This window comes from Neopsephotus bourkii, unplaced genomic scaffold, assembly GCF_033783945.1.
Source record: "Neopsephotus bourkii isolate Nb327-2 ecotype Australia unplaced genomic scaffold, CSIRO-AGI_Nbou_v1 NB_1787, whole genome shotgun sequence".
In the NCBI taxonomy this organism is placed as follows: domain Eukaryota; kingdom Metazoa; phylum Chordata; class Aves; order Psittaciformes; family Psittacidae; genus Neopsephotus; species Neopsephotus bourkii.
Window position 1 is genome coordinate 641,171 of NW_026902261.1, and position 72,089 is coordinate 713,259.

Genomic DNA, 72,089 nt, shown 5'->3' on the forward strand with positions numbered 1-72,089 from the left:
AAAGGAGACAACAGTCAGGATTTAAAAGTGTGCATCTCTTCCCACCTCTGTTATGGAAGGGGGAGGTTATTTTACCAGAATGGAAGGCTTTTTGGCTGTGTTTGTTTCTTGCAGAACTCAGTAGTGGTATCTTAAAACTGAGTTCTTGTGAATCCCAGGCAATCTGAAAAACATCAAGAGATGATGTTACTGAAAAGATGTGACCAACAGGAAAAAGCATGAAGCAAGTGAGAAGTGGGAAAGGCCAGAAACTTATCAACGTGTGAGACAGTTGAGTTTGATAGTCAGCAATATTTAAAAGCCCAGTGCAGGGATACAATGCACTCCTTTCCCTCTCACAGAAGGGAGAAAAAGCTCAGCAAGTCAGCACCAAAGACACAGGTAGAAACCATCTATTTGCTTGCATTGACACATACTCGGGGTGGGATCCACCATTCCCTCCTTCCTACTTGTGTCATTCCCAGCAGTTTGAATTGATACGAACTGTAGTTCACCCAAATTCCTCATTTTAGAAGTATAAGCAGCAGCTCATTTGGGAGCAGTGATGAGCAATTTGAAGGAGACCCTGTCACAAGTACAAACCAACAAAGCAGTCATAGTCAAGCCAAGCAGTCAGCTGGCAGACAGGTCTGTAGAGAGAAGATACCACTTGAAACATGATGGCTGTGAGACTGATACATCAAGCCCTCCTGTAGTACTCAGACCTTACCGTAGGCAGTTTCCTGGCTACAGAAAACCAGAACATTGCATGTCCTTTCCAAGGCAGAAAGGGGCAAGGAAATGAAACCCCTTTGTGCTGCATGGCAGGGAAGCATTATTACAAAGGGACAATTTTCTCAGAGTCCCAAATATCTGGTAACCCTGATCACTCTGAACAGGGAACAGGTCAGAAGATAAATGTTCAGCCTTCGGCACTTATTACTCAGAGTGCAAGGTTCTCATATGGAGGTTACCATATAATATTGGATTATGGTAATATATTACATTGCATTGCTGATAGGGATTTTTCATAGGTTTTCACGTTCATTGCTTAGGTCTCCATAGTTTATATTATTTTCTTCTATTTATCTAATCTATCATGTTTCTCAGGCACCTATCACTTTGGTATCCTTCTAGAAGCAGTAATGTATTTCTTACATATGGGACAGATTCACCAGTTACCTGCCAGCACTGCTTCTTTTCCTCTCATACTGTTGAGGAACCCAAAAAAAGATGCACCATTCATTTCATCCTTTGCCAAAAGCTGATGCTGTTGGTCTGGAACTTGCATGTATTAGGAAATCCATGTGTGCTCCCTCTTCTTACTCAATGTCATTTCCTTTCCCAGCTTCAGAGCAAAAGTCTGCAAGTCACCCCAGAAGAGGGTAATTTATTATTTTTTAGTTGACAAAGTTGAGGGTGAGAAGAAAAAGAGCTGAAACAACAGAAATGTTGATCTCATTCTAAATCACAAGTAACATTTAATTCTCTGTTGCTGTTTGTTCATTGCTCACTAAACCTAAACTGTTCACACATCTGGCAGGGCAAGTTCAGAGCCATAAATGCCAGCAGGGGTCATAACTGGAGAAAGAACAGAAGATTAACTAATGGCTGGAGTCAAGGCTGGTACATGCCCAGAAATCATATTCTGATGTAAGCATGCAAGACCTTCAATTCTCCTTGGAAAACTGTGATGACACTTCAAACACCTATCAAATGCACTCTCCTAGATGTGAACTACTGGGAACCACAATGGAATGGCCAGCCCAAGTTTGTCTTACCTCTGGAATTAAACGCTTTCGATTTTGAACATAGTTTGTGTAATTCTATACTTTAAAAGATTATCAGCGTAGACTTCTCCATGTGACAAACCCTGAAGCCACTATTACAGAAGGCCTAACTCTCTCAGCAGAGTAAATCTAGCACCAACTACCACTTTGGAGAGCTACAGAAGCTCAGGAAGGAGGAAGAGAGAAAAAGAAACAGGCTGTGAGAAGGAATGGCAAACTTACAACATGTGAGTGCATGGGGGATGGGGGAAGAGAAGATGAAATAAAGGCCATGTCAAATGACTCTGCCTTCCCCTCCATTTCGTTTGGAGAGAAGATTAGGTTACTATAGTTCAACAGGACTCAGTTTGCTTATTGCTTTGGGCATTAAGAACTTAATGCAAAAGTAATGAAGTTAAACCTGTGGCATAGATAATGGTCATTAGCAGTCTTCTTTCCCTGTCATAAACCTGACCCTTGTTAACTCCCATTTTATCTTTCTATGCAGATGATTTGAGTGGGGCAGGAAGTATTCTCTATTCTGTCCAATTTGGGAACAAAGTCAGCTAGTGAGCATGCACTGGTATTTCCCAAACTGATGCCCCTCTCCCCCTCATTACACCCCAGGTTGATTTAGGGAATAGGAATTAGGTTGCATAAAAAGAAACATTAGGAAGAAAGAGCAAAATTGGAGCCTTTGACAGAAAAAGCAGAACCTGCAGCAGCGACAAAAGCTTCAAGAAGTCAGCTGGGATCAAAGCCTCCTAAAAGGAGCATGTTAGGGAAAAGGCAAGGATTAAAAAGCCTTAGCATGAAACAAAACCTATTTACTGTTTAACCACTTTTATTTCTGTCCTCCACCTCCCAGACACTGGAGCTCTTTCCCCACTCATTAATTAAGCTCTTCTAGAGTTTATCGACTGAGGGCAAAACTGCCCTGCAAATAGATCCTTGACAGTCGGTACAGCATTTCTGCCCTCACAAAGCGAATCCTATAACCCAGCTCTGTCAAGGAACATCTCTGGATGAGAGAGATGTGGATAGACCAATATGAGCAAATATCCTAATTCTTTAGTAGTTAACCAAAACTCCAATATTCTTTCGTCAGGAACACAAAAAGAGCACCATTGTAGCTAAAAGGAACCTATTTTTCACAACTACATGGGAAAAATACATCCCATTATCACCCAGGTCTGAAAACATGCTCTAGTTCATCTGCTTTTAGAAGCAAGATGACAGCTACTAACTTTTCTATATGTTTGCCTAATAGTAACGATCAGCTTTTTTTCCATGGGAATTATGGGGTGGCATGAAGAAACTCAATGGAAGGTTTCAAATGGAGATGACCATTCCATTGACTACACAAAATGGCAGAGATCTGTATAGCTACCTTGACCTTAAAGGTAAACTAATCAATTTTGAGGTTTCACTGCCAAGTGAATCCAAACATACCAAGAAGGCAGTAATAGAGCCCTCAGGCCAATTACAAAATTGCATTACCTTCAAAGGAAGGATCATCTGGCTCTCAAAGTGAAAATGCTTCATAATAATATCAGTCATCACAAGAGTTACACCTACATTTGAGTAACAGGGAGTGGATGAGTCACCGCTTGATGAGCAGACAAAAAATGAATTTTTGGGTTATGGTCCCAAAGAATTATCTGTTTCCTGTAAATTCACTCGAAGGGAGGAAAACCACAGGCTAAAATCTCAGCTTGGGGCAATTCTGTATTTCATGCTGAAAAGGGGCCTGTACAGGACATTGCTGAATAGACAGCTAAAGCAGTCCAATTTCAAGGTGTAGAAGCCAATATGACTGCTTGAATCATCTCCCAGTCTCCTGTTCAGCTTCTCATCTACTTTATTTACACAGACATATGTGATTTTGTTGCCAGCTGGTGATTTGGCAATAAAATGAAATCTGAGCCTAATGTGCCTGGAAGATTTGTTTGGAAAAAAATAAACCCAAGATAAAAAAAACCAAACTAAGTAGTACTTGTTTATAGAAACATTACGGTACCTTTGATCCTTTCTTCTGTTCTGCTTCAATATGCTTGAGTAAAAAGAAAATACGCTGTAAATTTCAGAGAGCAGCATGGGGGCTCCTGTGTTTGTGTTGCAAAGACAGGCTGAAGCCTTTAATCAAGACAAACTCCTGTAGGGCAAATTTCCCAATCCAGCATTAGCACGGTGGTGTTGCTAGGTGGATCCCCATCCAAGCCATCTATGGGTCTTGTAAGTTGTCTGACCCACTTCTGCGGCAGGGCAGCCCTGCAAAATGATTTGGGCATGGGAGAAGGTGGGGAGACAAGGAGGTGACACACAAGGAATGAAGACTTAAGCTAATAAACATGTAAATATATGGAAAAATTATTCATAAAACTTAGGAATGGCTCAAACACTGAACTACAAATACTAAAGAAACAGAAATATTCCAGAAAATATAGCATCCATATGAAGAACACTTCACATGCGCATGACCCTGCGTAAAAACACTACAAGTAACCCCCTTGACCTTCCCTATACATACACATGTCAGACAAATATGTACAGGATGCTTTTTAAAAGCTGATATTTATTGTATCTCACATCAAAGCCTAACTGCACACGGTCAGATTCTGATTGGATATGAGCATGCAACAGGCACAGGGGGCAGAAAGGGCATTAAAGCTGCTTGTCTTATAAAAGCCCCAGTTAATAGTGGATATTTTGTAAATTAAATTGCTGTAACAATTACAATCAGAGGTGCAAACTCACCCCTGAGGTCTATCAAGACACCACCTCCATAATTTAGAGCTTTCCAGTGGGATTCAGAGTGTGTGTCTTCAGAGGCAAACCACTGGCTTATTCAAATACTTGTCCAAAGTGCGTAAGGTGTAGTCCTATGCTGTGCTACAAACTGAAATGTGCTGAGAATACAATCCAGTATTCAGATACAAATGTATTTAAAAAATACAAGTGTCTTTCCTTTAAAACCCCATTTTCAAGCAGTGTAATGTGTTCCTTTCAGACCAAAATCTTGCCCCTTTCCCCAGAACAGCTGTGAATACACTCAGTTGCTTCTGAATTCTCTGGGATCAGATAAATCGTTACAGTTAGAAACTCCTAAATACAAACCTGAACTCCAGAATGGCCGAGGGAAAGCATCACTTGGTTCCACAAGGAGCCTGCGCATGACTGACAAACAGTAAAACAATGTTTAAAATACAAGTTAAAAATCATCACCAGACCTCTGAGATACTGAACATGAACAGCTATACTGTAACACAGCACCCAATGTACTCAGGAGGCATTGAAGAACATGTGGACAAGTAAATATTGTTGTGGCCACTGCAGTAGGAGAGGGTTTAATTTAGCTGCCTTCTCACATCCACATAGCTAGAGACAACGTTAGGAAATCCCACCTGATGTGTCTGTGGGGAATTTCTAAAGTCTTCTCCACAGTTCCACGTCTGTGCATGACCACGTCTTTGAACGCAGATGGTGTTGATGGATAGGTGGACTGATTTATGTTCTTTCAGTTAAGGGGCCACAGTGCAGAGTAGCTTATTGCTATCAGTTCAGAGGGGGGAGGAATCTGGGCCTTCTCCAGCTTTGTACAGACAAGTGGAAGCCATATGTGATTTCCTACAGCCATCTAAAGGGAGCAGGAGCTGAAAGGTAACTTCCCCACCCATGTGGAGGAGTTTAAAGCCTGCTGAGAACTTCTCTCGGCCAAATGTTCAGGCTCCCTGCACTGTAGTGATTTGTGCAGCCTTTTCTATCTTTGAAACACGAGCAAGTTATTGTTGTTATACAAAGAAGCTGGCAAAGTGTCATCCCATGATTCAGCATATCAAGAAGCAAGATAGCATAACGCATCATTGTGCCAAAGGGTTGCGCAATGCGGGCTGGAACAGTCCATATAAAAGCACTGTTGTATTGGGATGGAAATGGCTTTTTTCATGGAAGATACCCATCTGCCAAAAAACCCCGTTGTATAACTAATGTTTTATGAGCAGAAGATCCAGAGGCACTGTGACACAGACATAGGAAAAGATACTTTGATTTGCCAGGATGATTTGTTTACAATTGTAACATCTGGTACAGAAAGTTCTGAAAGAGATCCATGAATTGAGAAGTCCTGCATATGGTTTAAACTGCACTGTGAATTGGAGATAATCCATTAGAGTCAATGGAGATAACCTGGCACAAAACTACCCTCAATGAAAGGAAAACCACAGCCAAAGAGCGTCAATGCACAGAACCTTAGTGCTTTTCTTTATAAAGCCCATGGGGAAGTCTGCAATAGGTCAGATTACTTCAGCTATTTCCATCATTCAACTTTTCTTTCACCCTTATGGCATTTCCCAGCAGGCCAAACCCCAGTAATTCCTCCCAAAGTGCTCTGACAGGTCAGACACTGTCATCCTACAGAATGCCAACATTGCACCCCATAAGGGATCAGGCCTTTTGTCTGTTACCTCCATCTGCCTCAGGAAGGGCTCTCCAGTTTGCCAACTCGTTGAGCTGGTCTCCACCAGGAAGAGCACCCTCACACCCTTCTTCCCAGACTTTCCTCCTTTCAGAGAGCATCGTTCCTAGAGGAAAGGCTCCAAAAGACCCTTAGGATTTAAAAGAAACATCTAGCTTTTAAAACCAAACCTCAATGAGGTCTTTTTGTTGAAAGAACTGATATCCTTAGAAAGGAAAACTGAGACCAGCAACTCCTTTTGCTGAAAAGCCTCTGGGCTGACATAATGGTGACCAACTCTGCCCCCACTTGCCACCAGAAGCCAAAGAGAAAAAGGTCTGCAAATCATTACCACATCCTCCTGCATCCTTCAGGCATCCAGTCCCCATCCTCTACTTTTAATTTAGATAATTGGTTTCCATGCCCTGTCTAACTTCTGTTTTCCCTGTCTGTGCCCTTCTGATTCAGTTTCCTCCCTGCTGGCTCCCTGCTACCTTGCCCAAAGAGCTGTTTTGGCATCATTTTTTCCTACTTTATTTTCTTTTTATATCTGTTGACTGTTTCAGATGCTATTAATTCTATTTAATAAAGATGGGAGACACAGGCAGTGAGGGAGAGCACCCTGTTAGTAGTAATGTAAATAGATCAAACTTTCACCCTACACCTCAAGTTGTGAGAACCTGGAAGTAAAGCAGTAGTTAAGGGCCTCAGCCGCTTGTATTGGCAAACCCATCTTTCATAAGCATGCAATTTAGATTTAATAATATGCTTAATGAATGGTAATTAAAAACAAATTGCAATTAAAACACTATTTAATGAGGTTCAACAGTGATGTAATAGATATGTATCTATCAGCAAGTTCAACTTCAATAAATATTTTCTTAATAACAAACTGGCATTTAATTAGTATGGGAAAAATGTTGCTGTTATATCTAAATTAAATTAAAATACACTTAGGGCACTTCCCCACTTAATAGTAAGTGCTAATGAAAAATATTTAAAAGACTTTTCTCTCCTTCCTTTTTTTTTAAGGGTAATGGTTACAAGAATTAAATAAAAGGAATTTAATTGATTGCAGAATATGAGGGTAGGATCCCGCCCTGCACAGAAACACTTAATTGCTTTAAAAATCTCCTAGTGCACAATATCTCCACTGACATATGTCCATGAACAGGCAGCCTGGCTGGGAGTGGAAGTATAAAGATTGAACAAATGGGATAGTTGACAAAGTCATGCTCAAAATTCCCACCACACCTTCCCCACTCACCTTTTGACGGCATTTCTGATCCCATCAGCATAAACATCTGAGCACCTACCAAAGACTTTAAAATAGAAATAAAGTGTTTTCTTTCTTCCTGCAGAGATAAAGTGTGAATATTTCATGGATCTTTATTTGTTCAGTGGGAGAGGGCAGGAGGAGTTTAGCATTTGGAGTTTAGCATATGTCAACTATTCTGTTTGAAACAGAGGTTTGTGAAATCTTTATTTCTCATAAAAGGTACTTCAGTAGCTTAAGCCCTGATCCTATCTGTCTCCTGTGCTCCCCAGACTCCTTATAGTGCCTGATGCTTTAATTGCTCCAGCACTCATTATGACTTGGACTAAATTCAAACAAAACATTTTATAGTGAAAAATAGCTTTTAGGAGCACACAAAACATGGACCCTTAAAACACTGACTATTTTTGATCAACTGGTTGGAACTTGGAAGGATTCATTTTGATAGAGCCTGTGGAAACACAAAATAAAACCTGAATAAATATTTTATAATTCTCTTTCTCTGCAGTTCTTTACTGAGTATTTCAGGACAGAAACTGGAAAAATGCCCAACCAAAACGTTTTCCTTGCATATATGATGAGGACTCCTTCTTCTGTGTCTTCACAGCACCCACCACAAGAGGTCTGGTTCACAGGAAGGATGCAACAATCTGATAGATTTACAATATCAATGCAAACAATTCCCTAAGGCAAATAATGACTTTTCAGTGTTTCACTCCTAAGACATTTTGTACATGACATTTTTGTACATCAACACGTGTCGCATACACAGGTACGTGTTTCTGTCATCACTGACTGCATGTAATGTACCTAATTGCACACAGAAATGAGTTTATAAGAAACAAAACGGCACAACACTAAACATAATTTAAATAAAGAAGAAAACCACACTGGAACAATGCTTCCCCTGAGCTCACTGTGGATTCCTTTTCTTTTTCTGCAAGTGTAAAAGACTCAGGGGAATGAGGTATTAAAGAGGAAAATGTAGCCCTTAGCTCTGTTCTTCTTGAAGACAACATCAAGAATAGGAGATGATAATCATAAACCTGGTCTCTTTGGATAGCTTTCCACTTAATCCCACCAGCAGCTGTTTGGCCCAAACCTCGCCTTCTTCTTTACACATCACAAACAGACTGGAACGAGGACTACTAGTTTTAAATTTCAATTATTTTCTGTTGGACTCAAGAGTGCCAATCTTGGTTTAAAGTGATGGGTCCAACATTGCACAGTATTATTTCATCAAGAAAAAAGATCCAGCCATAGAAAATAGGTAACAGATAAGCAACATGAGAATGAGTTACTGAATATAGCATATAATATTAAACCATACAAAATCAGAGAGAAATAGCACATATACCCAGCCAACTCACGACTGATCCTGAAAGCTCAGATGTATTAGATGCAGAATGTGAAGGATGTTTTCCTGGCATGTTCCAGCTTCTGCTATGATGCGGATAACACTTAGCATTAAATAATGCTCCTACGATTCCAGTTTTCAAGCATTTCACAATCCACTGCTAAATATGACATCCTGGGTGAAACAAATGTCTTGATTAAGGACTTATTAACATTGAAACAGAACTGACTTCATGAATTATGACAGGTGCTACTATACACGTCACAATGCATTACAGCTGAAAGCAAAGATACTGTCCTTACTTCAGAAAACCACAGCTATTTAGTTAGGGAAATACCCACTCAGAGCAGTAGGCACAGGCAGAGCCTGGATACAGCAGGCAGAACAGAAAGTCATATCCAATTCTTCAGTCCCCTGTCTCCTAGTGCACAGTGGTTGCTGTTGTGTATCTTACCACACTCCTACTTGAATGGAACAAAAACCATTCAACTTCAATAAAATACCTGCTCATCCTACCAAATTAACAGTCAAACCTGTGCTTTGAAGAAGACAATCTTCCTTCACCACTTAAACTACTTTTTTAGAAAACAGAAAGAGCCAATAGGGACCTTGGAAAGATGATTTATAATATGGATTACTGGACACTGGTGGAAATGCCCAGTATTGCACCTGGTTTTGATGGCAAGAGCCCAGCTACAACAGAACCCACAGCTCAGTGTCACCTTGTCCCCAGCACATCCAGTCACTTCATTAAAGCCCCCAGCCACAGACAAACTGGAGTTGCCCTCTGAAAAATCCAAGGAAATCTGTGGGGTTTGACTACGTCAGTACCTGCTGCAGTACCCGTGGTGGGTCAGATGGAACTGGAAGTCAATCAGGTTTAGCTTCCTAATCACTTGAAGGCTTTTAAAAACTCCACTTCAGATAAACGAAAAAGGAGATGGGAAGCACAGAAGCAGGAACTCTGGAAAAGAATTTGTTTAGGGTTGGCTACACCATGCCAAGATTGCAGTCTTTTTCAGCCAGGACAGCTAACGCTCTTACTAAGGGGAGAGCAAACTATCATCACTGATGCCACCAAAGATCTGAAGAGTCAGGAACTATCCCCTCATCCCTGAAGTATTTTCCACCAAAAATAGCAGAGAAATGCTGATTAGGAAGGACAGTGCTTTAACACTCTTGGCTTGTGGTTAGCAGTCTGGCATCTCTGGTGATGCTCAGCGCAGGCTAAGACAAACAGGAGGCCCATGCCAAGTTGTTCTGCAGGCAGTGGCCTGTTGCCAGATTGTCATTTTTCACAGAAAGGACACAATACCAAGCAATCTGGCTGAGAATGAATAAAAATGTCATCTGTGCTCGCTCCACTTCTAGGGCTTGTGCAGTATTGTTCTCCTCATGCGCAATACAATTCCAATTGATCCAACAGACACATCAAAAGATGCTGCTCAGGACCCTGTTGGTCACTCTTCCAACCTTGACAGGGAACTCACATCAAACTGTTGCATCTTACAGCAGTGATTAAAAAGGGTTCATTTCTTTCATGAGCTGAGGATGGTTTATTTTTTGCCTACTAGAAATTTGTCTTTCTTTCACCCAGCAAAAAAGCACAAGAATGAGACAATGAGACAGCATGAAAAAGAAATATGCTTCACAGAAATAGCAAACCATCAGATTTGCACATTGCTGGAGATGCAAAAGCAAAGATGATTGAGAAAAGGCTGCAAAGCCAAAAAAGCACTGACAAGATTCATCTGCCATCTGCGAGAAAGAAAGGAGAAAACAGAAATAAACATAGGCATGAGGAGGCAAGAGGAATGAACAGTGGTTTGTTACCATGGGGCACCTTCCACTGACTGAACTCTAAAGACTTCACCAATAGGGACATGGGTTTTGAAACAGAGTCTATGGAATTTTTGTCCTCAGTAACTCTTGTCTGAATGTGCACAGTAAGACAGCTTCAGCTTGGGCCCTCACACAGGAAAAGTATACATGAGGTACCCCAGGAGCATACGAATCATGGCTGGCTTTTCTGTGTTTCCCTGGAGAGGGGCCTCCATGTTTGACTGGCCATTTCCACACCATCTGCACATGCTGTTAGGACATGAAGTTGGAATAGTCAGTTGTTCAAGGTAAAGAGGATCTTTTTTTTTTCCTAGTTAGATTGAATTCAAGATACTACACACTCCTTGAGAGTTGTTCAGCCTCCTCATCTCCTAAAGACAGCAACAGGTCTTGAAGTATTGAGTAACATGCAGAAAATCCCAGACAAATGGGCTGTACCAGCTGGTATTAATGGGAAAGAGTGGTAGGGAGGTGGGGAAAGAGTAAAACTCCCTTCATCCTCTCAGTGCATTCTTGCCAACAGCTACTGATACAATCTAATTCTAAACCATCAAGACTAGATTTTCATGCTTGGAGAGAGATGAGGAACAGCTTCCAACAAGTCTCCATGAACCATCATAATGAAGAAACTCTACATATCAGATACAGCAAAACACAAGCTGGCAACAGAGAAGAGCACTGCATTCCTCACCTAGTGTTGTGCAGGGAACAGCGGTGCCGGATAGTTAAGATTATGAGCTTTCTTCCTCATTTCCTCTGAGGGGGTTATGCATCCTCTCTGGTGCTTTGACAGGCAACTCCTTGAGCAATAAATGAATTTGTGCCTTAGGAAAGTAAATCAGAGAACTCGACAAGATCTCTGTATTTTGAAAGTTGAACAATGACCCAAAGAATAAGAACAAACAGCACTGGAAGAAGCCATGCCCCTTTTCTGCCATCCCCCAAGCCAGGATTTACACTCCATCAGCCATCTCTGAACATTATTTGGTAACCCCTGACTGAAAACAAATCCTCAGTAGAGACTCCCCCACCAGAAACCACATGAATGGGAGTTACAGGAAAGATGCCTCAAACACAGCTGTACTCAACACCAGCTTGCTCTGTGACCTGATGATTTACCTGGCTCCAGCCTGTGAGAGGAAAACCATGGTGTGGTTTGCCACCTCACCGCCACAGCCAGGCACAGTACCACACCAACACTGCCCTACCCAGAGGGGAAGAGTAGGACTGGCAGCACAACAGCAGAACTGGATTCAACATCCAAGGTGCACTGCACAAACCAGACGTGATACAGCTCTTAAAAGGGGGCTGCAGAAAGAAGTTACCATAAAGTTTCCATTCCAAAGCACTAAAATCTTACATTTGCTTATTAAATTTCAGATGGGGCCCCAGGCAATTGAACAGAGCACCGGTCTAGCTACTGCATTTTGCTTTCCTTGCTGCTACTGATATACAGCCATAACTTACATAAATAAATTGCAGAGCCTAGGAGTTTAATCTTGGCTAACCATCCCTTCCACCTCTGGCTTTCAGGGTAAAACTGACATCACACTTCAGGTTTGGGTTTTTGTTTTATTATTTTCTCTCTTTTCTTTTAAAAGCATTACGGGAATGTGGAACAAAAGAAGAATAGCATATCCTCTGTTTAAGACCCCCTGATTCAAAGACCAGTTGAGACAATAGCAGGATTCTCATGTATTTTGTAGGCATTTAATAATAATGCAATGAGTCCAGTTGGAAAGTCATTACTCTCAGGGGCCTGCTGGGAATCTGTGCTCCCCCTGCTCACTGGTGCTTTCACATGGCTGCAAGCACAGAGGTGTGCCATGCCTGCATCCCAACAAATCCCCTGAGGCTGCAGCCTGAGTTAGCAACATACAACAGGAGCTGGGTGCTGTGTTAGGGCTCTGCTCCTGTGAGACTGCTGGAAAAGGGGATCTGAGATGACAAAAGTTGTTGCAGTTCCTACTCTTTGGCAATCGTTTCAGATGACACAGACTTGAAAGCCCTGATCCCCTCTCATGGGCTGGTTCCATAATGCTCAGTACAGGGAGGAAGGATGATTTTTTTTCTAAAAAGCTCAATAAAGATAGGATCTCCCATAAGCTGAGCTTGAGGAGCTCAAGGAATTGCCAGCCCCAATTCCTCACAACCTGTCAGCTCTCAGAAAGGCTTCAAAATGGTTTGGAAATAATGAAAAACATAATAAGAAATATAGTGGACTTTTTTATTTGCTTTTTGATTTTGGAACCTAGAATATAAATAACCACCTCATGTTTCAGGCTCTCTTCCATCACACCGTGAAGACTAGAGATGGTGTGGGTTTTGCACCCCTAGAAAGAAGAAATGTGCTGGGGTTCGTATTTGTTTGTATACTAAAAGTGAAAGTTCAAGGAAATAGCAAGAGCTCAGGCTTTAAAAGACCCCCTAGGCATTACTGGAAAGATTCACAGTAGTATTACCAGGCTCGGTACCTTTGTACTATTCGTCCAAGTATGACAGTGTCCACTCACAGCTGAGGATCTCCTCCCTTAGGTAGCACTAGAGAAAAAGGGCTAAACAGTGACGAGGAGAGACCAACAAGCTTGCAAAATATGTAGTAACCAAGCAGGGTAACAGCACTCAGCTGTTTTGCTGGTGCCCCCCCCCCCCCGCCAAGTTATCCTGGATAAGTCATGTATTAGCCGTTCTTCAGCATTGGCTAATTCCAAAGGTTTATCCCAGCCAGTCAAAATCAGAAATAGCCCATCTCAGACAAACAACAGGAGTGGCACATGCTGGAATCAAGCAGCAGGAGAGCAAAGAGCTAAAGCATATGCTTAACTGACGAACAGGAACACACGTGCTTAAAAAATTAAGCATAGGATTAAATATGTTGCTGCATTGAGACCACATGAATTCCGTAGTTAGTTTATTGCTATCACTACTACGATCATCACTACTACTGAGCAGACAACAGACCATGGTAAAGCTGGCTAGCCTTTTTCAGAACTGTTTGTGTGGTTTATCCAGCCTATGCTGGCATTTACACATCCTAAAGTCATGATTCAAAAGACCAAGATCAGCTACTACCCAGTTTGTTAAGACGAAGCTGAGGTCTAGTGACTAACTGCACCCCAGGAATGGCTTTGATAAGCTCTGGTACCTTAAGAAAAAGCACTAAATGATGGAGCAGAATGTGCCACAAGTAAATACTAGTGGGAATATTTGGATATGCAGAGCAGAAAAATGAGGGGAGTTCAGGCATTCCTATTCTGTTTGCTTTTAAACACTGTGTTCCTGCTGCAGAGAGGTGGTTAAGAGCAGGTGTTGGCATTTGAAATTCTCTTCTTTTTTTAATTCAAAATACTAATACTGGCTAATATTACAAAAGAGGAGAGGATGGTGCTCCTTGGGAAAGGTTTATTTTTTTATTCCGTTTTAACCAATGGGAATTTCAGATGTTCAGGAACTGTGGCTGTACAGATCTGTATTTTTATTAAATTACCTTTTTCCTAAAGGAGATTACAACATGGCACGTGGTGTCTTTCAAACCAGACACCTGTAGGCAGAATTAGAAGCTTCACAACTACCACAGCTGAGGTTCCCAGGGGTTGGGGAGGTGGTGAGGAATTGTTCAGCTCAGACCCAGGGAAAGCTGGCAACCTCATCAGCAGTGTTATCAAGGCCTCTCCAGATCTCAATGGCTTTCCTGTCTGCATATTTTTATATGTATGTATATTTATTTATTTATGCATTTTATTTTAAGGCTAGTTCCAACAGGAAAAAGGTAATAGAAGAGGGAGAATTTCCTGTGACAGGGGACCAGGGAGAAAAAAAGGAAAAGAAAAGCAAGCCCATTAAATAAAATGAGCCTGGACAAAGGATTATGTGAAACTGAAATGAGGCCGAGATGCCCCAGGTGCAGCACGGGTCAACCGTCCTCCTTCCAGCTCCGCACTGGAAATGTGCCCAGCTTTTGTCAAAGGTCCCAAAGCTACAGCAGAAGGCTCAAGATGTTGCCTGGCCTTGGGCTATGTACTTGGCTGCTGCAGCAACAGTGACCTTTGTTCCTGACACAGGGCTGGATCAGTGTTTGGTTTTCACCAGTTCTTCCTTCTCACAGGCAGAAGGACCGCTCAGCAGTTGGGATTTGCGGCCTGACATCTGGGCATCCAACGGTTTCTGTTCACAAGAAAAACTCTATTTAGCAAATGGATTTTAGCCCATTGTTCACACTGGTTTCCCATGGCTGGAAGCTTCAGGACGCTGTAATATTCCAGGGCTGGAATATAGCTGCAGAGCATGCTGCAAAGCCAGTATATGTCTGATCCTATCCTTCATGGACCAGGACCAGAGCAAGGGCACCGTAGACTCCACATACAATGACAAGCTTCTCCAATGAGCACTCCAACAAGAACAGAAAAGCGGAATCTGATGTGGACCCTTGACAATGCTTTGTCTATTCTCATGAACAAACACCAGCTCATTTTCTTCATGTTCCCCAAACTATCTACAAAGTGGCGATGATCTCTGAGCAGAGTGGACAGAAGACCAACAAGTGGAATTGCATAATGCTAGTCCCATCACTAGCCATCCTGCTTTTTAAGCCTGTTACCTTCATTTTAATGGACAATGGAGCAGTGAAAGGGCCCTGTGTAAGAGGCATGGAGCAGGACAAGGAATCCACTCCTCCACACTTTTCAAGAAGCAAGCAAAACTCATCAGCCTTCTCCAGAATCAGTGCTTGCTGATAACAGCAGACCAGTGGCAGGAGACACATGGTGCTATTAATGCTTCCTTTTAAATTCTTGTTATTATTTTGAATTACCATAGCACCTATGGATTCCCTTCATGGGACACTGACCCACAGTGACAGAACACCCTTCAGAGCCAGCACAGATGGCTCTTGAACCAGGGAGTCTGCACTCCAAGCCAAAAGCTGACAGATGATGTTACAGACAAGGGGGGTTCCATGGAAACCACTAATGTTCATAGACTCACAGCCTGATTTGGGTTGGAAGGGACCTTAAAGCTCATCCAGTTCCAACCCATGCCACGGGCAGGGACACCTTCCACTAGAGCAGCTTTCTCCAAGCCCCTGTGTCCAACCTGGTCTTGAACACTGCCAGGGATGGGGCAGCCACAGCTTCTCTGGGCACCCTGTGCCAGCGCCTCAGCACCCTCACAGGGAAGAGCTCTTGCCTAAGAGCTCATCTCAATCTCACCCCATTCATTAAAGAGCAGATCTATGGGGAATTGCCTTCTTTTAGGTGCTGAAAATTATCTGACAGCTGGTCATCTGCAAGGGGACATCAGGGAGACAGATGTGGTGTAAGCAGGTAGGTCTCCACAGCATCAGGAAAGGGACAGAAGCTGAATTTGGGTGAGCAGAGTAAATTATCATGAGGTATAGTGTAGAAAATGAAAGGACAATGATGAAAAGCATGATCAAAAGAGATGAGCCTCAAAGAAATGATGGGGACTACCTGTTTCTACCTCTGTTTTCTTTACGTACTCCTGAATTGCTCCCTCCTGAGAGGCCCCATCCCTAGTATTCGTAAAAATACTCCCAAGAAAGTAGCTGTGTTCTCTCCAACATGCATGCCCTCCCTTTTCAGCTGAAATTAAGCAATGGAAAACAGGACAACTTTTCCAGCAAACATGATTTTACAGTACAGCCTCATCCCTCCTCCCTTCTTCCCCTGTAACAACAGTGGTTTTGTTTTTTTTAATAGGAAAAACAAACAAAGGAACACATTCCACAATGCATGCTCCTATCCCTCACCCACAGGAACACTCCTAAAACACAAGGTTTACAGCTTGCTGCTTGAGAACTCCCTTTCATGTCAGTACCCACACTGAAACCTCGGCAGGGCGAAGTGCCTGAACCAGCACCCACGCCTCAAACTTCCTCCTCCTTCCCTCTTCCTAAATGCTGCTTCACCCTCCAAAAAGTCCCCCATGGAGAAAAAAAAAAACCCAAAGCTCGTAAATGGATGTAAATGACAAAGCAGAACATTTCTATGATCCTTCCCCTGCATCAACCTGCTCTTTGCAAGCTGTGGAAGTCTCACTGATGAACAAGCAGCAATGCTAAGGTTGGTCCTGAAAGCAGGTATTACATGTGCCAAAACAGGCATGTCATTGTACGTACCACTACTGCTGATCTGCTGCTCAGCGCTCCTAACTCTCACATTGCTTTGGCAGCAGTCACTGTGGCCAGTTCCACTTCAAAGCTACCTCTGTGCTTTCAGAATCACAGTAAGTGCTCTCTCTAATTACTACTTGTTTCCAGTATGTTTTTAATCATCATCATTAAGAGACTGAACACGACCCACTGAGATACAGAAGTGTAAACATGAGCAATAATTATTCCAACCTCTTCATTGGCTTCAGGTAATGATCACACTTTAAAAGCTGCTGCTCAGTTTATGATGGTCTGGTTTAGAATCACATTTTTCTGGATGTTTTTGGTTAAGGCCACCTAAAGGTTAAGGTCTATAGAGGAGGGGAAAATATGTTTTAAAGTTATTTTAAAGGTTTTTAGTTATTTAAGTCTATGCCTGTGACCTGTTAAGAATCAGCATAGATGAAGACATCTGCCTTGTGCTATTCCAGAGTAAACAGATCTGCTGCAGAACTGTAAGTCAACTTGAAGTTGGAATTTCAGTTTAATTTATGGGAGACATGCCACTGGCATTTGTCCTTGTAGAAATGGTCACGTTAGTTTTACTCAAGCTAACATGGTGCTAGGAGCACTCTGAATGCAGCAGCTCAAACAGATGTGCTAATATTTGCCCTAGTTTTTAAGAAACAAGTGGGAGAGGAAGGGAGAGCTTGCCATTAAGACCATCAGTTACTGCCATGCTCCCAAACATCCCACAAAATACGGTGTCCTTTATTATACCCTTACCTCCCACCTCCCACGCGCAAAGTATAGAGGGTACAGTTTTCTCTATAATCTTGTAGTTACTGGTGACTTTTCTGGCCACTCAGCTGACACCCCTAGGCTATGTGCAGATAAATAATACATGCTCAGAGCTCACGCGTGTGCCTGACTGCAATCCCAGCATAGGTGCGTCACCCCATGATCACATGTTCTAGGACTGTCCCAGATTTAACCATTTAACCACAGACACATCTAGAATCATAGAATCATAGAATAGTTAGGGTTGGAAAGGACCTTCAGATCATCAAGTTCCAACCCCACTGCCATGGGCAGGGAAACCTCGCTCTAAACCATATCACCCAAGGCCTCGTCCAGCCTGGCCTTGAACACTGCCAGGGATGGAGCATTCACAACCTCCCTGGGCAACCCCTTCCAGTGCCTCACCACCCTCACAGTAAAGAATTTCCTTCTTATTTCCAATCTAAACTTCCCCTGTTTAAGTTTTAACCCATTACCCCTTGTCCTATCACTACAGTCCCTAATGAAGAGTCCCTCCCCAGCATCCCTATAGGCCCCCTTCAGATACTGGAAGGCTGCTGCTCCATGCAGCCTTCTCTTCTCCAGGCTGAACAGCCCCAACTTTCTCAGCCTGTCTTCATATGGGAGGTGCTCCAGTCCCCTGATCATTCTTGTGGCCCCCTCTGGACTTGTTCCAACAGTTCCATGTCCTTTTTATGTTGAGGACACCAGAACTGCACACAATACTCCAGGTGAGGTCTCACGAGAGCAGAGTAAAGGGGCAGGATCACCTCCTTCGACCTGCTGGTCACGCTCCTTTTGATGCAGCCCAGGATACGGTTGGCTTTCTGGGCTGCAAGCGCACACTGAAGCCAGCTCACGTTCATTTTCTCATCGACCAGCACCCCCAAGTCCTTCACCACAGGGCTGCTCTGAATCTCTTCTCTGCCCAGCCTGTAGCTGTGTCTGGGATTGCTCCGACCCAGGTGTAGGAGCTTGCACTTGGCATCGTTAAACTTCACAAGGGTGGCATCCATCAGCCCACCTCACAAGCGTGTCAAGGTCCCTCTGGATGGCATTCCTTCCCTCCAGCGTATCAACCGAAGCACACAGCCTGGTGTCTTCGGCAAACTTGCTGAGGGCGCACTCAATCCCACTGTTCATGTCGGTGACGAAGATGTTGAACAAGACCGGTCTCAACACTGATCCCTGAGGGAACACCACTCGTTACTGGTCTCCAGCCAGACATTGAGCCATTGACCACAACTCTTTGTGTGCAGCCATCCAGCCAGTTCTTTATCCACTGAGTGGTCCATCCATCATATTGATATCTCTCCAATTTTTAGACAAGGATGTCGTATGGGACAGTGTCAAACGCTTTACACAAGTCCAGGTAGATGATATCTACTGCTCTACCACTGTCCATCAGTTCTGTAGCCCCATCATAGAAGGTCACCAAATTGGTCAGGCAGGATTTCCCCTTAGTGAAGCCATGCTGGCTGTCACCAAGCACCTTGTTGTTTTTCATGTGCCTTAGCATGCCTTCCAGGAGAATCTGCTCCAAGATTTTGCCAGGCACAGAGGTGAGACTGACTGGTCTGTAATTCCCTGGGTCATCCATTTTCCCCTTCTTGAAAATGGGGGTTATATTTCCCTTCTTCCAGTCATTGGGAACTTCACCTGACTGCCATGATCTATCAAATATGATGGGAAGTGACTTAGCAACTTCATTTGCCAGCTCCTTCAGGACCCGCAGATGGATTTCATCAGGACCCATGGACTTGTGCATGTTCAGATTTTTAAGATGGTCTCGAACCAGTTCCTCTCCTACAGTGGACCCAAGGTCTTCATTCTCACAGTCCCTGTGTCTGCCTTCCAAGACTTGGGTGGTGTGGTCAGAGCCTTTGCCAGTGAAGACCGAGGTAAAGAAATCATTGAGAACCTCAGCCTTCTCCAAATCCTGGGTAGCTAGTTCACCTGAGAGCTTCCTGAGGGGGCCTACATTCTCCCTAGTCTGTTTCTTTTTTTTGCTATGTACCTGTAGAATCCCTTCCTGTTACCCTTAATATCCCTAGACAAGTTTAATTCTAACTGGGCCTTAGTTTTCCTAACCTGGTCCCTAGCTTCCTGGACAACATCCCTGTACTCTTCCCAGGCCACCTGTCCTTGCTTCCACTTTCTATAAGACTCTTTTTTCATTTGAATTTTCCTCAGCAGCTCCTTATCCATCCGAGGAGGTCTCCTGGCCCTCCTGCTGCACTTCCTTCTCATCCCATCAACAGAGACCTAGAGCCTCCCAAAATCCTTAGAAAAAACTTGAAGGCTTAAACACAAGGAAATGCTACCCAAGTGCTTGCCGACATATGGTAAGTGGCTTTAAACACCACTTAATGCACAGTAAGTATGAATTTGAGCCTGTTGTTCCTCCTTGAAAGTTAAAGTGACATAAAAGACCTTACATCTCCCATGGATGCAAGCAGTGAATGTCTGGTTTTGGGTGTCTAACCCTAAGCTACAATATCGCCTGAGCAAAACTTTAAATTCTTTCCACTGGGAGGAATGTTGTATTTGGGATTCTGTTGTTTCACTACTGCCTTGTTTGTGTTTGAAAATACATTTTTCCTTGTTTTCCAGTTAAATGCCAGAAATGGAAAATCACTGTTGACGTGGGATTAAAACCTCTTAGGTTGGGGTTGGTTTTATTTGTCTTGGTTAAAGAAACGCTCTGGTCACGGGGAAGTTGGAAATAAATATAATATTTGCAAAATACCTTCTGGAGACTTTCTGATGCCCTTCCATCAGTCCTGCTCTAGCTCATCCTTGGCTCGGATGTGGTGCTCCTGGATGGCCCAGTGACAGAATATTCTGTGCCGCCATGCCCTGGTTACTGAGATAATAGGAATTTTAGTCTTCAAATCAATGATTTTTCATCAGAAAAAAAATGGCAGTTCATCAGATCAGAGGTTACTGCAGAAATATACTTGCTGTGAATAATTACAGCTTTTGTTTAAAGTATTTCTGCAGTTCAAGATGGAGATTCCAGCAAAAACCAAATAAAACAACAATCATCATAACAGTAATAATAAACCCCCCAAACAGGCTATTTCAGACTATACCAAGGCCTTGTTTTTTCACAAGTATCTGACATAAATAGCGAGCCAAGTTTTGCTCACAGCCACATAGGTGGATGCTCACGGAGAGCCTGCTAACACCTCCCACCATTCACACCCCAACATCTAATATGTGAATGGAACCGTTAGGCACGCACTGCAAAGAGGCTGACACCCACTTCCATGGGCGCAGTCCAAGGCATGTCCCAAAGTGCTACACGAAGCTGGCAGAGGCGCAGAGGGCTCCCGCCAGCCCCTCTGCCCACCGGCCATCTGCATCCACACGTGGAGATGGGAAGAAAGGAAGGCTCCACCCTGTTCCCAGAGGATGGGTGCAGCCCCTTTCCCCAAGTGAAAGGAGCTAAGCCAGGCTCACAGTCTTCAATTCATAAGTGTTCATCTATGAAATCGAACTCCCACCCCTCTCCACTAAGAATCTGCTAATTCCACGAAGCACAAGATGTCAGGATTTTTGCCAATGTGAGCACAGCTGTCAAAATCTCATCCTTGGAAAGAATCCCAGATAGACACATGTTTTACCCCAGCCAAAATGGTCAAACTTTGCAGAGAAACATTCAGAGTGGAAAAAGTTTCCATACTGTCACTGCAATAGCTTGGGATTACTCACAGCCAGACAACTGGGATGCAGTGTTTTAATAGCTGAACCACTAAAAGCAATGGGCATCTTGCTATTGACAGCACTAAGAAGAGATTCAGTGCCTTTGGCACAAGATTATCAAAAGCATCATAGCAGGAAAGGAAGTAAGCTTGTTTGGATTTGGGAGACAACAAATAAAAGGGAAAATATGCTTGCAATTTGCTACTTCTATAATATGTTTTTCTAAATATCTTCAGCACTTTTGCCTGGTATTTCCAGTGGGAGTCTGAGCAGCTTTCCGTTTATACTGTCCTTGGGTTCATGGTCTTTCATGCCTATCTGAAATCCAAGCCGTGGCTGAACTTGCCACCAGTGCATCAGGAAGGATGCAGAAAGCTTCCCATCTAGATTATCCCAGGGACTAGAGACACCCACAGCCCAGCACTGGCTGGGCACTGCCTTGAATACACTTGCATGGAGCAGGAGCCCAGCCGAAACTGAGCAGCACTGACAATCCTCTGAGCAGGCAAGCATCAACGTGAGATGCGAAGAGGACAGATATTCATGAAAGCAAAGACAGCAGAGGAACAGCAACTCCTCAGTCCCTCGGGCAGATGGGACCTGTCTGTGATGACTTTCTTAGCCCTGCCCAACTTGCGTGAGAGCAGCAGTCAGGCAGCAAGAGGTGAACTCCTGCAGCTGAGGGGGTGAGGAGGAGAGGTGGCATCAGAAACAGCAATCATTATCCTCTTTACTGGAAAACGTTTATCTGAGTGGCCAAATTCAGTGCTGTTCCAGATCTTTATGAGATTTATGAGGCTTAAGAAAAAAAATTACTAAGAAGACATAAAACTTCAGTGGTTTGAAATTGAAATGTTTGCAAGGGACTTGGGATCAGCTGGTTTCAATTGCAGCCCTATCTGAAGCAGGGAGGGCTTGACTTCAGGGCTAAGGACCTCAAACCTCTCCTGATCTGAACCTCCAAAGACAGCTAGAGATTAAAGCTGGCTAGAGAGCCAGTGCTCCATCATTGAGAGGAGCTATGGTACCTCAGATAAAGGAAAAACGTAGATAATGGAGATGATGAGGAGCACATGGCAGAAACACTCAAGTCTTCTTGTGTGAACTAGTGCAGTCCTGCAGGGCCAGTCCTGAGCTCAGGCTAATAATATCTGGTGAATCTAAGCTGCTTCCTGATCCTGAACCACCCACCCCAGCATCCTGGCTCTGCAGGGCTTGTTACATTGCATGGAAAGTTAAACCCAAGCTGGCTTTCTGCATTGACACACCGCTGGGAGCAATACAACCTTAACTCCAGGCACATGGAGCTCTGGGGAGCATAGGACAGGGACACAGACATGGCTCTGCATCTTATCCCTGGTGTTCTTGGCATAGGACTGGTTCCCAGCAGAGGCACATGAACATCTCTGTACCCTGCTCCTTGTTCCCCCTGGGTTCATAGGGAAATCTCTCCTGGTGCTCACAAAGCACATTGCCCCAGACTCAGCCTCTGCCTTCATCGATGTAATCCCAAACTCTGAAGTTTGTGGAGAAATCTCCAGGCTGATCTGACCCAGTGCAAAACCAGAAACTGAATTCCCCTCCAAGCATAAGAGACAGGACAACAAAACACTCAGAAAATGTTTTTCCCGTATCAGAAGCCCAAAACCACATTACACACATGTCTTAATGAGTGTAATAAGCTTTAACTTAACAGCCTCTGAACTGAGCTCATCATCTACTTAAGAGTAATATTCCCTTCAGTGCCTTGTAGGGCATGTTGGGATAGGTTGGCCAATGTTTAACACCTTTGCATTTGCCAGCGTTTGTTCCTGGCTCCGCAACAAACAGAAAACACGCTGGAGATTTCCAAAGGGTATCAGGGGAGGTCCACGCCTCCTACCCTAACAGGATGCTTAATTACATTGGGCTCCAGTGGGATTCGCATCGAGCAACTCACAGCGGCTCTGCTGGCAAGCAGATCTGAAGGTGTGTGCGGGTCCTTCCACCTCTCTCCTCTCCCCCAGTTAACAGAGAATATTTCCTTCCCTTCTTCCTCCTATCTCCTGTTCCACTGACCAGGCACTGAGCTGCCTGGCTCACCTGGCTGGCAGAGCCTCGCTCACAATCACGAGGCTGTTCATAATCCTTTTCACTGGGACTGCCTTTAATCCTGTGTAATTGAAAATACCAAACGCTGCAGTCTAATATGCAGGAAACTCCTTTTCATGTAAAGCCCTGGAGACTACAATGAGAGCACTGCTGTTGACATGGGCTTTCCCAGAGCGGATCAGCCCAAGATCCTGCCTTCGCACTGGCTCATGCTCTGAGATGCCACATCCCAAAATGCACTTGTCAGTATTCAGCGTTGCTGTCTGAGGAGACAGAGTTTTGCATCATTCTGCTCAGCCATTGTTTATGGCTCATTGTGTGATTTTTGGCTCCTTTTCCCTGACTTGCAAATTACTTATGGCACTTACTTGTGTACTGATGTTCAGAAAATCATCTTGGTCTGTTTCAGACACCCAACTTTACAGCCTGGCCTGATAGCATCTTGCAGGAGGGAAGTCCATAAATTTACCTTATTATGTATAAAGACGCATTTACTTGTTAGTATTAACATCAGCATTATCTTCGTAAGATCTCTTAACAAATGAGTATTACAAACCTTTTCTGGCCTCAAACCTGTTTACTCAGGTAGTTTCACTCTGCAATTAGGTTTTGAAACACAGAAACAAACTTCTCAGTCTACTTCTAGCAGAAATTAGGAGCATATCGCAGGCTAAGACAGTGATCCTAGCAAGGTTTCTATACAACTGGCCAAATATACTGCTTCAAAATCTGTAAGCACAAGTTTTGACAAAGAAATGCAAATGTAGGTCTAGTCTGGAATACACTGAATCTTGTTTTCATCAGCAGCATCAATGTGAACTCTTGTCTGGAAGGAAAGACAGTTCTGTCTTATCTACTAACTCCCTGCGGGACATGAAACTTACGTGGTTTACTCTCAGGCAAAGCAGTTCAGCAGTTCAGCCCATCAGGCTGTAGCTGTAGCTATGGTCCTGATGCAGTTTGTCCAAGAGAGTAAACAACTAAGGGGTGTTTACCAAGACTTGATCTATCAAGACCCTCTTTCCTGAGGCCTCCCTTTCCATTCTCCCTTCTTGTGATTTCAAAAAGGCAGTTTACTGTTACTGACACACTACTGCAATTAGCTAAGTCATCTGCAGTGCAGTGAACTGGTCACTGCTTTTCATTACATGAAGCCCCAAATCAAATCAAGGTCCATTGTCTTCAGTGCCTAACAGGGCATCCCCTGGTCTGAGAAACCACCAACATTTTTTTCCTTTCCTGGGAAATATGGAGAAAACATACTTTGATTTAAAAAAAAAAATAAATAAAGCTTTCTTTACCTTTGGCTCTATTCAGATTTCTCAGGTAAATGCTTCCCATGAACATCTCTCAGCCAGCAGATTGCTTGCAAACTCCTCACATTGATTATTGACCAAAGCACCAGTTGTGATCCATGACCTGTGCTGCATGACTGCTCATGTAAGTCCCACATCGCTGCTCCTGTTCCCAGCTCGCAAGTGACAGCATGGACTTGAAAGGAGGGTTTCAGTAGTGCACAAACAACCATCTTCATCAGTACTGTTGACTATTTTATCTTCTTTTCCATGAGCATCCATAAAAAGAAAACTAATGACAATGTGAATTAACTAGATAAGGGATAAATGTGACTACAGAAGTTTTTGCCCTTAATGTCATTAATATTTTCCAGTGAAAACACTCACACTTGTTCTCGCTGGCATTCCTCACAGGGTGAGGTGTTACCCAGCAGAAAGAATGGAGCTCAGTGTGAATTTCTGGGGTTTACTCATATATGGTTTTATTTATATTGTTCAGACATTTAAAATTAGAGAGCTCTTCCCTGATAAAGCCACAGTCAGGCTTTTATGCACACTTATAATTACTTGACTGTAAACTCCTGACATTGAGTGGTAACTTCTTTATCTATCAAATACTGCACTCATGAACAGTGATGTATGTATTCAGCTATAGGGAAGACTATATGACAGCTACAGTCAGCTATAGGAAAGACATTGCAATTCAGATTTTTTTTTAAATTAAACATGTTCTTATAATCAAATTTAGCCTTTTTTAACTGTTCTGTATTTACCTGGATGTTTCTCAGTCCATTAACTAAATGCCCATGCTTTAACCAATTAGCTAATGAGCAATGTCATTAGGAAGAGAAGGTAATTTTCCAGAAACCTGAGAAACTGTGAGCACCAAATAACAAATCAAAATAAATCATCCAACTTCAACCCCCTCTCTTGGTGTTTGTTAACACACAGGATTGCAAACATTCCCTCCAGTATTATTCTTTCTCCTTTATCTCCAGCTCAGATGGATTTGTAGCTCAGGTCACTGTAATATCCAGCACTCCACCAGGTTTTGCCTGAAATTTCCAGTAAGGCATGCAGCTCTTTTTGGCTTTCTACAGATATCAACTACGAAGTCTTTCAGGTCTCTCTTTAAATCTCAGCCTTTAATACTGCTGGATATCACAGCACATACATAGATATACTGCTATAGCTCTCTTTAACCAACCAGAAACAAAGCATGACAATATGGCACTGCCCCTCTGGGGAACAGGCTGCTACAAAGAAGAGGTATTTGGCCTTGAAAGTATTGTTGATATTTTCCAAACTTTTCAAGATCATCAGGACATGCATAGAGGGGGGAGAAAATAAAAAGTGGAAGAGAAAGAGGAACTGCTTGTAAATGTAGAAAGATACTTCTTAAGATGCCGTTCAAGGGATATCTGGTTTCACTGGTCATGTGCAGTTTGTCTAATCTGACTTGGAAATCATTGTACCCCCCTTAAAATATCTCGGTTGTATGAGAATATATGAGTCTTTAAGAGGCTGGCAGGGTGAAGAGAGGAAGAGAAGGAGGGAGACAGAAAGTCAACAGATCAATAAAAGCACTTTAGGATAATGGCTCTACCTCGAACAGACCAGGTCTGGATTCCAGGCCAGCCCAGCACTGCCAGGAAATGTGCATTTGCATGAAGGAAATTATTTGCATGAATATAATTAAACCCACAGCACCATGGCAAAAGGTGAGGTTCTGCTTCTCTCCCCATCCTGTTTCAGGGGTACCTCTCCCTTCCTGCTCATCCTTGATCACACTCAGTGTCCTGAGTGGAGTCAGCAGGATCAGAGTCGGGAAGCCTGGCCAAACTGAAGATGTTGGTTTGCAGCTTGTTGTAAAGAAAGGCAGTAAAAGAAGGCATTAGGACAGAGTGGAGAGAAAAGAGAGGGGCACAGAGGTATATGTATATTGGTTCCCCCTCTAGCCCTTTCTTTTTCATGCTGGGCAGTTACATGGAAACAACAAAGTGCCTGAGTCAAGTCAGAGCTGATCTTTCAGGAGTTAGTGCCAACAGACTGCATACGGCCACCATCTGCAAAAGGCTTCCCAATTCGATGGAATTTTATTACAGTAAGGGCCCCATCTACTGCCAAAAATTTGCAGTGAAACAAACCACACATTTAAACATCTTTTGTTTCATTAAAATACTTTCATTAAATAACCCCCAACTGTTCCATTCCATTTTCTATCTCTTGCCCTCACCCAGGCATGAGAGAACATCCATGAGCAACAGACAGCTTCACCAAGCACATCCATGATGCACATGCCAGGAAAGTTCTCCCTGCTTTTTATATTGCTTCAGAGTATCCAACCATCATGGTGACCCCCACAAAAAAAGACCATCCCCCCTCTTGCATCCCAGACAGAAGAAGAACTAGCAAGCAGCAAACAAGTGGGTTTCCTGATCCATGCTGTGTAGCCAACCAGTCAAGCAAGGCTGCCCATGGGCAAGGAAACATGAAAAGTCATGAAAAGAAGTTTGCTTTCTCTCTGTACACTTACAACCTGCTGTTGAAAGGACTCAAGCCTGCTTCCAGATAGCACAGAGCTTGGGGCTATTCAGGAGTTTTTAAGAACTTATTTGAAATCCATAACCTTGTGACTGTGGCACAAAGTGTTGGAAGTGGAAGAACTGGGACCAGAGCAGACGAAATAGTAAACCCAAATGGAACAGAATACTTATACTAAAATAAGTGCTTCTCTATGGGTTGTGGGTCACTCTCAAGGTTTAATGTATACTTTTAGGCTGGGGGTTACTTTAGAAGCTGTCAGTACTTGTAGGGGAAAATTTCCCTTCCCCAATTAGTACAATAAAAATGGTCACACAAATAGATGGACCTATATAGCTTGACACCTAGACGCTTTGCTAAGTGCCAGCACTTCGGTCCAAAGGACCTTAATTCACCCCAAGGTTCAAGCAGGAAGCAGGTCACAAATTCCTGCCCCAGAACTGCCCATCCCCAGCAAGACAGCAAAAGCTCTGGCTCCCAAGGCTAGGTAAGGGGAGTACAACAAAATAAGGAGAAACTGCAATAAGACAAACATCAAAGATTGTTTCTCTTTAATTACCCTCCCCCAGTATCTTTGCTCATCAGCTGGAACTCCCTGTTGCTTTTCTAAACTAAACAAACCAGTGAGGTTTTCACACTGACCCACCTCGTCTCTTCGGGCTGACTAATTGCTGAAACTGGCCATAAATTGTCCACTTTGTGACATTCTGAATAGCCTCATTTATTGTGGACAGCACACATCTGTTTCTGTGTGTGCACACATGCATGTGCATGCTTACACAAACACAACCCTCTCTCCTGTTGCAGGGCTGGCTGGGGCTGGGGCCGGCCAGTGTACTATTTCAGCCCCATATTGAGTTTTGGCTGATGCTGAGGTCCCTGAGGCTGAAGAAGAATAAGGCTCTTGGAGGGGAAACGTCCTGTAAACATGGCTCTTGTGTTTGCCTGGGAGTGAAATGTTCCCATCGGATGAGGCTGGTGAATAAATCACATGAGAATGGTCCTGCTTGGTGCAGGTTGGAAGCAACCCGGTGGAGGGACAGAGTGCAAAATGCACCCATACTTTCTCCTCCCTGAGCAAGCAGAGCCAATTTTATAGAATCCCAGACTGGTTTGGGTTGAAGGGACCTTAAAGTCCATCCAGTTCCAACAGGCAGGGACACCTTCCACTGGAGCAGCTTGCTCCAAGCCCCTGTGTCCAACCTGGCCTTGAACACTGCCAGGGCTGGGGCAGCCACAGCTTCTCTGGGCACCCTGTGCCAGCGCCTCAGCACCCTCACAGGGAAGAACTTCTGTCTTGCATCTAACCCAAATTTCCCCTGTTCCAGTTTGAACCCATCACCCCTTGTCCTATCACTACAGGCCCTGATGAAGAGTCCCTCCCAGCATCCTTGTAGGTCCCATTCAGACACTGGAAGCTGCTCTGAGGCCTCTGCGCAGCTTCTTTTCTCCAGTTTGAACAGACTCAGTTTTCTCAGCCTGCCTTCATACAGGAGGCGCTGCAGCCCCTGATCATCCTTGTGGCCTCCTCCAGACTTTCCTACTAGCCTGAGCAACCAGCAACAGATCACAGCCAGCAAGTGGAATGCATGCTGCTGAACCACATGATGCTGTTTTAGACCTTCAGCTGGTGTTTCAGGTGTGAAAGAAATCTCTCTTCACACATATCACATGAACCTGACATAAGACTAAATTAAGGAAAGATCTGGTCAGCCAATCTAGCCTCTTTTCTTCGTCTCACAAAACTGAGTAACACATAAGTAATACTTTCATCATGGTCACTGCAACTGCTTCAGATTAACATCCAATAAACAGGCTATTTAATTTTAATCAGGGAGTTTTCTCATATGCATAGGTCCCAACTTGTTGCTCACTTAACACCTATGCTATGTTTTTAAAATCAATCTCCAGTATTTTTCATCAGCACACTGATGACAGACATGCAAGAGGGGGAGAAATTCCTCCCTCTGTAACACACACTTTTGTTATTGAAGCCAGGATGAGGAGTGCTCCTCCGTGATGATGGCCTTGGCTCTGGCTGGGTGTGCACGAGCAGCCCTAAGCACCTTCTTTGGCCACTGGTGCCTGACCATGGCAATCCAGAGGCTCCCCACCACCTGCACCCCAGCCTACCCTGCTGTGCTCCAGCAGAAGGCAGCACAAATGGCTGGAAAAGCTCTCTGGACAAGTTCATAACTTCACCTCGCTTACTGGGAGAGATGCTCAACTCACACAACCTCCCACCAGTACGGAAAAGAGAATTGCTCAAGAACTCTGACAACAAAAAATGTTCAGCGGGTTTTAAGAGGTTTTGTCTTTGTTTTTCAAGAGGATTTTTTTTTCCTTCATTCCTGGTGGGAAAGCTTATGCCTTTAATGCTGTAACTGTAAACTAAATAATAGATCAGCTTTTTTTTCTGTCAAGCATGGCAACAGAACTGAACGTATGCAAAGTTTCCACTAAAGGTTTTTGTAACTCAATTTTCCTCTAGAGATTAGAGGAAGCCAGATATTCTGTTTCTTGCTGGAACTTGGCTGGTAGCCACACTGCGTTCCCTTTCCCTGTCATCCATCCCTGGTCCCCCCAGCCCCCAGCACTGTTAATCAGATCGCTGTATCTTCCCTATATTTCTCCTGTCAAGCTATTAAGGGGATATGGAAAAGAGAAAGAAGAGAATCAGCTGAGATATAAACCAGCTCAGGTCCTAGAGTGCCTCTCCTGCTTCTCAAGGTTGAGCTTACTGTATTACTGCACACACTCCTGTCAAAGCAAAGGAGAACTGTGTTTTCCCATGCTAGGAGTATATGGCCGAAGTTTATTTCCTCAGTGAACAGGGGCAGGCAGAAATTCTGCATAGAGCAGCCATGGAACTGTAAAACCAGGAAACTGTAGCATGGAGGGGACTAAAGTCATCGAGCCTGGGCTATGGGCTCAGGATATTCCAGCTTGGCTAAACTATCCCCCTGCCTGCACAGCGAAAAGGGCTGCACTGACAGGGAGGTTCATACCATAAAATAGCAGAGAGTTATCGCAGCTCCATGAGCTTTGGCAGCTTCCTTGGGTAGAGAATTCCTGGCACATGCTCAGCAGCAAGTGGAGGTGCTTGGTTGGAGAAAAAGCTTTATGAGGTTCACAAAGAACCCCAGACCAAAGTCAGACTCAGGGCTGAAAACACTGATTTTACTGCATCCCTCCCTCCTCCTTTGATTTTGGAGCACAACAGAAACGCTCAGTCCAGCACTCAATGTCTATGGAGAGGTTTGCTCCCATGAAAGGGTCCCTAGGGGACCCTTTCTTCACCAGGAGATGAAGCAACTCCCACCTATGGATATCCCAGGACTTTGAAAATAGTTGGATCCTGATATTTTTGGCTGGGTCTACATCCCATTCTTGTACATACCAATAAATGAGGAAAATAACCTAGATATCATGGCTCCAACACACCAGAAACAAGAACTGCTGTATGATTTTGGCCTAAGCTTTCTCTTTGTAACCAACCAGGTGGCAATCCTATAAAGAACACCATAAAACCACTTCATTTCTCTAGTAATCTGAGAGTTTGTGACTGCATCAGAGACCAGGCCCTGTGCTCCAGCCGCACACTGTACACAGATTCAGTTCATTTCAGGCACATCCACTTCGCTCTGATTTTAAATAGTACTTAGAGAGGTTTTTAAGAGCCCCTCCGTGAGCTGTGAGCTCTCAAGCACCTCAGGTGTCTTGGAAAATGGAATTTAGCTATTAGAAAACAAAATACTCACTTGGGTAATCCTTAAACTCCTTTGAAAACAACATGTTCATATACAAGGTAAAAGTCTATGGAGAAGCATGACGGCATGATGAGTCACTGGACAGATTTTGTTCAAATCTATGTTAAACAGAGGGAGAGGAAAATCAAATCAATTTACCAATACCCAAGTTCCATATTCAGGCAAAACATTTACTCACTTTGAAAAGACTCTGAGGCTAAGGAAGGTGCTGATGACATCGGAATGCATCTTAGTCATAGAATCACAGACTGGTTCGGGTTGGAAAGGACCTTAAAGAACATCTAGTTCCAAACCCCTGCCATGGGCAGAGACACCTGATCATAGAATCATTTAGGTTAGAAAAACCTTTAAGATCATCAAATCCAACTGGTGACCTAGTACTGCCAAGTCCACCACTAAACCATGTCCCTACGCACCACATTACACATCTTTTAAGTACCTCTAGGGTACACTAATGAAGTGCTTGCTGTAGCCATAGCCTCTCTGGGGACATTCAAGCCGATTTCTTGGGTGTAGACATTTTAATAAAGTATCAGTCTCTTCTCTTTGGGTTTTTGTTTGCTTTTGCATTTAGAAAAAAAACCCACAAAAGTAATTTCTACAAGTAACTGTAGAATACTGTGAATATTTAACACCTATGAAGCTTGTGTTCTCAGATAAATGTTTGCCTGCACAAAGTCCAGGTAAAAAGGAGGTGAGAAAGAACACAGGAATATGCACACATACCTAAAACTGCATGCGCACCCACATCCTTCTCCATTCTATAGGGGCATGGCTTTCCCTGCTCAAACACACCTACTTGAGCATCCTCCCCAGCCATGCTGCCCTCACTGCAACCTTTTGTCTTTCATTCACCTCTCCTTCCTTTATCTCTTCTATAACCATTATCTTCATCAGCATAACTCCATAAGATACACCTAGACATCATTTTGCCAATGAATGCATTTCACACAACATTAGTCATATTGTACTGTGGATAATTTTTATGATATTGCTGTGCCTCTCCTTGGTACGTTGTTACAGTTTAATTTGTACATATTCTGCTGCTGATGTAGCGTCAGTCAGCTGTAACCAGAGCGAGCACGATGGTTCTGTGTTATTGCAACCCATTTTCCCCTTAAAAGAAAAAAAAAAGAAAGGAGGTGGAAAAACCCAAACCATCAGAGACAGACATTTTCTTACAAATAACTGTTTGCTTTCTAGGATTAGTTAACTTCAGATTAACTACAGTAACAATTAACTGTAGATCAGGCCAGCGCTGAGCCAGATGCCAACTTTGCCCAACAGAAAAGGATTCAGATTCAGGTTTGAATCTCAGGCCCATTACACAAATAAGCCCTAACCGCAAATTTGTGTTTTGAACCAATTTTTGCACAAAATTCAGGGTAAGAATTTTATATCTGCAACAGATCTTGAGACTTCTAGCTACTTGTCTTCATCAGACAATCTAATACTAGCTATCTTCTTCCCTTCCAAATGGTGATACTCATTCCATGGTTAGAATATAATGCTGTAGATTAATTTTCAGTCCCAGGCATCAGTTTTACTTTTAGACATGAACAGCACTGCCTGTCAACTGGTTTAGGTATTCAATAGACAATATCAGTAACTACACAAAGAACTGGCTACACTGCTCTCAGTGCTTCTGCTCAATGATTGAGTTTCCCATATGGAAATGTTTTGCAAAATAAAGGATTACTTGGAAGGATATTGGGCTAACCCTGCTGAGTATCTGCTTTTCTTCTTCTTAGTTCTGCAGCATGGAACGTAACCGCTGGTATTTTGGCCAGTGACCACAAGGTCATAAGACTGAGTGAGTGATTGAGACTCCCTGAGTTCTTTGTTTACCTCTGGAAGACAAAACAATTGATAATTTCTTCTAACAAACAAGAGTTCTGTTTAATTCTTTTTAAATACTTACTTATTTTTAAAGGAGCTAAGTTTGCCCCACATATTTGAACGCTGCCTAAGAGAATACATTCCCTTGAGCAATGATATCTCACTTTTGTTTCCAGCCAGTCTTACAGGTAAACTTCTTTCCCTATTGATCCCAATCTAAGACTTAGAAAAATATTTCTTGCCCTACAAATTTACTCCTCCAAGTTGAGCATATTAAGCAGACTGGCTTGTTATACCGCACCAATAAGTATAGAGTTATTTGGCTCTGAAGATAAAATAATGTGAGGTGCTAAAGAAGAGCTAATCTCTTGGGCTGAGATCCCTGAAAGAATTTTGGTACCTTGAAGGTCTTGGGTGTTCACCTCCCTGAGCTGTTATGAAATAGTCATGTTCTTGCGGGTTGAGAGAATGCCAGGGCAAGGTGTGCCCTCTGTTCCATTCCAGGATCTTATTCTGGAAGAGCAATTCAGTGTCTTAAGCCTTCACAATCTCCTTTAAGGAAACGGAGTTTTGTTTCATCTTCTCTGTGGACCAGTCACGATAAAAGACCTTGGCGTACTTAATACGCTTTGCGTGCCTTAATCCTGTAATATGGGCAGATGCAAGGAGAAACTATGATGGAACAATCTTCTATCTTTGTTCCTCCTCAGATCCTCTAAACACATCTATTCACAAAAGCTCCCCTGGGAGGAAGGGTCTAAGTCTTCCCCAAATCTCTGACATCAACTGCTCTATCCAAGAGATGTTTAGAAAGAAATTTAAATGGGGCAGAGAGATTAAGCTCTGTAGCTGCAACACCCATAGCACCACCCTGCACAGGGCTCGTTACACCACCATGACATCCCCTGCTTGATCCATTTACAGCAGAGCTATTCTGACCTCAGTCAGATTTGCCTAGATTCATTTATGTATTTGTTCAGACATGAAGAAAATACTCTAGCTGTCTATGCTAATTTGTAACTGAAGGACCTATTTAACACCCAGAAGTGTTTTGGTATGAGACAGCAGATAAACTAGAGCTAAGAGGCTGACATACACACTAACAGGATCACCTTATATGGTTACAAGGTGTAGACAGTGATTCTGCAAACTTCATGGGTTTCAGGCCTGAACCTGAAGTACTATAGAATATCATGCAGAATTCTGGAATACAGCAGTTTGATCCTGTGAAGAAAATTACCTGACATTAACTCTACAGTTACCATACTATAAGGTTAAAAAGTCCCAAATTCTGTCTATGGAGAAATAACTGAAAGGAAACAAGTTTTGTGAACATGCAAATAATTAACCCAGTTCAGGCAAGAAAGTCGATTCATAATTGTAACATTATTCATCTTCTGCTTATAGGAACCTGTGATCTTAGTACTTGCACACAACTAGAGCACATACCCTTGACATGTTGATATATATATGGCTTCTCTAGACAATTGTGCCTCTGGAAGACCAACCCAGAGATCCTTCTGATGCCTACAGAGTACTAGGTAGGGCCCCTGCTTTATTTTAAGTGAAGCCAAAGAAACAAGGTCAGATATTAGAAGACTAAAGGTCTCTCCCCACTGCCTATGACGTTCTTCCACACAAAAACTAACCCAGGCCATGGTGAAATGAAGTTGTTAAAATGTCCATGAGCACTTGGCCCATGCAGAAGTTCTTATCGTGCCTTGCTCCTGTGAATCAATCCTTTCAATTAAGGTAGCTGGGGGATATAATGATGTTTTTATTTGCAATTACAGCTTTAAATGAGGATCAATAGAGGCAGCTACAGCCCTACAATACCAGCAGACCTGAGAAAGTGTTCACAGGTTTTCAGAGAACTCATTTCTGAAATAAAGCCATCCCTATTAAAAATGTAAGAAAATGTCATAGAGAAAAAGACTTGGACCTTAATACAAGAAAACAGTTCAAGGACTCTTACTATTTGGTTTTTGGTTTGGTTTTGGTCATCAAGACAGCAAGGCCTTCTTTCCTATAGTTGCCTCCCCTATGGACATGGTCGCATATGGAATAAAGTGGGTGGGCAGCAGGCCAGGTTAAAGCTAACTCTGTCAGAAGAGGAAAGGAAAATACACATATCTTGGGTTACCACCCCGTACTTCTTGCTTCTTGTTCAGTGTAAAATTTTGCTCAATATGAAGCTTGTGCCATAGACAGGGGGTTTTGGGGTTTCCTTTGACCAACTCTTCCAAGAAAGGATGCTCTCTGCTGAAACAAGAATGGGTTCAGCTTGCACAAACCGTCAGTATAAAACAACAAAAAAATAGCCATTACTAAATGGAAATTGTAATTCAGTTTTTGGAGGGAGGGGGTTGGGGACATAACCTTCTGTCAAATGAGACCTTTTCTGAGAATGAAATTGCAACAAAAGAACCTATCTATCTCATGACTTTCCCATTTAATAGCATATTTCATAGTTGCTGTACAAGTTGGGGTAATATCTGCTCTGATTTATAGAGGAACAGTTCTGTAAGAAGCCACCCTTCTAATTATAACTGGTTATGAGATCCATCACTCACATCAGACTGAAATTTACTTCCATCTCAAACATGATCTTTTTTTCTGCCTGTTTATTATCATAAACTGGCCACAGAAATGCTGATAAAGAGATTACAGAAAATGTTATTAACTTCATCCTCTGCTAGTTGAGTTTCTTCTTCTAATACAGACTTATTCTGAGGCTTTGTTTACACATTGTGATGTGTCAGACAGTAACCACTATCTCTTCTATGGGAAGTTGTGCAATGAAAGCATTCCCTATGCCATGTGCTACATTAGGCAGAAAAGCTGACTTCAACAGAATGAGCAAAAGAACCTATAAATCCAATGATTCCCTCCACTTTCACAGGCAGGGGATACAAGGGGTTCAAATGTATAGTAGATGTTTCATTTGAATGCAAAACATGCTAAAATTTCTCCTGAAAAGCACTTACACTTTAAAAACATACCATAATTCTAAGAAGAAAAATGCCTGACGTATATTTTGGCTGATTTCAAATTCATATATATTTTAAATGATCTATATGCCCTAAGCTGTGCATTTTATACAAGAGAATGATAACCATTACCATTCCACTCCATCTAATCCACTGATGGCCTTGATTTATTGGCCAGTTGTGTATAGTGCACTCCCCCTCCTGAAATTCATGCTCTAATTTTCATTTTTGCTGTTGCTGCTTCTGCTGTTATCTGGATGAGCACTTGCCATGAAGATACCATGGTCTTACTCACCCTGTAAACATAATTGATGCTATTGAAGATAATGATTTAGGATATCATCCATCTCCAGTACAGCTTGCCATTACGTGACTTGTTCTTGCAGGTATCTGATTTGTATCATAGACGAGTTGGCTTGATTGCTGTTTTGCCATAGAGTAATAGTTTCCTGGTTTCCACTGACATACTGAGTCTGCCTTGATCACTCAGGTGATCAGTCAACACACAAGTTAATTATGGGTGAAGGGGTGTCTGAAGCCCAAAGATCAGAAGATACACACAAGGTCTTCTCCAAGTCATTATTCACCTTCTTAAGCATCAGGCACTCAGTTCAGATTCCTGCCGCCTGTTCTGTGATATAATAAAGTTATATCACTTTATTCCCTAACTAAAGTGCTATAACAGCAGGAAACGTGAATTAGAGCAGCTAAAAGACACAAAATCATCATCATGGCTTGACTTCGCGAACGAAGATTTGGGAAGGGCATTTACCCACGCTTACTACAAGCGCGCTGATGACTAAGAAGGCCAATGTGGGATAGGCAAATCCGGCTACAAAAAGCACAGCAGAAGGTCTCCTTGGGTGGAACAGGTGGGACACGATTCTTCCTGCGTTGTCTCTTCTCCTCGAGACTAGTTCTTCGTGAACTCTCAAAGGAGTCAGCGGCATTATGTATGGTGTGCCTCCAAGTCTCCCGATTGGAGGCCAAGGTGGACCACTGATGGTAGTCAATATGGCCAAGGCTAAGGTATTGTTTCAGGGAGTCCTTGTATCTCTTCTTTGGGGCACCTCTCTTGCGGCTACCAGTGGCAAGTTCACCGTAAAACACGATCTTGGGGAGGCGGTGATCCTTCATTCTAGAGACGTGCCCTGCCCAGCGCAGCTGCAGTTTCAGCAATGTGGCCTCGATGCTGGTGACCCCTGCCTGTTCGAGGACAGTGACATTAGATACATAGTCGGTCCAATGGATGTTTAGAATTGTACGGAGGCAGCGCTGATGAAAGCGTTCCAGGAGTCGCAGGTGATGACGGTAGATGACCCATGATTCAGACCCATGTAAAAGAGTAGACAATACAATGGCTCTGTAGACACTGATCTTTGTACTTTTCTTCAGGTGTTTATTACACCAGACTCTTTTATGAAGTTTTCCAAAGGCTCTATATGCCTTTGCTATTCTGTTGTCTATCTCTTTGTCGATCGTGGCATCCGAGGAAATGATGCTTCCCAGATAGCTGAACTGCTGAACTGTCTTAAGCTCTGACTCGCCGATGGTAATATGGGGATGGCGATAATCTTCTTGGGGTGCAGGTTGGTAGAGGACTACTGTCTTCTTCAAGCTGACTTCCAGCCCAAAAACCTCAGCCGCCTCCGCAAAGCAAGATGTTAAACGCTGCAGAGCTGCTTCTGTGTGGGCAACAAGGGCGGCATCATCAGCAAAGAGCAGTTCACGGACAAGATGGTTTAGGGTCTTAGTGTGGGCCTTCAGTCGCCTTAGATTGAATAGGCTGCCATCGGTACGATATCGAATATAAATGCCGTCTTGTTCGTTGAGGTCTGCTGTAGCCCTTTGGAGCATCATGCTGAAGAAGATTGTGAATAAGGTCGGTGCGAGAACGCAACCTTGTTTCACACCATTGGTTATTGGGAAAGGCTCAGAGAGTGCGTCACCATGCCTGACTTGGCCTTGCTGATCCTCATGTAACAGAATAATCATTTTCAGGAACTTGGGGGGACAACCTAATCGTTCTAAGATCAGCCACAAGCCTTTCCTGCTCACAGTGTCAAAAGCTTTGGTGAGGTCAACGAAAGTTACGTATAACCCCTTATTCTGTTCTCTACACTTTTCTTGCAATTGTCTGAGAACAAATACCATGTCTGTGGTACTTCTATTAGCCCTGAAACCACACTGGCTTTCAGGTAGAAGTTCTTCTGCGATGGCAGGTACTAGTCTGTTCAATAGTATTCTTGCAAGAATTTTACCAGCAATGGAGAGCAGAGTTATACCACGGTAGTTTGAGCAGTCTGACTTGGCACCTTTTTTCTTATACAGAGTGACGATGATTTTATTCCCTAACTAAAGTGCTATAACAGCAGGAAACGTGAATTAGAGCAGCTAAAAGACACAAAATAGACCTTCCAATTTCTCCAACAGAGGAAAAACAAAGAAACCCATGTGGGCATGATAGCCTGCACGGGGAAATCAGGATTAAAAAGGGTTGCTGTGCAGAGGTGGATGACCTGACAGCTTGCCACAAGGCTCTCACCTGCTTCCCTGGTAAAGTTCTTTAGGTTTTTTGGCATGCCCAGGAAATGCTTTCAAATATTGCCATCATCTTTACTTCCATGCACAAAGAATAGAATTTACTGGCAGAAATTAGGAGCTCCTGGACAAAAAAACCCAACAGAAGGCCTCCCAAACTGTAAAGGCACAGCAGTTCTCAGAATTTACATATTTCAGCCACCCTCAAAACTCAAATGCAGGCATTAACATTACCAGCAGCTAATTACAATTATTATCCTGAATATCCTGCAGGAGACTTACTCCTTTGGGTCACATCCCACACCTCTCTGGGGAACAGGCACTGCAGCACCGCAGCCTCCCTCCTGCTCCAGAATCCTGTGGACCAAACATAACTTGTTGGACAAGTCTGTTGTCCAACAACAGACAAACAACTGAGGCCTATGACAGTAAAGAGGTTGTGGTGTCATGCTGTAGCCAGCTTTTTGTGGGTGGAAAAAACAATCTTCTTGGCGATAATGGGTTGTGCTCACCAAAGGCTTGGGTATCAGCTTGATACTCACACCACTGAGCTACACCTGCATTCGTTCACCAAAACTGGTTTCTCCATCCCTGTGGTTTTCATGTTACTACATTAAAGGAGACATAACTGGGCAATATGCCTCAAGAATTTATTTCCTAAAATAATATGATGATTACTCCACCCAAAGTCACCCTGCCTTTATTTTTAAGGCAGAAGGAACTGAATCACTGAGTTGCAGATTTGAAGAGATACTACCTAAGGTCAAACGTTTAAAGGACTTTGATGCAAGTGTTATTCAGTGCACACAATCCCACATATGCTTACTCCTGTATGCAAATAAATGCTACAGATGCACAGCCCACTTGCACGTATCTGCACATGCCAAGGGGATTTACACATGTTAATACTTGGAAAGCAAAGTGAGAATGTATATAAAATGGCATGCACAAAGTACATTCATCCATGTGCATATCCCTCCGGAGGAATCACTACTTGGATGTGTTTCTAAGTGGAAAAGCAGTTAAAATATTGATATGTCACCCTCTCTCCAAAACCTAATGATTACAGTCTGTTAATTACACCGCATCTGTTAGAATACTCAGCAAATACATTGTGAACCTGATCTATTATCTATGATACCAACAGAAATTAAGAGTAATGTCTTAAAGTCACACATGCAAGGTGGCAGCAGAAGTAAACTGTGCCATGTTACTCCTATCCTGCAACTTCCCCATGCAAGTACTACATACTGTGACAGAGTAGCTAAAATAACCTTTGCTACATTTTACTTTCTGCAGATGGAGAGAAAGCAGTGAGAAAACATAAAAATTCACACACAGGAAGGAAAAGTATATTAAAAAAAAAAAAAGAAAAACAAAAACCAAAATAAAAATGTCGTTTACCATTCGTCCCAGAGTAGCTCTGAAAAACCGTGGGACACAGACTGCCATTGCTTTTAGTCTAGTTTCCCACAGCCTGGTATTCACCAGTAGCTTTTGAAAGCCCAACACATAGGTGCATGGTAGGGTCTGCTAGGGAGACAGTCATCTTAGCACAGCTATGCCTTGAATTTAATCTCTCATTATATAGGATCATAGAATCCCAGCCTGGTCTGGATTGGAAGGGACCTTAAAGCTCCTCCAGTTCCAACCCCTGCCACAGGCAGGGACCCTTTCCACCAGAGCAGCTTGCTCCAAGCCCCTGTGTCCAACCTGCCCTTGAGCACTGCCAGGGATGGAGCAGCCACAGCTTCTCTGGGCACCCTGTGCCAGTGCCTCAGCACCCTCACAGGGAAGAGCTTCTGCCTAAGAGCTCATCTCAGTCTCCCCTTGGGCAGGTTCAAGCTATTCCCCTTGGCCTGTCCCTACAGGCCCTTGTCCCAAGCCCCTCTCCAGCTCCCTTGCAGCATCTCTACTCCTGGAGTGAAATCCATACGGATTTGCCAAGTCCCCATGCTTTTTAAGGCACTTTAATACAAGCAGAAATTCACAGAGCTGCTGATCTGCTTTCTGTCAGGAAGCAGCTCTGTTCTGTCTTGCACAGAGCTCTGTGCCACAGCCCTGCTTTTTCCCCAGCTCCCATACTCAACAAGGACTACCTTGCATTATCATTGCTATGGTTTCTCCAATACAAAAGTTCAGATTTCAAGGAAAAAAACAGATTTATTTCTTTTTCTTCTCAACAGCGTAAGATTTGAAAGTCAAGCTGGGTCCCTTCTTCCTTGGCTTTCTCAAACCAAGTTCCCCAGGGCAAATGGCAACTCTCTGGTGTAAACTGGAGCAGAACTGCCACCATCTTCTGGGTAACAGAAACAAGAGCCTTTGCATCTCATTATTATTACTACGGGACCTGAGCACTAGCTAGCTGTTCTTTTTATACCCCTTGAGCCAGCCCACTTCTGCACCAGAAAGCAAATCATCACTCAGGCTGAAGTTTATGAAACTTCTGGGATTCACAAACGTGTTTCATGAATTTCTGGCAGTTGTCTGAATGTTCACAAATAACGTGATGCCAGTAATCAGAACGAGTCAAAACTTGACACTTCTATTCATAAATCAGGAGATGTTTTATTTTTACTGCTTAAACAGTTCTGCTCCCAAGCACGACTGGAGTTAAACCACCAACCTGGAGGTGAAAGGACCTTTATTGAATGTATTTGTTTAGGTTTATATGAAATATAAAAAAGTGCCTATCCAGGCCTCTAGCTGCCTTTGCCGTATATTAAAAAGAACAGGCCAGCTCACACAGACAAAAATAAACTCAGCAACTTCCAAAAGCCAAAGAAGGCACAAGAAAGCCTCTTGCCCAGAGACCTCAAATTTTTCTATATAAACTGCAAACTTTCGCACACACTATTTCTCTCTTCTCCAGAGCCCGGGACATGAGGAGCTGTGTCCCTCAGGTCAGCAGAACTGGACTCTCCCAGGCTGGAGTGGAAAGAGAGCATTCAGTCATGCTCCTGCTGAGGAGATCTATCCAGTATTCTCTCCTTAAAACTGAGAGGACTTCAGCCAAAAAGCCGCTGTGGCTTGCAGCTGCAGTGGTATCACTGGGGAGACAGAGCAATCTATTAAGCAAAGAGGATCCAAGATCCAAGACCATGTGCCAAGAATCTATTTTAGCCTCCCCCGCGAGCCCAACAAGCACAGCATAGATCCTGGAGCACCAGTGTTAAGTGCTGATGGTGAAAACTCCCACTCGTCACTCCAGGCACATGGACAGCACTCTGCAGATCCATATCCCACCACTCAACACGCTGCACGCACATCCCGGCCATCCCCCGGGCCCAGGGAGGACTTCCACTCTCATACATTACAGAGCAGCTTCATTTAACCAGTTCTTTCTTCCACGGTGAGAAAACTGTAAATTTATGACTCCAAAAATAGGAGAGGGAAGAGAAAACAAACTATTGACTTCAGAGCATAAAATGAAACAAATCCTCATTAAGATTTTCTGCTGCAAGGTAGAAGGGCCCTGCAGACTAAGTTCTGTCTTTTTGCTGTTGGCATGGTCCCCTCTGGTGCCAGCCAAGAGCACCACTCACTGTCCCACTCAGCCATCCTCTTCCCTTGCAGTGCCCTTTTGGAGTGGGGACCAGTAGATGTGGGGAGGCAAGGGCAGAGAAGTAAAGGCATGTCTTTAGAAAACTGTCTTTTCTCCTATAGTCAGATTACACAAGACTTAATTACAGCTTTGTCTCTTGGAAACAACTCCAGTTCCACTATAGGAACACTCCTAAAGTAACACAAAAGCACCAGACAACCTGGTCTTTTCCCTTCTGAATGCTGCAGAAAGTAAGTGTCCCTGAAAGAGACTGCATGAGACTGTCGATCTCCACCATGTTGTAGGTTGTATTCTCCAAATCCTCAACTGCAAGCATGAAAAACCATGCTCTTTTGGGGTCTGGGGCTTTTTTCACTAGAGGCTGACAGATTTAGGAACAGTTTCCATTTAAAACACTGAGCTGAGGTTTTTCTTGGGAAAGAAGGGCCAGTAGGAGACAGGTTAAGGGAAGACAGTGATCCCTGTCCCATCCATCCAAGCTGCCTCGCAGCAAAGCAGCACTGCAGCAGCTGCCAGGGGATAGGGGCATGCATGAAAATCAACTCTCTCCCTGAGCTTCTGTTCTAGCCAGAGTGGATGTGGATAAGGAGCAAGATCCATTGCAACCAGGCTTGTAGAGCACAGACTTCCTGCCCTTCAAGTGTATAAAAAGCAGCCTGATGGGATTTTCTCCTGGACAGCTCAGCATCCAGACAGGCCAACTAATCAAAAGCACCTCCCAACTGAAATGACATCCTGCTTGCCTTCGGACACTTCCCACTTCAGTAACATCATTTACAGTTCCATTGTTGCAATATGAAGCCCTAAGGAGAACTGGCTCCTACGACATGTTGCCGTTACGTTTTAGCCAAGTCTGAATGTAGCTGCAAATCTCTCTGCAAAATACAGTGGAGGTCTATTAAATGTATAACTTCCCTGGCACCAAAATGTTATTCTTTTAGCAGGTCTGCTTCTTCCCTGGGATCCTGATAAGTGTGCTTTGCTGTGTTATGAAATACACCACCTTTCGGTGTGATACACAGAAAATGTCTTTGTTTAATACAACTTATCTTTTATTATGTCACTTTTTTATCGGATTTCTTTTCTGTGCACTGGAAGCATATTATTGTGACAGATGCACTGCTTTAAGGGGGGCTGTGCTACGTGACCTGCAGAGTCAGAGTGAGGATCAGATCCTCCCCAAAACACGGGCTGGACAGCTGGATACAACATAAAGTAATATGGAACAAATAAAGAGCCAGGAAAAGCAATTCAGCAGCACTCCCACCCAAGTGGGCTGCAGAGGCTTTTTCCAACCTGACCCACAGGTCTTCTACAAAAACCAGAAAACTGAACTGTTATTTGACATACCATGCCCATTCTTGCATTTACACACACTTACCAGAGTTAACATGAGAGCTGCATCGAGTCAGGGAATCCCACTGGCACATCCATTTTGCTAGGAAGAGGCAACGTGGTAACAAAGCAAAGCCTGGAGTATGTTCCCCCTCATAACCTCCACTCTCGTGATTTCTTCCAGATCCTTCAGAAACTGCAAACAGGAGCTCATGGTAAATAGAACTGCTTTGCAGGGAAGGTGCCAGCACAGTACCCTGGATGCAAGGATCCATTTTTCATTGTGAAGTGCTGCCAACACCTGATAGGATGCAGTCCCGTGAGATACTTGCTCTGATAGCTCACCACTGCTGCAGTCACTGGAGGGGGAACTGGTTTGGCAAAGATCTAACGAGGAGCTGGGTGGTGAAGAGAGATTTCCCTCTTTTGGCAGGAGTGAAAGAGAAGCTCAGCCACCTTTTGCAACATGCCCTTTGGGTGCCTTCATTGAAAGAGGTGATATACCTAATCCCTAACTCTTTATGCATCTCTGTTTCCCGCAGTAGCACTCCCCACACAGCTCAGCATCCACACATGCCACCACTTGAGCTGGGCAGCACACCAAGCTCATACCCAGCCCTCCTAGGACTCCACAGAACAGGCTTTCATCCACCTAAATTCCTTGCAGGACCTGTTGGAGTGCTAGAGTGTGCTCCTCCCAGACCAGGCTGCCTGCGCCTCCTTTCAGGCCAAACCACATCACACTGATGCCACTGCTGCTTCACTGAGTTACTCACCAGATCCTGCACGCCTGCAGAAGCTCCATGTCTCAACCAGAGGGCTTCAGATGAACATCTCCCCTGTTCCAGGATGATGCTGTAATTCCCTGGCTACTCACTCTTCTCAGAGGTGTTCTCCACTCCTCTTGACAAAGCCCAGCTACTTCACAGAACGAGTTCAAGTTTCCCTGAGCGAATGGGCAGAGGAAACACCACGATTTTCTCTTTTATGATAAATTTTTGTCTTTCATGACCACAGAGCTCAGTCAGGGACCTCTGATACTGCCCTATGAACTGCTCTTGGTAAATAATAAAATGGGGAGGATAGGATCCATTCTAAAGAAAGATGATCTCACAACTTACATATCCTTCTTCTTTAGCACAGGCAGCTTACCTGAGCTTTCTTTGGCAACATCGCAAACCTCCAAAGGGGAGGATGGACAAAAGCCTCTTTAAGGACAACCTAGAAAAGTCAGAATATATATATATTTTTTCTTCTTCCTGAGAGGCACGATTTGACCTTTAAATCCCTTGTGCTCAAATCAGGTAACCTGAGTAGCTGATTGAGGTCCAAGATCCTGGGTGAAGATAGGGGTTGCAGTGCCAAAGTCATTGCTCATCCATGACACATTTGGTATCTGCTCGTGTATTTTGAGCTTAGTGGCTTGAACCAGTTATGTCTTTTCCCCGTCATGACACACAAGTGGTAACCAGCATCTGACAAGCATGTTGACCCAGTCCAGGGGCCAAATCCACAGTTAGAGAGTAAGTAGATTGGGTTCAAGTCCAAAGTCAAGGCCCAAACTCACACAACAGTGGGTGAATTTGTCACTTCCCCTCCATGGCTGACTCCCCCCATGCACAGTACACAGCAGCACTTACTTCCAGGGTTGCTTTACAGGAAAGTTCTGTTAAAGGTTATTTAGGTGCCTATAGTAAAGACCGTGCTAGCAGCTAAAGCAGGGAGACAGGAATGCTACAAGCTTCCTTCCCACACCCCTCAGCACAGGGGACTTGCCATGCCTGCTTTTGGTCTTCGGATTCATTACATCCAGGCAGGAAAAGATGGCTCATATGCACACAGTGTTTATCCTGCTGATCAATAAGCTTCCTTCCTGACCGATAACCAAGCCACTTATAATATTAACAGTGTTATTTAAGATCTGTGGAAATTTAGTCTGATCCAAGCAAACCAGAAATATCTTGACCTAGATACTGAGAACAAAACAATGTTGAGTAAACTTCAGGGTTGCCAGTTCATCTATCATTGCACTTGACATTTTATTGAAGAATTGGAGCAAAATTATTTTATCCCAAAGGTTCTCAGACCAGCATATTTATTCAGTGGATGAGGAAGAAAAATCTAATACTTCCCCCCTCTCACTTTAGATTGAAAAGGGGTGCATTTTATAGTCTATTTATAAGGTACATGAGTTGCCTATGAATCCCTTTCAATGACTACAGATAGCAAAATTACACCAGAAAGCATAAATGAATAAGACTCATCTATACTTTCTTCAGAGGAAAAAAGGAGTGTGATGAAAGCGCAAAAGAACACAGAAAGTATTTCCATCACCTTACAAGTGCACAAGCTCAAGATAGTGACCTGCACTGTATAAGATGGTCACCAATGCAGAAAGGTTCAATAAAGGTTTTCAGGAGCACTTTCAAGCTATTTCTCCTTTTGGCTTTATGTAGTGCTGGGCATATGCAGCATCTCTGAATAGCAAGTCCTTCTCTTCTTCAAGGTCTGCAACAACATTCATAATAGCTCCTACAAAAAGGAAAGCCCACACAACTTGTGTAACACATACAAATGCAAATGACAATCAGTGTCTAACCTTCTGTGCGGGAGCTGAAGCCTCACAGAATGTCAGTCTAATCCAACAGATTTCTGCCTATTCCTCTTATCCATGCAAATTTTGGTGCTTATCTGCACATATTTCAGTGGGTGGAGTATTTTAAGTATTTACCTACCTGGAAGACAGACAGCTTAACAAAAGGTACAAAACGAAAAGCAGGACTTTCAGAAAAGATCAAATACATCATAAGCTTGGCAGACACCACAGCCCTGAAACAGCAGTTTGAAACTTGCACCATAACAAATCTTCTCCTATACATTATCTCACAGGAAACAACACATGATAAATTCTTAGCACAATGTGATTCCCCTCCTTCCACCTCCTCCCCACTTCAGAAAGATTTAACATCTAATTCAGCTTTTGACGAGCTGCTTCATCACTGCGGGAATGCTGTTGATCTCTGTCGGAACCCTGCGGCCTTGGACAGAACAAACTGAAAAGGGGGAAAAAACTTTTGGCCGTCTGTAATGATAAATAAATACATTACAGGATACAACTCTGGGGAATGGAGGCTGACACTGACTGAGCACCGTGACCTCCACACAACTGCCAAGTCTCAGCCGCTTAACAAAAGTCAACTTTTGTTTGCCTTCCTCCCCTGCCCCGTTTTCTTAAAGCGCAAAAGCAGGATGGAAAAGGGAAAAAAAAGATAAATTAAACCAATAAAAGCTCAAGGAGAAGTCCCCAACCCTCCTCATCTGCTGCCCAGAGGCACTTGGGTTCTGACAGAACAGTGCCTTAGTTCTTTGGTCTCCTGGAAACTGGGAGAAAACAGGCCACGCTGCAGCAGCAGCGGAACAGGGAAGCTGGGCTGCAGGGAATGCTCAAACCCCTTAAAAAAACAATTTTGCGTCAAGATGTGCCTGCCTTCAGGCTAGTCCTTGGCTCCCATTTGGTTTTCTTTCTACTTAAGACCCTCTCACAAAATCAAACATGTACAGCAGTTGTTGGATCTTCACAGTGAGAGGAAGCAATTGATTACTGCATCAGGTAATGCACTTTCTTATCTTTGGAAGCCTCACCCACTTGTGTCAACCTAGCTCCTAGACTCTTCCTTTCAATACCGGATTCCCATTTCTCTCCACAGTGATACCTTTCTGGTACCCCATGGCAGGGGGCTGGAAATAGATGAGTTTTAAGATCCTTTCCAACCCAAACCATTCTGTGATTTGATTACCTACTGCAGTGCCTCCTCATTCTAAAGATGCACAAAGTGATAAGTGTCATGACAAAGTCAATAAAGTTGAAGGGCAGGTATGAACTGCAAGTATTAACTCTCATGTCCTCACTGTGCTTACCATAACATATTATTCCATTTACTCCTTATGCTTTATGGGATTAAGGTTGATCAAGTAAGTTCATGGTCACAGAATCTCAGACTCAACCAGGTTGGAACAGACTTTTAAGCTCATCAAGTCCAACCGTTCCCCAGCACTGCCAAAGCCACCACTAACCCATGCCACTGAGGGCCTCATCTGCACGGTGTGTGAACACTTGCAGGGATGGTGACTCCAGCACTGCCCTGGGCAGCCTGTTCCAATGTCTGAGAACCCTTTGGGGAAGTAATTGTCCCTAATCTCCATCTAAACCTCCTCTGATGCAGCTTGAGGCCATTTCCCCTTTTCCTCAGGGACAAGCAGTCAGGACTCATCAACACCTTAGAGCCAAGCACAGCACAGAAAACCCTTCACTAACATTGATATAGCTAATTCCAGCACAGAAAGTACCTCACCAGCGTGGTGCTCATCATCCCACTACCTCGTTGAGCTATTCATTTCAGGCACAAAGCTAATATAGCTACACTGTCCCTGAATCCCATACCAGCGTTCCCTCTCAGCACAGTGCAGGCACTCCAGCTTGCTCAGAGCTGTCCCAGGGAGACATGGCACAGCTCCATGTAAGTTTTCCTTCTGCTCCCTCTGCTGCCCTAAAGAATGCCTCCTGGGGGCTCACCACCACCCGGACTGCTGCTGACACCAGGCTCTGTTCTCACAGCTCCTGACTTGCAGATTGTTTAACTCAGCTATACACCAACACACCTATTTAATCCACTCTGCTCACAGTTACTATTTAAACACTTCGTATTTTCAAGTGTCCTGTGACTACTCATGCTTCCTTATGTCCTTCTTCCTTCCCCTGTTGCCTGCCATTTGTATACACAGGGAAAGTGGGTAAGAGAGAGATGATTCAACTCACCCAAACAGTGAAAAACTCACGATTCAATCCCTTTATCTTTTCTCTCTGGTTTACATCTCAGTCTCCCCTGTTTCATATTTTTTTTTGTTCTCTCTAGGTTTAGAGGATTTGGATGGCTCCCCTTTGGTTAAAGGCAGGATCTTTCTAGCATGTCTTCTTACATTTGAATACACTCCTGAAAATTTTCCACTGCTTCAACTTTGCCCTCTGAGAGTAACTGGAGAAAAATATTCTTCAGCTCAGTCAATTCCTTACGCCTGTTCTGCCGGGGAGCACTTATTTCATGTTAACTATATCTGTGATTGTCCTGGAGTTGTTTCCTGCAAGAGTGAGCTGTGCACGTTACAGTCTCTGTTAGCTAAGGGCTGCTCGATGCACCACAGGGGCAGTCACAGATGGACTTCCACAGTGGTGCCCAAGCATTCCCCAAACCAAAACTGAGCTCATGCCTTGACCTGCCCATCAGAACAAGACTGACACTTCCCAGGAGAAACTGTGTAAGAAGAAGAAAAAAAAAAACAAAAAACCCAACAGGAAATAAAATCCATTATGATGGATTTCATGCTCCAAATCAATCCATTTTCAAAGCTGTAATTCCCAAACCTTTCACCTAAGTCAAATACAGAAAAAAAACAAAAGAGCAGGACAAACCAAAAAGCAAACCATATGAAGATGAGCTCTACACATGAACCACGGACAACAGAAACAACAGCCCTTCAAGTTCAGTCGAAAGCTTTGAATGGGAATTCCTCCCTTTGGAAACCAATGAGGGCTTCACTGCACTGCACATCTTGCCCATTGCAAGCCACAGCAGAGAGGATCTGCTGCTATCTGTGCCTCTACCTGGGAGGAAATGCAAATTCTCTACTGAAGTCAAAGGAGGGGTGGGGAGAGGCATCTGACCTGGATGCCTGGGTGGACGCTATCTGGCAGAGCAGCCCAGGTTGCTGGCGTGCCTCCTCCCCTGCCACGGCACATCTCCTGCGTGTGCATGCTCTGCACGTGTGTTTAAACAAAGCAGCTGATAAGGAGCCCTTGTCTGTCAGCAGGATCTGAGCCTGCAGCTCTTTGAGCCATTGGGGTTTACTTGGCGGGTCACGCTGACTCCTGGGGAACCGTTTATCACCGCACAAAACTCCAGAGGATGGCGCAGTGCCAGGGTCTTGTCTTCTCTTCTCTCCCCCCCCATCCCTGCTCCCCTCCTGGGTATTGATGCTATATCAAAACAAGCCTCCAGTTCACATAGCAACAGAACGTTTTTATAACACCCCTGCATGGGAATGCTTCATAACCCATTGGACACTCACTTGGAGCCTGTTAGGTAATTTCAGGATATTTTGCTGGGTTTTGTCAAAAACACCCCTGATTAAATGAGCTATAAAAAGGGAAGAGGATCTTTTGCACGTGAGCCAGACTCAAAACGCATCTTGGCACCAAGGACATCAGGGGATTAGTGCACCTATTGGTTCCATGTTCTAAATTTTGCCATTTTCTATCTCACTTGGAATCAAATTGGAGAGTCCAAAGCATTTAAGCCAGTTTGTGAATAATGTAATTGAACGCAAAACGATGCTGAAGGGATCTGCTGAGTCAGGGTTTTAATAAGACAAAAGCAGAAATTTAGATTTTGGTGGACACTGAAAACTCCCTTTGCTATCTGAAACAGAGGTATCTGTTCAGACTGTGTATATAGCTATAAACTAGCTAGGTCATTTTAACTTCATTTTCCCTCATCCTGCAACCAAAGCTTAATATTTCCAGCAAGGACAATGTTCAAGGCCAGTTTGGAGAGTGTGGAAGGAGTCCCTGCCCGTGGCAGGAAGAACTGGATGATCTTAAAGTCCTTTCAAACCCAAACCAGTCTGATTCTATGATGAATATGTTGCTTCGAATCTTTTCACAGCATGCCCATCTCATCTTTACATTGTGTTAATCCCCTGTTTCTGGGCTTCCACTAGTTTGCTGCAAAGATCACAAAGACCTAATATATCAAAAAGGATGTGTGGGGGGGGGAATTGACTCTGAGGATCTTTACTGTTTTTTCCCAGTTCACTGAAGATAGCCGTAACCAGAAACAGGACACCAAGATGGGCACATCAGGGCCTACAAAAACACTGGGTCTTGTCTGGCATAGAATCAAAGAATAGTTAGGGTTTGAAAGGGCATTAAGGTCATCTAGTTCATGTGACCTCCCTATACAACATGCCAGGCATTCATGCAGAAAACTTTTTTAGACATACATCCCCCAGCCTCAAACTGGCTCAAACACTCATCTGAAAGACTCTAGTTTTGCTGTTCCAGGAACACTCTTGACTTCATATGGGCTTCAGCTTTTTAGCGTTCTAATACTTCTTTAGTATTCTAATGCTTTTCAGGTTCAGTGAAGCTAAGCTGTGCAGGATTGTTACGAAGTGTTAACAGGCTGCAGTGACTCCATATAATCCAGCACTGAGTTATCACATCCCTTTGCCACCTCATTAGTTGGCGGGCTAGGAGAACACAGGTGCCTCCGGTGCTCACCCTGTGAGGCTGCTCAGGGAAGCACCCCCCAACAACTGCCCATACTTAGGGTCAGCATTGAAAGTCCTCAATACACAGCATAATCTTTGGATGTCACAAGAGGATTTGTCTGGTTTTTCCCCAGCAAGTTTTTCAGTAGCACACCCATCAACTGCTCTGCCAAATCTGCCTCCACACAGTTTTTGTCTCAGGCTTTCAACAAACTCCCATACTTTTATTTCTAGGAACGAACCTGGGAAGCTTTTTGGGGAACACTTAATTCCTTGTTTTGCAGAAATAAAGCAGAACACAACCAGCACGTCTGAAAGGTTAAACACATCATCTATTTTAGGTGCATAACACAAGATTAATGCAGAGACACATCTAGGAGGAAATTCAAAGCCCTAAGACAGGTTCTCAGAATCAGCATGAATAGCTCTCTAAAACAAAAATAAGGGAAAGCAAACGTATGCAGCCAACTTGGTGAAGCTCCATTGGTAACCAATTATGCCCTGAACCTTATTTTCAAAAGTGTGTGCATGTAACGGTGACCGTGAAAATGAACAATCAATAGTATCCTCCATTTATATGACTTACCACGATTGCATCTTGCAGCCATGGTAACTCTGCCCCCACCTGAGGAACCACATGGACAGATATGCAGATACACTGGGCACGTTCCCACCCCAGCACCTTGTTTCAAGTAACTGAATTACAAAGTCATGTCCTACAGAATGGCCCCCACAGCAGCAAAGTGGTTCATAGAATCATAGAATAGCATAGGTGTGAAGGGACCTTCAAAGGTCATTTTAATCCAACCCCAATATCCATGTGCATTACATAGAAATAAATGCACACAACTGCACGTGTTCATATGTAAACAAAACAACATGATTGACTTAATCTATTACATTAGTGGTGATATTAAGGAATAAGCACCAAGAAAAGTTCAACATGCTGCTACTGCATGGGGGGTCAGCGAGGTCACTGCAGTGCATCCATTCTTCACATACAAATGCATACGCAGATATGCAACAGGACAAAGTGGTGACACTAGAACTCAAGACATGCTCCAGACAAGAGGAGAAGCAATGCAGTGCATGACTTCACCAATTAACTCAGTTGCATGAACACCCATGCAAAGCCAGTGCTAACAAGGGCAAGGCCAACAAGCATGTACACAACTTTTATAAAGCATGAGAATCCGTAAGCACCATAATGAGTGAAAAGGAGAGTTTGGGGGAGCAAATAAACCTTTTATTCCATCTTGTGTTGAAAACACTGTAAAAAAACATGGAGAAAGCAGAGGATTTCCCTCCTTACCTTTTCTTAGAAGAAGCGCTGGTCATGTTTCCAACAAAAAGGAAATGGCAGCCAGTCCCAGCCAGCACTGATTTTGGAATACCTATTTTCTACCAAGAGACATTAAATGGGAAGTCTGGCCACTGGTGAGATACCCTTTTCATTTTTCCCTGGAACAGGCCAGGAAAAAAGCAAGAAGGAACAGGGGAAGTATTTATTGAGTCTACAGATGCTCACTTTCGATACGTAATGAAACCCTTTATTTCACAGTCAGCTAAGAGATGAGAGTAAGTCCTACAGGGCTATTTCAAGCCACAGCACTGCTCTTCTGATGTTACCTGTTTCGAGGAGAAAGCTGCAGACACTGGAAGAGCCAACTGGGGCATTCAAAGGGAGATGCAGAGCACTGGGTGAGTGTCAGGAGCATCAAAGGTGTTGAAAACGGATTGAAAATTGCTGCTGCTGCCTACCTCCCAGCATAGATGTTCTAGTCTGCTCTGCAACTTGCCCAGTTTCTGTCCCATGCATTGCATATACACACACTTGGCTGGCCTTGATGCCATTCAGGTCAGACATTATCCCTGCGGTTTTGTCTGCTGTTATTTTGGAGACCAGTGCACGGCATCTCCTGCTAAAGAAGACCTAACACAATAAAACAAGGCTCTTTTAGCCGGTTTAACGACTGGATAAAGCCTAAACACATCAGATAAATCATTCTACAGCCTCTACATTCATTACCAATTAATTATTGAAAGGGTATCTATTGAGTGTTTTAATATGCATAAAAGTAAAGACAATTCCAGTTGCCACGCAACTGGCTGAGAATCATACAAACATAAATGCAGTAGCTTCATTTTCATGAATAATCTTATTTATCCGGAGTGAAGGGCTCGGCAGAGCCACCACATCTGAGCAGAGGAGTGGGATTTCAGGTGCAGTGGAATTAAGCATTTGGGAACCTATATTTTAGTAATTAATTTGATTATCAGTGTAGCAAAAAAAAAAAAAGGCCAGGCCCTTGCATCCACAAAGTCAGGTATACTTGTTCAGACCCTGGAATTGCATCCTACAGAGTGACATAGAATATTTACATAAGATGCAATCAAGAGAGATCTTATTGACAATCAGACATCGCTCAGCATGCAGCCTGAGAAGACTTGTTATTATACAGATGAAAAGAAATGACAAAAGATGTATGTGATCATTCCAGCTGATCCTCATCGTTTCACACAAACAGCACTAACCTGTGTTTAGGTTGGTTTAAAGTACAGATGGTTTCAGCAAGCATCAGAGCTTCCAGCACAGATCTGGGCTAGGATTGCATGCTTTCTCCCCAGGAAATTTGCTAAAAAGATGAATTTTAGAAAAACGAAAAGATTTGTGAATTCAGGCCCAATATGGAAACTGTTGTGGTAAACAGCAAAATTGTTCAAAGTTTGTCAAGAAATAGAATTAAACAAGCAAATTTAGAAAAAACTACATTATGAGATGACCAAAAAGATTTCTCTTTTTTTTTTTTTTTTTAGTTCTTCTTTCTGTTTCCCCTGGAACAAACTTGACTTTTTGGTTACAAAAAAAAAGAAAGAACACTAATTTTTTGCCAAAAGCGTAGACCAAACAACACAAAACCAGCAGAAATATCCCCCACGTTTGGAAACAGCACGTAAACACGCTGCTTCAATTTTATCCCAGCTCTTTCTCAAACTCCCCTGTCTCTTGTAGTCTAAACAACCTAATTTAGTTGTTAGCAAGCCCAACTCCTGCCTTAATACCTAATTTACAAACTCCTGAGCTTGTTTAGTCTTCCTGCTGTTCCCTTGCAAAGGCTGCAGTGTGACTTGATCCCACTGCTGTCCCGCATCCTTCACGTGATGGGATTGTTACTCTCTTTACCTGTTCCACAAAGTTTTCTCTTCCAGATCCCTTCCTCTTTGCTGCTGACAGACCTGCCAGGGAGAAAACTCTTTTAGCTTAAAATTTAAATCACCAGAGTGAGGACCTGAACCAAATCTGTGTGATTGATGGGTTTAGCTGCTATACATTTTTTTTCTTCTTAGGGTTTTGTTGTTGCTGCTTTTTTACACCTGCATGAAATTGCTAAGAGTAGGCAGGATGGTCTTAAACACAGCTCAGATTATGCCTTAATCCATTCAAAAGAAATGTTTGGCATTTAAGTTTTTTTATAATAAAAGGTATCAATTAGGAACTGTCAATGTTTTCAGTAGTGATCTCTAATTACTGTAACTTGCTATAGGCTATCTTGTTAAATTCTAGTTGAATGACTAAATATTCCTGACAAGTTTAATGCATTATTAAAGGTGTAATTACTTGGTTATTGCTCGTGTAATTCTGAGTTAATTTCATGACATCTAAATTCATCATTTTTATGTTTATTGAACTTTGGTAAACTCACTTTTAGCTACTGCTTGATATTTACACTCTGACTTCCTCTACTACTCATTTGAACTTAAAGGAGAATGATGCTGCATTTTCTCACCACAGCAGGAGAAATCATGAGGGGGAAGGAAGTAATAATCATAATAAGTCTGATTTCCCTATCAGTTTTCCATTTTCCTCTGCTTTCCTTGCCTGCTGCCATTTGCTCAATTTTCAACAGAAGAAAATGAGGCTACATGTTTTGAAAAGAACTGAAGTGAAATTGTGACCCCACTGAAACCAACTGCAGTTGAGTAGAAACAGGATTTCACCTTTGGGAACCCTTTTTCTGGGAGGAGAAAGTGAACTAGCCAAGGGACTCTGGATACAGGACTGCAGCACGTCAGCATCAGTAGTCAGATGTCAAACGAATGTCTCCATGTGTCAGCCACTGTAACTTCCACTCACTGCATTTGGAAGGAATATTTAGGCGCATTTGAAATTCCCTTCTCCTGTTTTGCTTCCTCCCTACATGATGCCCTTTTTCCATCTTTGATTTGGAAAAATGACCTCTTGTGATCCATCAAGGACATATCTTTGCTCCCCAGGACCCACGCTGTGGTCCCACACGTGGTGGGAAAAGTAAATGCTGTCCATGCCACAGCTACCAAAAGAAAACCTTGACAAGCTCAAGTGCCATCGCCATACTGTCAGTGAAGCTGAGGTTATAAATCTCGCTTCATTCCCATTTGGAAGAAGGATCTTCAATTAAGCAAAAATTGATTTTCTAATGATTTTTTTTTTCCTGCTCATGATTGGTAGATTGTTTGAAATTGTTCCAGTCCAACAACAGACAGACAGAACAATTAAACATGCATCACACTTGACAGCAGGACTGATTTTAAGTCAGTGAATGCAATTTAGCCCTTTGATTTTTTGGCAAGAAGTGCAACAATTATGAAGGAAGAAAATAGTATTCTAGCTCAACATTGCAACTATCAAGCCAGTAAGAAAGCAAGGAGAAAACACATTGGGGTGCTGGGAAATCACTTCTGATCTTATGGAATCCCTCACTACTCTGCATTGCATGTAAGACTGAAGCTAGTGCACTTTCCAATTAAGTAAATTACTTAAGTAGTTAGTAACAGCTGAAACATTAGTAGAGACTTGAATCAGATTTTTGGCAGGTCAGATACTACACTGTCATTGTTAAGAATGATTCTTAGGAAATTAGGGACCCACAATGAAAGTTTTCAAAGCATATTTAAATTTTAGCACTGATGGAAGTCTCAAAACTGACTGAGTCAAAGCCCACTAAGCTTAGGTGCAGTTTTTCCATTAATTTCAAAGCCCTCTGGACCAAACTCTAAGGCATACGCCTTCTTTAAAATCACACTTTTTGATGTGCACAGAGAACAATCAGAATAGGATTAAAATCCTATTAGATGTGAACTAAACTAGTAATTTAAACCTTACTTTATAATGCTACACTGACAGGCACTGCTTTACATTCCAAACTCTATAGATGTAGTTCTGATCCTACTCATTTTGCTAATAAGGTATAATTAAAACTGAGATCCTTACATCTACAAGACAATACTGTATGTCATTATCCATGTTGTGTTAGTGTTCAGTGGTGCTCACCTCCCAAGCCAGGACACAGCTGTGACAGGAACCATACGAACACAGGACAAAAAGACAACCTGTTTCCTGAAAGGCTGCAATGCCACTGTCAGAGTAAAAGGCAAAGGGAAACTCAGAAAAACTGAGGGTGCAAAAAAGCTCACAGATTATATTGTTTGTCAAGAAAGACAAGAGACAGCAGCATACTCGCAACTGAATCCTTGTAACTTTGCGGGCACCGTAGCCTTGAACAAAACCCTCAGAGCACAACTGGTGCTTCTGAGCCTGCCCATACTACAATCACAGCGTTTTTCAATGCTGGATGATGGTAAGTCTCCCCTTTAATCCAGTTTAATCTTTCTCATCTACAGATGATGTTGCCCAGGACAGTCTAAACCTTGCTAGAATGCATCAGTAGAAGTAGGCACACTGTTCTCCTGATGCAATCGAAGTAAATCCCATTTTCTATCAGTCTAATAAGGAAAGTTTGGAGATTTTCAGCTTGCATTTCCTAGTATGTTAATTTCATCACTGCCCACATATTATTCTGCTTGATCTGACCTGATCTGACTTATTGCATTTCCCAAACTACTTTTCACTCAGCGGTTAATTAAAAGATTTGGTCCCTGACACACTGCTTACAGCCCTTATTGGCACCCATTAGCCCAGCTAGACTAATTCTACTGAAAAGCAAACCTCCTCCTATTCCCAGGGTCAAAAGTTCATAGCCAATTCCCTAAATCTTTAACATTCACTATTAGTTCATTATTTGAACCTACTCTGTGTAAGAGGCTGTATTCAAATGCAGGCATCAAAAGTCATTCCAGATATTTTCTCACACAAATTCCTCACCTGCCAGTTCACTCCATCACTGTCTATACAGCACTGGGACTGGAGAGTGCAAGAGCTTGGAATTTATTTTTCTTTTACTTTGCTTTGAGTGCCTTTTCTTAAATACACAACTAACAAAGAAGGAAAGTGCATGTTCTAATGCACCCGAAGCAATAAACTTTTGCATTGTGCTTCAAAATTACCTCAGCAGTTTATTCTCCTGTGCGCACCCAGAGTGCGGCACTGCCTCTGAGGCACATCTAGGACTGAAACCCATACACAGGCATCAATATTACACTGAAAGTAACAGCGCCAGCATTCTCAGAGCCCCATTTAAATAGACAGTCACAATTCAAGCCCAGACCTCAGCTGAGACTGTAAACAAATACACACACGTGTTCACACACACATAACCGCAGTCTCTCACACACATACACGCATGCTTACAGGCACACTGAGATTCATCCCATTTTAGAGATAATAAATAAACCACAACATTGAGATTTGAATCTAGGTGGTAGAGCCCCCCAAAGCCCTGAATCTCTGAGAAATTTGGCTCCTGGGCTTTGGTTCAAGCCCATATTTACTGTATTGAGACAAAAAAGTTCACTTGGGGAGGTGTGTGGGAAGAGAAAAAGGCAAAGTTTAATTATTAAAACTATGCGGCTGTGCAAGCATCCTACTTAAGCTGCACTGTCATTAAACTCAACCTTTCCCCCTTGAACCTGGTGTCTGGAATAGCTCAGACACCAATGACGACCTTATGTATTTCTTTTAATTATTGTGCAGTAACCTCCTCCAGCTCACTACAAGCCCTCAGCTACTTCAAGCAAAGACATTCTAATGATTTCGATTAAATCTTGGCCTCTCCCCAACGGAACACAAATTAAAAGCATTACTAGGAGGATACAAGCTTCAGCACTTGGAAGTGTTATATAAAGAATGGGGAAAGCTGCCAAGAGCTTGTTGTCATTTCATATGCAGCAGGGGATGATTAACCCCTTGGTGGCTTTTCATACCCTGGGAAGATCACACGTGGGGCTCAGGGGGGGGTTTCCCCTCATGACTGTCCCCCATGTTACACTTCAAACTCTTTTTAACTTGGTATTTGGGGAAAACGCTTCTTCCAAGAAAGCACTGTGCTATTTAGGCTCCAAAATCAGCCTTGTTCTTTGTACATAATTTGGAGAAGAGAGGTCTAAGAAGACTACAAGTGTCATCCAAAGTTCCTCTAACGTATTCTATACAAGACTGCACTTCCATAGAGGATTTTCACTTTCCCATATTCATTGGCTTAGCAGAAATCAGTAGGAATTTGTGCAAGTTTGAGCACAGCCCTACTGACACCCACCACTTCAGCTGACAGACCAACTCTATCAGCTGGTGGCAGCAGCAAATTGCCATCCTCTGGTGGCCCAGCCTCTAACAGGGGTAACAATACATGTTTTTCTAATGTAATGCCATCACACTTTGCTGTGTCTCCTGCTGCCAACATTAGAAATGTAGGTTCAAACTACAAACAAAAGGGATTTCTGTTTTACATGAAATTGTGGGGGTCAAAGCAAAATCTCTTTTAAAAGCAGCTTATACACCATTTTGTTTTAACAGCAAATTCAACTGATTCTGATTAAAAAAAAAAAAAAAAACACAAACTGGGATAATTATTGAGGAATGCTCAAATTAAATACACAAAAATCTCACCTGAAACAACTGTCTCAAAGTGGCTATGCAAGAGTGGGAACTAGGCAACCCTGGTTTAGATCCTGGTGTCATTATAAGCAATAGAGACTTTCATGTTTAGCCTCCCTCCACTTACTTTTCCATTTTCTATATTGTATATGTAAATATTGAATCTAAAGGATTGAAATGTATTTTCAGATCTTTAGATAACAGAATTCTAAGGTAGATACAAGACTAAACTGCCCCTAAGATGGAGCAACTGTCAAATCAGACACCAAAAGCTTCTTTATCCAGGTTCCTCTATGCAAAAAAACCTGTAAGCTTATAAATCCTGAATCTTCTCCTTCACATGTGGCTGATAGTGCTCAGGCAAATGAAGAAAAGCAATGAAATCAGCACCATCCATCCACTCACACCCACTGTGCACAGTGATAACTGAATACATGGGTGCCAGGTAGTATCTGTCCTGTCTTCCAAGGTGGCACAATGCCCCAAGGTACAGAAATGCCACAGTCTCATGGGTGATGCAAACCAGAGGGTCAAAGTTAATTAGGTCAAATAAAAGGGTAAAATCAGTGGGAGAAAAAATTGCTCTATTTAAGCTTTTGGACCTGTATTAAAAAGCAAGGGAACAAAAGCACTTCAGCAAAGCCTTACAGCATCCACTTAGAAAACCTATTCTGAAGTATGGCTGGGACAAGACCGTTCCTGGGAGGTGGCGTGGGGGACCTGCTGCTGCACTGCGATGCCTCATTCTCCAGATTGATACAAACAAAATCAAGGGAGCACTAAAGCAGCAGGGGATTATTATCTCTAGAGATAACTACAAACAGTTTCATTTTAAAAACAATCAGCAGCATTGTCACTGTATTTTCATTTCTCGAAGCACAGGAATGTGATGGAATATCCAGCTCATTCCACAAGTCAGAGCAACTTTCTCCTTAAAGAAAAATCTCTGTAGAAAGAACCAATTCACTTCATCTGGTCAGATTATCTAATCATTGTGCTGAGCCAGTGCTTCCCCTCTGCTTGCATCACACTAGCTCTAGCAAACACTGGTATTACTATTTCTGCCCAACAGTAAAATACATTGGCTGCATCTTCATTTCAAGGTAAAGCATATCATTGCCTAAAGATTTCTCCTTATGGCAATGCCAGCCTAAACAACACTAAAGGTTGAGCAGCCAGGCAAGAAGGGAGCATGGATACGAGCAGCTACTTGCTTTAGCCAAGCTGGTTTTCACCCAGCCAGCCGCAGCAGCACAGGAAGGGGTGGCACCAGCACAGGCACCAACACCAAAGCCATGCATGTGAAAGCCCCAGAGCAACGCATCACAGCACATCAACCACACACCTTCTGGCCTGGCTGAAGGCTGCTAGGACTTCTCACAAATTTTAGGAGAAGGTGATGTTCAGGATTGCCCAGATCATGTAGAAGAGAGGCCCATGGTAATACTACTAAACCAGAGCTTACTTAGCCGAGCAGGGTCAAGTTTTTTTGCATGGTATTTTCCCTTCACTATTAAAGACTTTCTCCAGTGTCCTTCCCCTCTCTTATTTCGGTCCCCTGCTATTTACCATCCTCTTTTCTTTTCCAATCATCATAGAATCCCAGACTGGTTTGGTTGGAAAGGACCTTAAGATCATCCAGTTCCAACCCCCTGCCACGGGCAGGGACAACTTCCACCAGAGCAGGTTGTTCAAGGCCCTGTCCAGCCTGGAGGATGATCAGGGGCTGGAGCACCTCCTGTATGAAGACAGGCTGAGAACATTGGGGCTGTTCAGCCTGAAGAAGAGAAGCTGCATGGAGACCTCAGAGCAGCTTCCAGTGTCTGAAAGAGGCTACAAGGATGATGGAGAGGGACTCTTCATCAGGGACTGTAGTGATAGGGCAAGGGGTGATGGGTTCAAACTGGAACAGAGAGGTTTAGGTTAGACATAAGGAAGAAGTTCTTCCCGTGAGGGTGGTGAGGTGCTGGAACAGGCTGCCCAAGGAAGCTGGGAATGCTCCATCCCTGGCAGTGTTCAAAAAGGGGGGAAATACAAAATTAAAAATGTGCTTTGAATTTCATAGTGAAAATCTGCAGGTTGTCACCATTTCACATGACCACTGTCCACAGCTTACATTCAGCACTACTGCAGAAAACCTTTCAAAAGGAGCTGCTATCTTTAAAAAGGAGCTCTGAAGCCACTTCAGAGAACAGAAGCCCTGGGTTGAAGGTAATAAGAGGAGAGGGCAGAAGATTATTAACCATGTGTAATTATCACACTGTAGGAAAGTATTCTTAATAGTCCTCCTCTTTGATTCATCCTGTCATCTTCATCTTTATCCTTATCCTCCTGCTGCAACACACCAATGCTGCTTTGCTGAGCAAGTCAGCATGAAAATTCAGTAAAAAAAAGAAATCCCCAATCAATTAGGATGTCAGATCAGGAAATAATTCCCTATGCTACATCAACGAAGACCCACTCCTATCTTTTGTCAGTCACTGGATTGAAATAAAGAGGTAGCTATGCACGAAGAAAGCTGTCATGTCAAACAATACATCCTTCACTCATTCAAGATATAAACACATTAAAATGTGGCAGGAGAAAGAGAGTCAATTGAACCTGTTTAATGCAATCAGCTAATTGGATAAATTACACTATGATAATAATGATCATCATTGTGGAGACATCCTGCTCAGTACTTGTGCTTGCTACACAGCCTTCTCACTTGATTCCTCCTGCTAGAAAACATGGAGTAAAATGTTTTGAAGGCCTGAAGGACCAAGCTTTGCTTGGGTGAAAGTTTCATCCATAAACCTGTACATAACCCAGGCTTCTGGGGCTAGGGGAATAAACTCAGTCAAAAGGGATTACAGGCACAATAAGCAAACACAGCTCTTCAAACCAGGTTCCAACCAATGACAAGGACCTGAAAAATCACTAGCTATGAATACACATCACCATTCACACACACAGAATCCTTCCTATAAATTCATACTGCTAGAAAACATGTAGGCTGGAATAAATACTAACCAGCTTGCCACTAGCATATGGCAGGCACACAATCTGAGAAAACTCTTAACACTAAGTAAACATTCAATAATTAGTGTAACTCTACATTTATGGAATTGATATATTTGGTTCTAAAATTATAAAATTTAAAAAATTAAGGGAGTTTTACCAAACAATCTCTCTTGACACAAGCCGAGTTTCAGATCTGTTGCATCACTGTACTACTTCACATTCATTACACTAGACAGAAATCAATGCAGTGCGAATGGCGTTGACTTCCAACTCAGAGCATTGTTTTGAGTCTCAAAGTATCAAAAGCATGAAGATTTGGAGATATGAAACCCCAGTTTCACACTGTTCCTCAGGGGGGCAGCCAGAGCGCACAGCACCCACCTTCTCCTGCCCACCAGCACCCGTTACCGTTCTCTCCCTCCAGTAACAGCCTGCAGTGAAGCATTACCAACAGGGTAAAGGCCCAGCCCAGGATTAAAACAACAGATTTCTACTGACTTATTTGCTTTGACAATAGAAGTCCAAGCAGTACAGCCATCAAAGGAAATTTAATATGAAATTGTAGTTTAGGGTCTGGATGCAAGGAGAAATGCTGACCTCGTTGGAAATGAAGAGGAAGCACCGGCTTTCTGCTCATATCCTGCATGCCCCTAACCATCCTAAAGGACTATCACAGCTCCACTCAGAATCAGACATTTCCAAATTGTGTACAGAGTAAAACATAAAAAGGAATAAAATGAATCCAGTTATGTGTCATTGGGCATCTTGGTTTTGTGATTGCTAAGATAGACAAAAGCTTAATAGTCTGCAGAAAGAGAAAAGGCCTTGTAAGACCTGATTTAAGATGAAGATTGGTCAAGTAGCTTTCGTTAGGCATGAAAAAAAGGGATTTCAAAAAGTACTAAAAATTACAAATACTCACTTCTTATATTCCCTTAAGACACAGGAGGAGTAGTCAGCCAAGATCTCCCTATCAGATGGTTGGCATCAACCAACAGAAGCAGGGTTCATTTGCAATTTGATTTGTACAACATGGAGTTGAAATGAAGGGCAGTGAATTTCTGCACTACTACATTAAAAGCATCCAGCCTGGAATCTCATTTATCACCATATTTTTTTTAGTATAAGGTATCTTTTCAGTTACATTTAATATTTGACTAAAAAGTGAATGGCCTTAATGATGTTTACTGCTGTTGAAGATGTAGGAAAAGGGAAGCAGGTTCAGTGGTTAATTTAGACAGTTTTACTTTCATGTCATTTTGGAAACACGTAGAAGCTCATGCTTGCCAAGGTATATGGTCTGGCAGCTTTGCAAGATGCAATCTTTTAAAAGCAGAACTCTGGAGCACATAAGAAGTTAATGTTGGAGGAAGCTATGCCATTTGGCTCCTGGAGATCCCTCAAGATGCAATGAGTGGCTTGTCTTTCCTGTGCCAGCATCAGAACCATCTTAAGCCTCTGCCATAAGAACAAATGACCAAGATGAACATCATACACGTAACACCATGGCATATGGATATACCATTATCCATGAAAAAGCTCATGTTTACAGTTGGACAGACAAAGGCCACATTAAAAATATGATGGTGTTCTAATGTAAAAAAGCGATTCATCTTTGTTTTCCTTCTTATTCAGAGGCTACTTGCTACCACTGTGTCCAAGCAATATCACTTCAAATAAACAGTCTTAGCAAAATCAGAAGTGAGCTTGCGATGTCTCCCTTTGCCTAGGAAAGACAATTGAAAGAGGAAGAAAAGCTCCATCTGACCTGGGTTTAAGTCTAAAGTTCAACTTTATGTTGTTATTTGTCTTGCTTTTAAGCAATAAGTTGCATTATCTTCTTAAAAAGGTTCAAAATTGTTGGTATGGTCAGTTGAAAACTGAGTGGAAAGGCTGCTGTGTCATTACTGTACCATTTAACACTAGAAGCACCTTTTAGAAGGGAAAGACTGCAATGTTTGTCAGAAATGGTCATGCCCTAAAAAGTCCTTGTCTCTGAATAAACTGTTCAAACATTACTTAAGGGTTAAGATACAGATTCAATAACAATGCCTCTGATAAAGAGTACAAGAATTAATTCTTGTTCCTTCCTTCGGCCAGAAGAGACTTTGCTCCTCTTCCAGCCACACATCAACTATAGCCTAATGTTAAGCCTAATCCTCTTGTCTCAGCTGTTCCCTCAACTGGTATCTCTCAAGCTATTCTTTCCTTGGTGGTGCGTATTTTTTCAAACAGGTAAAACAAAGTTACAGATTAGGCAAGTAATACTTTGAAATACTTCAGGGTGGAAGGAGGAAATAGGGAATGGGAAAAGACAAGGTTTCAACTGCCCAAAAGAAACCCTTCTAAGTGCTTTGTGATTTCACTTCCATTGAAAGGGTTGTCCACATGAGCAGAAAGTCTTCCTAGGATAAGTAAGATAAGTAAGACTGATCTCCTCAGGCTCTCTCCCACCCCTTAGTGGTAGGAGACATTTGCAGGATGCTTCAGAGAAAGACAAACACTAAACCAACAAACAGTTGGGGAGTGGAAAATTCCTAAATTCCAAACTGTGCAACATGTGGTGTTTCAACAGCTTTTGGGAAAGGTTTTGCAAACAACAACAAGGCGCGCATCTCCCAGCGCTCTGCAAGCAAAATGTACCCAAATATTAAGGCCGCAGAGGTGACTTTGTCAACCAGCAGAAAACATGACAACAGCAAAGCAGGGAATGCGGGGGAAGTTGTTTGGAATTTTTATTATTGTCAACTACAGATAAAAACGCAGACAGAGCTCAGCATCTACTCCCACAGGAAAATCGCATCCAGCCTGGAAGTCTACTTGAAAAGTAAAACAACAAATAACAGAAAATGAGCAGGAAAAAATAAAAGCTTTTGAGCCAATTTCTCCATTCCCTATTTGGCACAAGACTGCAAGAAGGAAAGGAGAAGCTAAGCTTAAGGTATCTTTTCACCTTCTGTTCTCAGACTACCAGATCAGCAGAGAATAGAAGAAAGGCTTGAGATATTCCTACCAGCGTGCGGTTTAACCTCAGCACCAAAAAGGCAGGTTTTGCTCCCCCATAATGTGTGGTGCCCTGTTTTGAACTGCAGAACCCCTTCAAGGAGCAGTCCAGGGAGCAAACACAATACAAAAATAAGCCTTAGAAAAGTATTTTCCTGATAGAACTAGCTCAATTTAGGATTATGATGGAGGAAGCGGGAATGCACAAAGGAGGGGCAGGAGAGAACGGAGGAGAGTTGTTCCTTTTGGTGCCAACAAGCCATTAGGTCACCTGGGATGCAGTGTCAGCAGGACCTATCCGCTGTGCTAATGACACTTCCTGTGATGCCAGAGGTCAGTGTACTCCTCCTCTACCCTGCCTCTCCCACACCTTATCCCTGTAGGCACTCCTCACACAAAAATACACACCCTGTGCTCAAACACCAGCCCAGTTAATAAGGTGAAAAGCTCTTTTTTGTCTCCAAAACAGTGTAAAGAGCAGAACTGTCACAAAGCACGGGAGTTACCATTCAAGGATTGATACTGGTACTAGCACCACCCCTGTCCAGACTCCCACATGCCCTTCCACCCACAGTGGCTAATGCAAGGATTCCTAAGGCATCACTACGAAACAATGCTGCACAGAAATAATTTTATAAAATGAAAAGAGGAAAGTGAAGTGCAGATATTAGTCCTAATCCCCTCAACGTTCTGACTCGAGGATCAGCTCCAGATCCACAAGTGACTATGTCAGCCCAACCAGGATAAGGAAGGAGAAACATCAGCACGGCACTGAGAATGCGGAGAATGCGGCCCTGGGGGCCACAACCTTCTTCACCCATCTTTTCTGCCAGCATCAGAACAGTTTTACTGGAGCAAATGTGCAGCAGCTTAAGATGGGCCTCATACACTTCCCAAAAAACTTCAGAATCCCTGCCACTGACTTGAAGAGTACTTGCAATCCTCCCCTAGAACACATTTTCCTCAGTGCTTAAACTGCAGGTTGGCACAGGGACAAAAACAAGTGGAAACTGCACTCCTATTGTTTCAAAAGGGTAGGGGAAAACCTAAAAGGAATTTCAATTCTTCAGGGCCAATAACGTTCAAAGACAAGAGCAGCTTTCGGTATCAGGCCACCATCTGGGCTGTACCCAGGATTCCCATCTCAAAGTCATTGAACCTTGCAACGTTTTATCTCACAGCCCTCAAAGGCAGTAGCACATTGAGTATGATCCATTTTTTAAACATACAAAGCAAAGGAATTTATTTTCCATATGTTTGTCATATGTTTAGTTCAAGACCCATTGCCAGCTCTCAGCACAGCTGATATGCAGTGCATTTGTAGGGCCTGACCTTGGAAGAGTTTAGTCTCAACTGTGCACTTCTGCCTGTGTAATTTGTGCACGGTGACTACATGTGTTTGTATGCACTGAGCAATCATGCCTGAAAACTTCTATTTCTCAAATACCTAATATTCCATCAAAAAAGATATGTTGCACGACACAGCTACAAATTTATGTTAAACCCTTTTTATTCTTTTTTAAACAAGCACATCTGCACAACGAGTAAGGGAAACAGACACTATCTACAACCAAGAAAGGCCAAAACCAAAAAATGGTGAAGCTAATGAAAAATGTTACAAATACCTACACTACTTGCACATTAGCATGGATTTTATCACTACAGTGTTTGAAACTTCTCCAATTAAACTTCCCTTTCCCCTTCCTTCCCTTTCCAAGCATAAAATAAATAAATCTATTAATTTCCATGGATTTATATCATGTATAGAAACAAAGAATTCACATTTCCACTATTAGATTGCTAAGTTTTTTAAGATGTGTTCTGACCACAAGCAGCCTTTCTAGAACTGAAGTTCTGGGTTTTTTTAACCTAAAATCTTGAACTGATGAGTAATGGCACATTCAAACAAAAAGTAGCTGCTCAACAGATTTTTTTTATTTTCCCCTAGAAAAATTCAACAAAATGCTTCCGCTTTCTTCAACCTAAAAGGAAAAAATGAAATTCATCATAGGTACAGAGGAAAGCTGGGACACTTTCCAATCAATTTTAATAGCTACCTTCCCATAAGACTGCCATAAGGAGCAGACTTGGTGTGAATGCCATTTCGAAGGTGTCTACATTGCGCAATCAAAGCAGAACAAAAAACCCTCAGGAACCCGTCCACAAAATTCTCCCTCCTCAGTCTGTGAGAACAGAGCAGAATTAGTGGAGGAATTCAGCTACAGGCTTGTGCGTAAGGAATGCAGGCAGTTAATCCATTCCAATCTCCACTGCACCAGACTCCAGAACTCAGTTGTGGTTCTGCTGCACGGCCTTGGGCAAGTCACATCACCTGCCATTTCCCCAAACCTGTTCCAATTTGGGTTTTGATTTTTCCATTTAGGTTGGAAGCTTTTCAAGTCAGGAACTGATGCCATGATTTGTGTGACCAGAGTTTACCACTAGCAAGGGCCAGCTCTCCACTATAGCCAAATACTTGGGATGATGGTCAGGGTGAGACAAAGCCAGAAGCACACATGGCTATTGTCTGTGGATTTGACAAAGAGGCTAAAGCCACTTCTACCCATCATGCTTTCAAATAATTACCTTTAACATGTGATGAGTGGGCACAGCCCAAAACATTTAACAATCCCAAAGAGCTAAAAGGTCCATGGAGAGTGCCAAATGATCCTGAGTAGCTAAAAACACAAATCTCTGGACCTACCTCCCTCCATGAGTGCCTGGGAGCAGGAAATAAGATTCTGACCATACACATTTGCTCAGAATTAGAGACATTTCAGTTTGAGATACTTTGAGGGAAAATAACCTCTGTACAGCATAAAGTTAACCCCCAAAAATAACATGCTTAACTCAAGCCTGCTCACTCATCCACAGCGTTGGCAGCTGGGTTCAAATGCAGTCAAGCAGCTAACTCCTATCTGGAGTAGCCAGTGTCCCTTCACAAGAGCCAAGAACAAATGTCCTCCCACAAGTCTCTTAAGACTCCTTCCACTAACATCATCTTTCCTGTTACCAATTCTGGACTCTCAGATTGGGTGTTATTTCCCTATATAACAGGACAGCTTACAGTTCTAACCCTCATTAACATTCTCATACTGACGATAATGGATTTGTTTCCGCCCTGATGAAACCAGAATACTCAGGCCCTGCTCCAAAGGATTAAGAACATTAAAAGCCCTACAGGCAACTCCTGCTAAATCACTTCTGTCTAAGGCAGCTGGAGTATAAGTGCCCCTTGTTAATCAGGTATTTTCTCTTTCATTTGCATGTGCTTCAAATTGCCCTAGATGCCAGCTCAGTCCTATGGCTTCAGACACAATCTGCCACTACACCTCTATACACCAATTGTTGCAACAAATCATCTTTATCCAGCATGAAGGTGGACACTCTTACACTACGAGTATATGCCTTATACTATGAGCTCCCCGTGCAAGTTATTAATGATTAAAAGCAATTTCCTTCCTTCACGTTCACATCTCCATGGCCCATGCACTTTGACAAACAGTCTCTAATACAAATGACATGGCTTTCAAAAGTTTCTGCTTTACCCCTGGGCAAAAACAATAAACACCTTGATGGAGCTTTTATCAATCAATTTTCATTTAGGTTCTTTCTATTAAAAAGTCTTAAGATGCTATACTTAACACCAGGAACAACAGCAATGTACTTCAAGGTAAAACAACAGTATTACTCAAAAGAATGTGAATTGTATGTTCTGCAATTTGTGGAGGTAGATCACATTGATCAACTTTATTGCACATCACAGTGTATCGTGGGATTCATTTGTTTTTTCAAATACAAAGCAGAGGACATTACTCTGACTTGAAAGGATTTTATTTTGCATTAAATTGGTAAAGTAACAAATGCCATTTCTTACACATTTCACAAATGAGAATATATATATATATATATTGGGCAGCACACAATGTCACAAACTTCCATTTTAATTTCCCTAGAGAGTAGCTAAGAAGGGGCAGATACCCCAAATTCCTAAACAAATTATTAATGGCCAAATAGTCAAATTAGTAAAATTACATATAAGTACATATAACATATAAATATAGTTAATAGTCAAATTCTTATATTATAATATCATAAATACCATAATAATTATATTATTACATCAATCGTCTATGAGTATCAACATTTTTACCCCAGATTGATTTAACAGCTTGACCTACTCTGGGCAAGCAGTGTAAACCCAGAGAAGTTCCTATGAAGTTCCTCTGGTTTTACATCAATGTGTTTGAAATCAGAAACTTGGCCTAAAATTCTAAGCAGCACAGAACAGCTGCCTATTGATGTCTGCATAGATTTGAAAGGTTGATGCAGCAGCGTTAGTGTATCGATTTCCCCCCCTCCATCCCTCCAGGAATTCGCAAGAAAAGAAATAGAAATGCAGTGTTTGATCCCTAATCTGAACAAACTTCAGGGCTTGCTTACAGTTTGGTACAGAAAAACAAAGCAAGGGAGATAAGGATGTACAGATTTCAGCTCGCACCAGGCAGTTACAAATGGACTGCACTGACCACAAAGAAGACAAGAGGCTCTTTCAAGTTAAAAGAAGAAAAGAAACATGGGTTGGAAATTATTTTCTCAGAGTAGAACATTTTGCTATGAGATGACTGGATACTGAGGATATCCAGTTACTGCTAGTGTGGGAGAAGAAGCCTTTACAAATGTGCTGTTTAAACACAAAAGCGACCTTATTGATTGATTTCTTAATCAAACCTAAGGTCTCACTTGAATTATGGATTGCTTAGGTACCAATACGGAAGGCATCTAACACAGGTCTGACCCAGCTTCTACTAAAGTAAACTGAAAAAGGCCCACTAATAAGGCATCGGATCAGGCCTGAAATAACCAAATCTGGTAAAAGAGAGGTTTGGATTTATAATTAATGCAGTTGCTGGTGTTAGGACCAAACTGACCGTAACTGAGGCTGAATCTGGAACTGAAACAGTTCTAGTGTAAACCAGCTTGCATGTTTCCCTCTATCTGAGCAAAAGCAGGTTCTTTTATATCCCAACTCAGGTTTTCAAAACTAACTACCACGTTTTAAAGTTCACCTTGTCCCTCAAAACCTTGGCCATGCTTTGGACGAATTATCTAGAGCCAAGGGCATTGAATTCTCAGATTCCAGAACTGGCAGCAGGGCATTTCTAAGACTCTACCCTGGAAATTATCTTGGGATGCAAGAACAGCTTGGGATCCCAGCATTTCTCCTTTACAGCACTTCAAGAAATGCAGAGTCTTCACCCTGGATTTTATACTTACACAGAAAAAAATTGAGGGGCTGAAAACTGCAGCCTAAAACTCCACATAGGAATCCCTACAGTGAGCCTAGGTCTGGTCTGCCCTCGATCCTCCAAGGAAATTTCCTCAGTCTTGTCCTTCCCCTCATCAGCCCAAAGTGAGGGTGAAGAAGCTTCATTTTTTAAGAGAGGATGCAGGAAAAGGGCTGCAAATAGAAAACTTTGTTTCTGCTTCTATGAGCCCAGAAAAATTAATTCCATAAATATAGGAGTCAGTAACACTCACCAGCTACAAATATCAGCCACCAAGATGAGGAAGCATCCCTCTTGTCCCTCTTCTCTACTCCTGCCCCACCCATTCCTTTCTCTAGATGTGGTATTCATCAGTCCCGTCCAGAACTTGTGCAACTCTCCAACACAACAAGAAAGCTTTCTCAGCAATGTCCAACTACCAGAACAACTGAGCCCTCTCAGGTAACCACCTCAGCTTCCTGGTTATTGTTTCTCCATCTCATGGTCATCCATTACATACAATGCAACAACATGTAGAAGCGCCATGTGCTAGGTACTGCAAAATGAAGAGAACAGAAAATCTGCCTCCCAAAGAGACCACACCTTCATAGAATAGAGTCAACCAGGATGGAAAAGACCTCAAAGATCATCAAGTCCAGCCGTTCCCCAGCACTGCCAAGGCCATCATTAACTAAGCTGCGCTGAAACCACGACACCATGTCACTGAGGGCCTTGTCGACATGATTTGTGAACACCTCTGCAGCTCAACACACACTAAACTGTCCAGACAAGAACTTTTTTTTTCATAGCTTATGCCTCCATTCCTCTTTTATCACCCAAGTAAATTCCTGTTAACTTTTTAATAGAAATTAAAATACATAAAAATACTTAACATCATGTCCTTAGAAACAAGCAGGTCTGCACTGCACCAGAATAAGTATGAAACTGGTATGCAGCCATCTAATTTGAAAGCTTTCTCTCATCACATACCCTGACTCCATACTGGGAAGAGCACTTAACATCAGTCAATGCCCATGGGAAGCAGACCAGCAGCTATTTGCTGACATGAACACAGAATGACCAAAATATTTTCCTGCTCAGTTTTTAAATCTTGGTTCCTTAAGTCTACGCAGTGTTTTGCAGATGCCACCTCTGAGCATGACCCACTACTTCCCAGCACAGCTCTGCAGTATTCCCCTAGGAGCACAACTCAAACAGCTCATTCTAGGAGTCCTTTATGTGTAGATGCAGGCTGCAGAGAGGCATTTGCTCAGGTTCAAGAGCAAGATGAGCTGCCAACCTAGGCACAGCAGAGTGACAACTTCATCTTCAATTGGGAAGTGAAGCATTTCCACAATAAACATAATAAATACCAGTGACAGCAACCATGTGCCAACTCCTTATTTTGGTACTGACATGGGTGTGAAATGGTGCTTGCACCTGAATTTTGGGTGACCTGGTTCACATTTCCATTGGATATTCACAAAAGAAAAATACAATCATCAGACAACTCTTGTGGCATAACTGCACTTTCCAGCACAGCTCCCGAAGCTGCAAACATGGGTCAACACTGGAAATATTTCACATGGCACCTCACCAGTGTGGAAACAAATGCCAAGCATGATCTAGTGTCATCCAGATTAGCTCCTGCTGGTGCTTGGATTCAAATTAATGGGTTACCCTCCCAGCACATGTCACAGGAAAACCTTGCCAGGAAATAGCTTACCAAAGAGAGAAAAAAAAAAAGAAGGAAAAAAAGAATCCTATTTCATCTTGACTGAGGGATTCCATTTCAGTCAGGAGGATCCTTCCCAGAGTGTCTGTCTGCGCACTGCTTGGGAAATACTTTTGGGAAATGAGATCAAACAGGCATAAACAAATACCAACTTACACATACGCAAGAAACCAAAAAGGCACTGAGCACCCAGGAGTATCGCAGCAACTCCAGCCCCCTGAGCCTATTCCTTCTCTTTAATATTTCTGATTCCATTCAAAATGTTCAAAGCTATTATCCACCTTTCAGAAATGAGAATGTTAACACCTAGCAGCTTCAAAAGGCTTTGCCTTCCTTTTCTGGAGGAGGTTTAAACTCTGACTAACAGTGGTCTAGGACAGGAGGATACTTCATAGTGTCTAAAAAAATGAGACAAGTTCCTGGAAATCTTACTTCTGAGAGCACAGGGTGTCAGTTTTCTCACTGTACCTTACCTAAAAGTCTTCCATCTTCAAGAAAAAAGACCTGTTTTAATCCGCTTTGTATTCTTCAAGATAGAGAAGTTTCCTCTCTCAGCTCCAAAGGTCTGAGACGGTACAGTTGCAGTGATCTTCAGCCAGTTTAACCCCTGGGCCCAACTGCTCTTATAAATGGCAGTGAACACCAGAAACAGGGCAGGAAGGTGTGGCTGGGGGTAAGAAG

At 42.9% G+C, this 72,089-nt stretch overlaps 1 long non-coding RNA gene across 1 annotated transcript; it reads right to left on the reverse strand.

Annotated features, from left to right (window-relative positions):
* Positions 1-7,430: 7,430 nt before the first annotated feature.
* LOC133226462 (uncharacterized) lies at positions 7,431-33,412 on the reverse strand. Its single transcript, XR_009729515.1, has 3 exons — positions 33,234-33,412; positions 8,835-9,008; positions 7,431-7,513 (listed from the first exon to the last, which is right to left on the reverse strand). It is a non-coding gene; the product is annotated as an uncharacterized LOC133226462 (long non-coding RNA).
* Positions 33,413-72,089: the final 38,677 nt, after the last annotated feature.